The sequence below is a fragment of the Nicotiana tomentosiformis genome, chromosome 5, assembly GCF_000390325.3.
Source record: "Nicotiana tomentosiformis chromosome 5, ASM39032v3, whole genome shotgun sequence".
NCBI classification, from domain to species: Eukaryota; Viridiplantae; Streptophyta; class Magnoliopsida; order Solanales; family Solanaceae; genus Nicotiana; species Nicotiana tomentosiformis.
The window spans coordinates 27,779,574-27,851,662 of NC_090816.1; the positions used below are offsets into that span (position 1 = coordinate 27,779,574).

The 72,089-nt window shown below is 36.8% G+C and overlaps 4 protein-coding genes, 3 long non-coding RNA genes and 1 pseudogene across 14 annotated transcripts in view; 1 reads left to right on the plus strand and 7 right to left on the minus strand.

Annotated features, from left to right (window-relative positions):
• Window positions 1-37, minus strand: part of LOC104088705 (uncharacterized) — a 3,148-nt gene extending 3,111 nt beyond the window's left edge. The window contains exon 1 of the long non-coding RNA XR_011407730.1: window positions 1-37. This exon is cut by the window's left edge and continues 101 nt beyond it. This is a non-coding gene — a long non-coding RNA (uncharacterized lncRNA).
• LOC104088703 (uncharacterized) lies at window positions 15-4,429 on the plus strand. Of its 4 annotated transcripts, none has more exons than XM_009593428.4 (4): window positions 15-149; window positions 1,367-1,510; window positions 1,620-1,710; window positions 4,019-4,429. In XM_009593428.4, exons 2-4 carry the CDS (start codon window positions 1,397-1,399, stop codon window positions 4,147-4,149), a joined length of 336 nt encoding a protein of 111 aa, XP_009591723.1. In that variant the 5' UTR covers window positions 15-149; window positions 1,367-1,396; the 3' UTR covers window positions 4,150-4,429. The 4 variants fall into 4 exon arrangements, with proteins under 4 accessions (XP_009591723.1, XP_009591721.1, XP_009591722.1 ...); XM_009593426.4 differs by having other exon boundaries at window positions 114-250; XM_009593427.4 differs by lacking the exon at window positions 15-149 and adding an exon at window positions 262-396.
• LOC117274759 (U6 spliceosomal RNA) lies at window positions 4,180-4,288 on the minus strand (annotated as a pseudogene).
• A 19,363-nt stretch (window positions 4,430-23,792) lies between the features above and the next one.
• LOC104088706 (bifunctional TH2 protein, mitochondrial-like) lies at window positions 23,793-28,713 on the minus strand. The gene is made up of 6 exons (XM_009593431.4): window positions 28,393-28,713; window positions 27,460-27,568; window positions 25,643-25,927; window positions 25,146-25,560; window positions 24,789-25,055; window positions 23,793-24,553 (listed from the first exon to the last, which is right to left on the minus strand). The coding sequence occupies exons 1-6, from the start codon at window positions 28,578-28,580 to the stop codon at window positions 24,141-24,143; spliced, it is 1,677 nt and encodes a 558-aa protein (XP_009591726.1). The 5' UTR covers window positions 28,581-28,713; the 3' UTR covers window positions 23,793-24,140.
• A 4,902-nt stretch (window positions 28,714-33,615) lies between these two features.
• On the minus strand, window positions 33,616-37,135 carry LOC104088707 (hypothetical protein At1g04090-like). Of its 2 annotated transcripts, XR_011407731.1 has the most exons (3): window positions 36,724-37,074; window positions 34,066-35,814; window positions 33,616-33,931 (listed from the first exon to the last, which is right to left on the minus strand). XR_011407731.1 is itself a non-coding variant. In XM_009593433.4 (2 exons), exons 1-2 carry the CDS (start codon window positions 36,824-36,826, stop codon window positions 34,211-34,213), a joined length of 1,707 nt encoding a protein of 568 aa, XP_009591728.1. In that variant the 5' UTR covers window positions 36,827-37,135; the 3' UTR covers window positions 33,616-34,210. The 2 variants fall into 2 exon arrangements, 1 of the variants encoding a protein (XP_009591728.1); XM_009593433.4 differs by having other exon boundaries at window positions 33,616-35,814; window positions 36,724-37,135.
• An 8,133-nt stretch (window positions 37,136-45,268) lies between these two features.
• LOC104088708 (uncharacterized) lies at window positions 45,269-47,509 on the minus strand. Of its 4 annotated transcripts, XR_011407733.1 has the most exons (3): window positions 47,348-47,509; window positions 46,186-46,346; window positions 45,269-46,054 (listed from the first exon to the last, which is right to left on the minus strand). It is a non-coding gene; the product is annotated as an uncharacterized lncRNA (long non-coding RNA). The 4 variants fall into 4 exon arrangements; XR_011407735.1 differs by lacking the exon at window positions 46,186-46,346; XR_011407732.1 differs by having other exon boundaries at window positions 45,269-46,346.
• A 14,922-nt stretch (window positions 47,510-62,431) lies between these two features.
• On the minus strand, window positions 62,432-65,075 carry LOC104088709 (uncharacterized). Its single transcript, XR_011408091.1, has 3 exons — window positions 64,728-65,075; window positions 63,200-63,311; window positions 62,432-62,500 (listed from the first exon to the last, which is right to left on the minus strand). It is a non-coding gene; the product is annotated as an uncharacterized lncRNA (long non-coding RNA).
• Window positions 65,076-65,609: 534 nt separating this feature from the next.
• On the minus strand, window positions 65,610-67,971 carry LOC104088710 (uncharacterized). The gene is made up of 3 exons (XM_009593434.4): window positions 67,588-67,971; window positions 66,454-66,995; window positions 65,610-66,125 (listed from the first exon to the last, which is right to left on the minus strand). Exons 1-3 carry the CDS (start codon window positions 67,861-67,863, stop codon window positions 65,744-65,746), a joined length of 1,200 nt encoding a protein of 399 aa, XP_009591729.1. The 5' UTR covers window positions 67,864-67,971; the 3' UTR covers window positions 65,610-65,743.
• Window positions 67,972-72,089: the final 4,118 nt, after the last annotated feature.

The window sequence follows — 72,089 nt, forward strand, 5'->3', positions numbered from 1 at the left end:
AGTTTGTGTTTTTTGGGGAACGAAAATAGCCTTGTGGGCTCTAATGTCGAAAATTATTTAGAAAAGGTAGAAGGGACCGTTAGGCTGAGGAAGAAGAAGAGGGTATTTATAGAGGTATATGGCATAGCGCATGCGCTATAATAATTGAGGTATATGGCATAACGCATTAATTTAATTCGCTATATCTATCTTTTCCCCCTTTACCTGCAACCACTGTTCATTCTGACGCCATTGCATACCTACTTTTGAGGTAAGCTATCCCCTTTCTTTGCTTCTCTCTTCACGGTGCATAGTTTCAACTTTCAATCAGTTCACCAAATTGAGGAAACTTTTTGTTAGTTCTCTAAATCAAGAATTGATTTTTCTCCATATTTGTGGTCGTACTGCTAATATCACGTATATGATTAACTAACCCTGAATCTTTTTCTGTTTTCTCTTATTGTTTAACGCAAATTCCGAACCCCATATGCTGATTTTTTTGAAACTAAGGGATTTTTAGTTGTTAGGTACCAAATTGTTGGTAAAGAATTGATTTTTGTTCATATTAATGGCCACAGTGCTAAAATCACGTATGTGATGAGAAAAGCTGAGTCGTTTCTGTTTTCTTTTCTTGTTTAACCCGAATTTCAAAAGCCCATATGCTGAAATACAATGAACTTTGTGTACCATGTCTCTAAAAATTTAAACTTTTATATATTTCACTACTTCCTTTTTTGACAGATTTTAAAATTTAGAAGATTTTGTTGGCCTTGTGAATCAAGAACTGATTTTTTCCTTTTAGATAAGGTAGTCATAGGGCTGTATTCAGGGCGGGTGATGAACGAAGCTCAAAACTTATCTCTTTTCTTTAATCCTTACCTTTTCATCTCACTTTCCAAACTCCATGTGCTGATTTTTGAAAAAGAAACCAATGGATATAGAAGTAAACATGATCCGTGTAGAAATGTGTGACTGTCTCATGTTAAAAGCTTAAACAGTTAGAGATGTGACGCTTGTATTTGCTCAATCTTGTCATTTTATGTGATGGGATTTTACTGGAGGCAAAGTTTGGGATGTTAAGTTGACTTATGTATTATGTTAGTGATTGTAAAACTAACTGGTAATGATTGAAAATTTAGTTTGATGAAGAGAAGACACATCAAAGTTTAAAATGTTGAAAACACTGACTTCTTGAAAGTTGTGAAAGTTATATATAAAATGATTGGTTCAAATATTGTGGAACATCTCAATAAAAAGAGTATCACATAAATTAGAAAGAACGGAGTATTTATTTTAGTCTATCTTTGAACCCCTGCCTACTTTGATACCATGTCAATATGTGTACCGTCATCTAAACGGCAAGACACCTTTTGTTTATTTAAATTAGGTCTTTGCAACAAAAGAAAGCTAGCTGCAAATGGAATTTTGCCCAGACTGTTCAATGTTACTGCAATATGAGTTGCCTCATATGGAACGTCCAGCCAGATTCTTTTGCCCTTCGTGCCCTTTCGTTTGTAACATAGAGAGCCGGGTAAGATAACCAGAAAAATTTGTCATAATTGATACTACTTGATAGCTTTTAGTTCCTTTGATTATCCGTTCAGTTAGTTTACTTTTTTTTAATTACACCTTTTTTATAGCTTAAGCTGAAGAAAAAGCAACCTTTAGTAAAGAAACAAATGGATCCAGTGATTTCGACAGATGACATGGAGAATGCATCAACAGCCGAAGGTCTTAGTACTTTCTATACCTATAGCTTCTTGATATTTTCATGATTTGCTGCCACTGCTTTCGCTTTTATGTTTCTAAGACTTAGTTGTTCGATGAGTTAGTATTGTCCTCTGACTAATAGAATATGTCTTGACCAGCTTTTCCTCATCTAAAATTAATAACCAAATTATTGTTGATTATTTCTGAAAAACCTTCGGAGTACTAATAGTTAGAGAAGAAAGATGTGCATATATAATATGCATGTTTGATGATGTAAGTGACTTTTGATTTCTTATAGCTATTTTCTAAAACATGCCAAAAAGTGAATTTATGTTCTTATAAATTGTTGTCCAATGAGTTTAATGGGCTTTAGAACTATAACTGGCTCTTGACTGCTTATATTACAAGGATAAAGCAAAGCTTAAAGTATCAGTAAATATTGGCCCCCCTTCTAAGCACTTGTAATGGCTTGAATGTTCTGATAAGATTATATATTACTGGAGTAATAACTAATAACTATATTATCATTTGACAGCTGATATTTGTTGGTTGTGTGGTTAAATATCTGTGAAGCACACTTTTGATTCTTGCAATCCCATTCTTTTTCTATCAATTTGTGGTTTAGCTGATTGGTCAAAAAAATTTCTTCATCTTCTATTAACTCTGTCATGTTGTCAATTTGCTGTCCATAATTCTAGAAGACTTTGAATATAAATGATGTTGTTTTGGATTTTTGGTTCCAGGTTGTTGAGTCAAATAAATTGATTAGATTCAATTGCTTGCCTCATTGGCCATATATTTGATGCTTTCTTTTACAGAGATTTATTCTCTCAATTAGTTTGTAGTTGATTCTTACGTATGTGTGTACATATACATCGATTGAGGTAAGTTTGATAAAATCACTTTGACAGTTTAAAATTAAAGAATGTCAGTATGAAATTGTGATAGTAATACTTGGTTCTATGTAATATCATAAGGTTTTCTGGTTAAAGGAATCCACCTTAATGCTTGGGTTGACTCCTTTGTGTCCCTTTTTTGCCTTCCTCTATATACAGATGCAACTTTGGCAACACTATGGCGTTGCCTTTATTCTTTCAATATTTGTCATGCTGCATATTGTATAAGAATACAGATGGTGCGCCAAAGTTTATTTTCCAACATAAAGTTCACCCTTGAATGGAATAGCTGTCTACTTAGTGGTTATTTTATGTCATATTGGCAGACTACACACAACTTTTACAAGTTGCTAGGGGGCAGGGCTTATATCAGTCTTCTCATTTTAGCTCGATTTGCTAAGTCTTTAAGATAAAGTCATTGTGCTTGCAATACTAATTTTTGGACAATCTAATTCACACTTTTCTTGATAGGTTATAGCTTCAATTTCTTTTCTCCTTGGTTCATTTTTGTTGTTCTTCCCTATTTTGTCCCTTTCTGTATTTGTCGATGAAGATGTTGTATGAACAAGAGGGTTCACCTAATTAATGCTTTGATGAGTTGGTCTGAAGAAAAATGAAATATGTAATTTTATGAAAGGCCAGGTACTTGCGAGCCAATAGTATCAGATTTTTTATCTTGTCTTTAGTTCACATGAGGGGTACTAATTAACAGCTATGAGTTAGAAAATTTAAGATCCGAAAGTAGTGCTCTTTCTTTCCCATGTTGTTTGACTTAATTTCTGTTGAGTATTCTCCAGAGATCTCTTTGCTAAAATGGCAAATATTACCATCTTGACAAAGTCAAACTAATATGTAATAACACCCTCTATCCAAATTAACTATGATCCTTTGTCTAGGTTGTCTCAAAGTTGTGTTCACTTCCTGACTCTAATTGTTTCTTTATGGTTTTTGACACTTCTGTTATTCTACTATCAAAAGAGCAACATGCACCTATAAGAAAGTATAGAGTCTTCAAATTACAGAACATTCAAATTTTTTTCTTTTAATCTTTGAAGATCAACGCAAACCAAATAAAATGAGATATAAAGAGAACATTCTGAATTGGTAGTTTTGTATTTGTAATGTTCACGATCTTGTGCATGTAAAAGAAGATTCTTAGTGTTTTTTGTTTCTCAGAAAGAGAAGCTTCTTTTTTGTATATATGCGCGTGCGTGTGTGTGTGTGTTCAGTCTTTGTGTGATTCACTTTCTAATTGAACAAGTCCAAGAGATCTTTTGAATGGTAGTAGCAAGTGTTGTGATGCTTGAACTTTAGCACTACAGTTGTCTGAAAAACATGTGCTTTGCTATTTTTGTTTTAGACACCGCACAACAATGTAGGGCTGATATGAATTGTTTTCTCTTGTCTTTTGCTGTATTATTCGTTCTTGGCAGTGCCGTGTCCAGCGTGTGGTTACAGGGAAGCAGCATATTATCAAGTGCAAATAAGGTCAGCAGATGAGCCCATGACTACTTTCTACAAATGCAAGAATAAGATGTGTGGCAACAATTGGCGAGAAGACTAAAATAGTTTGGGAAAACTGTATCCTTCTATAGTTTGCTGGGATAATTTCTCGATTTGTGCGTATCATCCTTCGTGCAAGGGCCATGCTAATCTTCTCTGCACCATTCCAATTTTGTCGGATGTACTAAATTAGCTTGTATTGTAGATTACAGGAATTTTTGTTCTAACTTTAGTAATCTGGCTCTGATTCTCATTGTACTAAATTCAGTTTGAGACAGTCCAATGTGCTTGAGAAGAGGCTTTTAAAGTATCTACTATTCAATGCAGTTTAAATTGCAGTATGCACCAAGTTTCCACTCTGTAATGGATAGTAAAGTTGGCAGTGTCTTCAAAAATGCAAAAAACTACAAGGTCTATAGGGCTTCAAGCATAAGAGGACAGTGCATGCTTCTTCAAAGTGAAGTGCACAGTTCACTGGAATTACATAAATTGCCCCGACTTGGAATTGTTCTACTTCTGCCTTGTGGTCATATTAATTGGTTCTTAAAGCATCTCAACTGAACGGGGGAGAGTTAGTTTGGGGATAAACTGCCTATTATTTGGGAAATTCTTGATACAAGAATTAATCAAAATAGCCGTAGCAATAGCTGATAGATGTATAATATATGCATACTACATACAAATCTGTATCTTTCTGTGACAGCATTTTTATATAATAGTCATTCATTATAAAAGTCAAGTTTTTCTCGGATTGATTTTGTAAGTTATATTTTACTTCTCTATAACAGTTTTTTTTTATCTATAACACCAACAATCATATTTATAGCAAAATATTTTTTGTAAAATTACACCTCTATAACAGCCATGTAGAAGTTTCAAGATTTTACTAACAATAATTTTAAAAATCTGCACACAATTTTTTCCATCAAACAAAGTTTACATCTTGCAAAATACATAAGATTTTGAAGATATGCACATGATATTCTTTAAGTGAAAACTTTCAGATACCCTTTTGCTAAAAGTTTGGATACAGATCTTCGTCAATTCACACGTTATATTGCTTGTAAGAGAATGAAATCTATGAAACAAGCGACAATTACAATGTTCTTCCATCAATCTTAAAAGAATTTATTAAACTGTGTGTCTTTGAATTTAAAGCTTTGTACGTTTAGTTATGAATTTATTAATAATATATTAGATTTCTTTAATATTTACTTAGAGAAATTTGAGATTTTTGAATAATTTTCTTATCTTTTACCTGTAACACTAAACAAGAAAAAAATTGATTTTTGGATTGTCTATTTAACAGCTAAAAATATTTAAATGTCAAGCGTTGTTATATGTGTATAATGTATAATCATTCACTATAAAAGCTAAAAAATATCGGAACAAATGATGATATTATGAAAAAGTTTGACTGTATATGTATATATATGTATAAATAGTGTATAGTCTATTTTTACCGACTAGAAAAAGTAAACCATATATCCGAGTGACTATTCGTATAAAGATCCCATATTTAATAATGGGTATTGGAGAATTAAGACCATTATAGAGATATCAAGCAAATTAGGCAACTAATTATGTCAATTTAAGCGCTAATACTTGTGGGTAAATTAGCCGGCGTGACTCTGGGCATTTTCCCTATCTTGAAGTGACTTTATGTTAGCTAGGTTATTTGCATTCTTATCGCCATATAGAGTTTTAGTTGTTACATATAAAAATTAAATATAATTTGATCGGCATTGGAATTGATATTTGGATTCAATATTGAAGGTAGCAATCATGGTTGAACAACTTAAAAATCCTAACCAAACTCATGTTTCAAGGTGGTGACAATGACAATGAACAAGTCAGTCAATGGGGGCAGCCACTGTTTATGTGAAAATGTTGTTATATCACCTATGTCACGACCCAAAGTTAGGGAGTTTGATCGGCATTTGACAGTATTATTAGAGCTGAACGAATTCTTATTCAAGTCTACATACCATATAAGAGACCAATATTTCGACACGCATACTATCATAATACTAGGAGATCCAAATTCAAACTACTTATGAGAAGTTATAATTAATCAAATCTTCCATTATTAGGGGAAAAGTGAACATTAACAAATTTTTTATTTTTTTTTATAGAAAACTCAATGTCATGTATAATGGAAATACTAGTCACAACCGTACATGGACAATGGAACAACTAAGAAGACATTTAATAAACTCGTGAATTCTCATTTCAGCTAATTAGGCACTCTGATGATTAATCTAAGCTTATTCTAATGTTGATGAGTCATTAACCAATAGAAAACTATCATTTGATTTCCTATAGATTACTTCTTTCCTTGTTTTCTTGTTTCTTTCTTTAAATTAATCCATCTTAGTTACTAGTCGTTTTCCGCTAATTGTGACACGTACATCAACAAAAGCACGATTAATTATTTGATTTCCCACTAAACTTCTTGGTAATGAGACAACAAATAAAAACGGAGAGGTAAAAAAATAATCATCATTCTTATCCTAAAGTTTGGCCATAACAATTATGGTTTTACCTTAGATACTTGATAAAAAACAACAAAAATTAGTACTCTTTTTTTTCATGACCTCAACTACATTGAAAAATAATCACCTGACCCATAAAGCTGTCATCTCAATCTATCTATCCATGTATTCCGATTTACAAAAATAACCTTATAATATTAAACATAATAATTCATAATAAAATGATATAACCGGATTCTAAATATTAGTCTTATTATCATATTAGTTTTAGGACATAATACTACACGTTAGGAATCCTACATGATTACATTTAGGAATCCTTTTAGTATAATTACTTTCGGGTTGTCTAATTCATATAAAATTGAACAAGTAAATATTTTTAGTCATGTAATTCTATTACTTTCAGGATATACTTCTTAAAAATTCCTACTACTAATTTATTTCGAAAACGTATTATAATATCCTATTACTAATTTAATTTGAGAATGTATTATATTGTTCAAATTCATTTAGAAAAAGGAGAGCATGTATTATTATAAAAGCATAAATACAATATTAATATACCAAAATAGCCCTAAATTATTAAATAGAAGAACTCATGGGAAGATGACATAACTACAATAACCTATTTTTTGAACTACAATACCTTATATGCTAAATTTTAATATTTAAGATTTTAAAATAAATAAAATTTTATCTATTAAATTCTTATCAAAAATATGTAGGAAGGTTTAATAAAATCAATTTCATAAGAATCCTCCATATTGGCAATACATTATCACTTCATAATGTTCAATACCAAGAAAATAAAAGTAATATTAAATGCACTGCATAAAGAGTTAAAATTAAGAAGAAAAAAATATCCCCACGATAATATATTTTTATGTTTTATTTCAACTATTTTTCTACTAAAATAATATTTTTTTAATTAATTTTTTTGTAATATTGAAAAATACTCAATTATTAAACAATAACTAAGAAAATATTTAAGAATATAAATGTGTGAGAAAGAGAAAACAATGGTTGGTAAGAGCCAATACCACTAATGATTCTACAAACATAAAGATCTAAAAGTGAAATGTCATATCAATCTTTTACTTTTTGAAAATAAAATTTATGGTGGATAAAATTATAATTAAGATTAAATATTCAAAACAAGAGATGAACTAATATTAAGATCTGAATCAATATAGAATAAATTATTTTTTTTGTTAAAACCAAATAATTAAATCTTTTAATTAATTATTTAGCAAGAGAATCCAATTCAATTATCTTTTAAATTAATCATATGAGTAAAATTCTTATTCAAGTTAAAAAAAATCTTAGGTTACATAAATGTATTCCATAAAAAGAGCGTTAGAACACAAAGTAAAAGGGTTAGTATATTATTAAGAATCAAAATGTCATACAAATGTCTGAGGAAGCACAATCAAAGCCAAATCCTAAACAAGAATAAGCTTTCAAAACTATATTATAACGAGTCGACTCTGCTATAACGGGATTAATCTTTGTAGATGCCTTCGGCGAATCAAAATAATATTTTTATGTCATGCATTACTTGTAAATATCATATCAAGAGGCATGACACTGTTAGCAATAATAGCAAGTGGTATACCAACAACGATTTTATTGTGAGGCCACCTACTTTAGATTTGATATACCTCTTCAAACAACTTAAATAATCATCAGTCCATCACAAATATATCAAAACAGAGTAATAGTGCTAAATTTATAAGGAAAACAAAATTGATAATATGGGATGAAGCACTTATGTAACGACCCGGCCAGTCATTTTAAAAGATGTAGTCTCGTTTCCTATTTACTGCTCATTCCGTGCTTTAAAACTGTTATGTAACTTGTCGGGGTAGTCGGTTCGGGTCCGAAAAGATTTTAGAATGAATTGGAACGCTTAGTTCCAAAGTTTAAAACTTAAGTTGAAAAGGTTGGCTAGATGTCGACATATGTGCAAACGACGCCGGAATAGAATTTTGATAATTCCAACAGCTCCGTATGGTGATTTTGGACTTTGGAGCATCATCGAAATTTTATTTGGAAGTCCGTAGTTAAATTAGGCTTGAAATGGCTAAAATAGGAATTTAAATTTGGAAGTTTGAGCGGAAAGTTGACTTTTTGATATCGGGGTCAGAATCAAGTTCCGAAAATTTTCATAGCTCTGTTATATCATTTATGACTTATGTTCAAAATTTGAGGTCAATCGGACTTGATTTGATAGGTTTCGGCATCGAATGTAGAAGTTGGAAATTCTTAAGTTTCATTAAGCTTGAATTGAGGTATGATTTGTGATTTTAGCGTTATTTGATGTGATTTGAGGATTCGACTAAGTCCGTATGATATTTTAGGACTTGTTGGTGTATTTGGTTGAGGACCCGAGGGCCTCGGGTGAGTTTCGGAAGGTTAACGGATTATTTTTCGGACTTGGGAACAACTGAAGGATTTCTGGTCCAGCTCTGGTTTCCTTCTTCGCGTTCGCGAGAGAGGTCTCGCGTTCGCGAAGGGGAACTGGGGCAGGCGAGAAATTTCTCTTCGCGTTCGCGAAGAAGGGACCGCATTCGCGAAGGGGTGATGGCAGTGTTCATCGCGAACGCGTGACGGAGTTCGCGTTCGCGTAGAAGGGCGAGGCCAGGCCGGGGTATTAGGCATTAAAGCTTCGCGTTCACGAAGGAGGAATCGCGTTTGCGAAAGCCAAGTTTGGTAAGTCATCGCGTCTGCGAGAGTACCCTCGCGTTCGCGAAGAGGAAAGTTGGGCAGCACATTTTTGTTAATTTCAGATTTTTATTGAAAAATGTAGTATTTTCTTATGGAATTGATTCTATAATTTTTGTTGACTGTATCGAATTAACTATGACTAGATTCGAGTCGATCGGAGTCGTAAAATCGAGGAAAAAGCATACTACTTAATTAAATTAGAGCAAGCCGAGGTAAGTGACTTGTCTAACCTTGTGTGGGGGAAATTTCCCCTAGGATTGGTATTGATGTGATAATTATAATGTGATGAAGTCGTGTACACGAGGTGACAACTGTGTACACGGGCTAAATGTGAAAGATTAATTTTTTTAAAATTGTGTAGATCACTGTTGCATATTAATTAAATTATTTTATCTTGTTATATTTTTCATCATTGATTTGATTTATATACCTTAAATTTGCTTAACCTTCTCCTGCTAATTGTTTTTACCCGTTTAGCTGAAACTTATTTATTCTGTGCATTATTTGAAGGTGAAATTTTTTTAATTTAAATATTATTAATATGAAGTATTTGATATTTTAAAATTGGAACTGAGGCAAAGTTTTAAAAAAAAATTTAATATTATTTTTGCTGAGTTATTTATTCCCGAATATTTAGTGAGATTTTGTACTCATTGTGATTGAGCCGTGAGCTCCCTGTTATGGAAAATATTGTTGATGTTGTTTATTTTGGCAAATTAAATTATTTGGGCACTTGAGGTGCAAATTGTGATATTGATACGCAAGCGGTGGTATAAGGTCTGGGTGTTGAAACGCATGTGGTGAGATAAGGGTGGCTTGATACGCGTGGCTAGTAGGAGAACTATTAGAAGTCATGCAGTGTGATAAGGGTGACTAAAACGCGGGATGCTATTTCGAAAAAAAAAATATTTTTCTTTAAAAGTTAAATGTGAAGGCTCCTGCGGTGATATAAGGAAATGAGATATTGTGAATTTATTTATGATTTGGGACTACGAGGCGGTATCTCGGGAGTGCCCTTGTTGATATTTATTTATGGCTGCAGTTGCTTTTGATTATTGTCGTGATTTTCCTAAAATTGTAAATTGTTGTTTTCTTTTCACGAGGTATTATTTGCCCTTATTCTGTGAAATTTAATGGTGACATATTACTTACTTAATTCATTTTCATTGTCATTTTATCGTTATTATATTGGTAAACATTTTACCTTGTCTTTTATTATTCCAGTAGGGCCTAACCTGACCTCGTCACTACTCTACCGAGGTTAGGCTTGGCACTTACTGGGTACCATTGTGGTATACTCATATTACGCTTCTGCACATCTTTTTTTACAGATCCAGGTATATCTTACTAGCCCAGACATCAGTGAGCTACCTGTGTATGGATACTTCGAGGTATATCTGCCAGTCCCCTTCTATCATTATTATGTTGCTTCCTTATTTTTCTTTGGACCCTGATATATAGATACATTGATGATAAATTATTAGAAGCCTGTGACTTATTTCTACTGGATTTTGGGAGTTATAATTATGTGAGTTTGCAAATTTATTTATTTCATATTTTTATTGTTATTCCGCATTCATAGGCTTACCTAGTTTTAGAGACTAGGTGCCATCACGACATCCACTGAGGGAAATTTGGGGTCGTGACAAGTTGGTATCAGAGCTCTAGGTTCATAGGTGTTATGAGTCACAAGCAGGTTTAGTAGAGACTTGTGGATCGGTACGGAGACGTCTGTATTTATCTTCGGGAGGCTATGGAACTATTAGGCAAATATTCACTTCTTTGATTCCTTATCGCGCGCAATTATTGACTTCAAAGTTCTAAACCATTATCTTTATACTCTCTCATAGATGGTGAGGACACGCACAACTGGATCCGATGATCACACACCCGTGCCCCCTGTTGGAGCCGCAAGAGGCCGGGGTCGGGGCAGAGGCCGTGCCAGAGGCCGAGGAAGACCAGTGGTGCATCCAGAGCACCAGCACGAGCTGCTGCAGCATAGCCATCAGTAGCTCCAGTTGGAGAGCAGGCACTTCAGGAGACTCTTGCCCAGTTTTTTAGCATGTTTGACACTCTAGATCAGGAATGATTAATTTCACTTGCTCCTGCCACATCTTAGGCCGGAGGAGGAGCACAGACTCCCGTCGCCCGTACTACAGAGCCACGAGCCCAAGTTGACCATGCCCCAGAGGTTATACCAGTGCAGCCAGTTGTCCCAGTCGGCCTGAGGTTAGGACAACAATTTTAGAGGGGGAGCAGCTCAGGCTCGAGAGGTACAAGAAGTACCACCCTCCCACTTTCAACGGTTTAGCTTCAGAGGATGCTCAGGGTTTTCTGGAGGAATGTCACCGTATCCTTCGTACTATGGGTATTATGGATTCCAGTGGGGTTTCTTTCACGGCATTCCTGTTTAGAGGAGCAGCCTACCAGTGGTGGCGGGCATATGAGTTGGACAGTCCGACTGAGGCAGCTTCACTCACTTGGACTCAATTTTCAGTTATGTTCTTAAAGGAGTATGCTCCTCAGAGTCTTAGAGATGCAAGGCGCGTAGAGTTTGAGAAGTTGCGCCAGGGTTCTATGACCGTGTCAGAATATGCGATCTGATTCAGTGATTTGGCTAGGCATGCACCAGCCTTAGTTGCTACTGTTCGAGAGCGGGTTCGCAGATTTATTGAGGGTCTCCACCCTAGTATCAGATTCAGTATGGCCCGAGAGCTAGATATGGACATCACATACCAACAAGTGGTGTCAATTGCTAGGAGATTAGAAGGTATACGGACTCGAGAGAGGGAAGAGAGGGAAGCTAAGAGACCCCAAGATTCTGGCACATATAATAATTCTCGTGCCCCAGCTGCAGCCCGTCATGGTAGAGGTTATGTGAGCCGTCCTATTCACTCAGCACTTCCAACTTCCAGTGGTATTTCGGCTACTCCCAGACCTCAGGTTCCATATTATGCACCGCCAGTGTCTGTTGTACCTCCTGTATGGGGTGCCTTCAGCGGGCAGTCTAGTCAATCAGGTCCGAACCAGTCCCGGCAGCCACGTCCTCCGAGGGCTTGTTTTGAGTGTGGTGACACTTGTCATATAATGAGGGATTACCCCAGATTTAGGAGGGGTGCACCTCCACAGATTTCTCAGGCCCCACCCATTCCACAGGGCCCTCAGACTTCCCAAGCTATGATTACTGCACCAGTTGCCACTCCACCTGCACAGCCAGCCAGAGGTAGAGGTCGGACAGGTAGAGGTCGCCCTAGAGGGGGAGGCCTGGCCAGATATTATGCCCTTCCTGCTAGGACAGAGGCCGTTGCATTCGATTATGTTATCACAGGTATTATTCCAGTCTGTCATAGAGATGCATCAGTCTTATTTGATCTAGGTTCCACTTATTCTTATGTGTCATCTTATTTTGCCCCGTATTTGGGCATATCCTGTGATTCCTTGAGTTCTTTTGTTTATGTATCTACACCCGTGGGTGAAACTATTATTGTGGACCGTGTGTATCGGTCGTGTTTAATTGTTATCAGTGATTTTGAGACCAGAGCTGATTTATTATTGCTCAGTATGGTGGATTTCGATATTATTTTGGGCATGGACTGGTTGTCACCCTATCACGTTATTCTTGATTGTTACGCCAAGATGGTGACGTTGGCTATGCCAGGTTTACTATGGCTAGAGTGGAGAGGTACCTCGGATCATGTTCCTAGCAGGGTTGTTTCATTTCTTAAAGCTCAACGAATGGTTGAGAAGGGGTGTGATGCGTATCTGGCCTATATGAGAGATGTTAGTATTGATACTCCTACCGTGGAGTCAGTTCCTATAGTAAGGGATTTTCCTGATGTATTTCCAGTGGATCTTCTGTGTATGCCACCCGACATGGATATTGACTTTGGCATTGATTTGTTATCGGGCACTCAGCCCATTTCTATTCTACCATATCGTATGTCCCCAACAAAGTTGAAAGAATTAAAAGAACAGTTACAGGAGTTACTTGATAAGGGCTTCATTCGGCCCAGTGTATCGCCTTGGGGTGCTCCTGTCTTATTTGTGAAGAAGAAGGATGGTTTAATGCGGATGTGTATTGATTACCGCCATCTGAACAAGGTTACAGTGAAGAACAGGTATCCATTGCCATGTATTGATGACATATTTGATTAGCTTCAGGGTGCCAGAGTGTTCTCCAAGATCGACTTACGTTCAGGCTATCATCAGTTGAAGATTCGGGAGCCAGATATCCCGAAGACTGCTTTCAGGACTCGATACGATCATTACGAGTTCCTTGTAATGTCATTTGGGCTAACCAACGCCCCATCAGCATTTATGCACTTAATGAATAGTGTATTTCATCCCTATCTTGACTCCTTCATCATTGTATTTATTAACGACATTCTGGTGCATTCCCGGAGTCAGGAGGATCATGAGCAGCACTTGAAAACTGTGCTTCACACTTTGAGAGAAAAGAAGTTATATGCAAAAATTTTAAAGTGTGAATTCTGGCTTGATTTAGTGGGATTTTTGGGTCATATAGTTTCGTGCGAGGGGATCACGGTAGATTCGAAGAAGATTGAGGCAGTGCAGAGTTGGTCCATACCGTCCTCAGCTACAGAGATCCGGAGTTTCCTTGGTTTGGCATGGTATTATTACCGATTTGTAGAGGGTTTCTCTTCTATTGCTGCACCTATGACCAAATTGACCCAGAAGGGTGCTCCGTTAAGGTGGACCGAGGAATGTGAGGAGAGCTTCCAAAAGCTCAAGACAGCTTTGACTACAGCCCCAGTGTTGGTATTACCTACAGGTTCAAGGTCTTATACTGTATATTGTGATGCGTTTAGTCTCGGCGCAGTGTTGATGCAAGACGGTAGGGTGATTGCCTATACGTCCAGACTGTTAAAGGTACATGAGAAGAATTATCCGGTCCATGACCTTGAGTTAGCAGTTATTATTCATGCCTTGAAGATTTGGCGGCATTATTTGTATGGTTTCTATTGTGAGGTCTACACCGATCACCGGAATCTACAACATCTGTTTAAATAGAAGAATCTTAATTTACGACAGCAGAGATGTTTGGATTTGCTTAAGGATTATGATATCACCATTCTCTATCATCCCGGAAAGGTCAATGTAATGGTCGATGCCTTGAGTCATAAGGCGAAAAGTTTTGGCAGCTTAGCATATTTACCGGTAGCAGAGAGGCCTTTAGCCTTGGATGTTCAGGCTTTGGCCAACCAATTTATTAGATTGGATATTTCTGAGCCAAGCCGAGTTTTGGCTTGTGTGGTTTCTCAGTCTTCTCTTTATGATCGTATCAGGGAGTGTCAGTATGATGACCCCTATCTACTTGTCCTTAAGGATACAGTTTAGCACGGTGATGCCAAGGAAGTCATTATTGGAGATGACGGTGTATTACAGATGCAGGGCAGGCTATGTGTACCCAATGTAGATGGCTTGCGCGAGTTGATTCTCCAAGAGGCTCATAGTTCGCGGTACTCCATTCATCCGGGTGCTGCAAAGATGTATCAGGACTTGAGACAGCACTACTGGTGGAGGAGGATGAAGAAAGACATAGTGGAATATGTAGCTCGGTGTCTAAATTGCCAGCAGGTGAAGTATGATTATCAACGATCGGGTGGATTGCTTCAGAAGTTGGAGATTCCAGAATGGAAATGGGAGCGGATCACTATGGACTTCGTTGTTGGGCTCCCACGGACTCAGAGAAAGTTCGATGCAGTTTGGGTGATTGTGGATAGATTGACCAAGTCAGCTCATTTCATTCCTGTGGTTACTACTTACTCTTTGGAGCAGCTGGCTGTCTATATTCGCGAGATTGTCAGATTTCATGGCGTATTGGTATCCATCATCTCTGACTGGGGTACGCAATTTACATCACGGTTTTGGAGGGCTGTACAGCAGGAGTTAGGTACTCGGGTTGAGTTGAGCACAACATTTCACCCTCAGACGGACGGACAGTCCGAGCGCACTATTCAGATACTGGAGGATATGCTTCGTGCATGTGTGATAGATTTTGGGGGTGCTTGGGATCAGTTCTTGCCACTTGCAGAGTTTTCTTACAACAACAGCTACTAGTCGAGTATTCAGATGGCTCCGTATGAGGCCTTGTATGGTAGGCAATGCCGGTCTCCAGTGGGTTGGTTCGAACCGGGCGAGGCTAGGCTATTGGGTACAGACTTGGTTCAGGATACCTTGGAAAAAGTTAAATTGATTCAGGATCAACTTCGTACATCCCAATCTAGACAGAAGAGTTATGCGGATCGGAAGGTTCGTGATATTGCATTCATGATTGGTGAGCGGATCTTGCTCCGAGTTTCGCCTATAAAGGGTGTTATATGAGGTTTGGGAAGAAAGGCATGTTGAGCCCTAGGTATATTGAGCCTTTTGAGATTCTTGAAAAAGTTGGAGAGGTGGCTTATAGACTTGCACTACCACCTAATCTCTCTGCAGTTCATCCGGTATTCCATGTTTCTATGCTTCGAAAATATCACGGCGATCCGTCTCATGTGTTAGACTTCAGTTCAGTTCAGTTTGACAAGGATCTATCTTATGCTGAGGAACCAGTGGCTATTTTGGACATGCAGGTTCGAAAGCTGAGGAAAAAGAACATTTCTTCCATGAAGGTTCAGTGGAGGGGTCATCCGATCGAGGAGGCGACTTGGGAGACCGAGCATGATATGCGCAGCTGTTATCCTTATCTTTTCACCACTCCAGGTATAATTCTAAACTCGTTCGAGGACGAACGTTTATTTAAGAGGGGGAGAATGTAACGACCCGGCCAGTCGTTTTAAAAGCTGTAGCCCCATTTCCCTATTTACTGCTCATTCTGTGCTTTAAAACTATTTTGTAACTTGCCGGGGTAGTCGGTTCGGGTCCGAAAAGATTTTAGAATGAATTGGAACACTTAGTTCCAAAGTTTAAAACTTAAGTTAAAAAGGTTGGTTGTATGTTGACTTATGTGCAAACGACCTCGGAATAGAATTTTGATGATTCCAACAGTTCCGTATGGTGATTTTGGACTTAGGAGCGTGATCGGAATTTTATTTGGAAGTTCGTAGTTAAATTAGGCTTGAAATGGCTAAAATAGGAATTTAAATTTGGAAGTTTGACCGGAAAGTTAATTTTTTGATATCGGGGTCGGAATCCAGTTCCAAAATTTTTTATAGCTTTGTTATATCATTTATGACTTGTATGCAAAATTTGAGGTCAATCGGACTTGATTTGATAGGTTTCGACATCGAATGTAGAAGTTAAAAATTCTTAAGTTTCATTAAGCTTGAATTGAGGTGTGATTTGTGATTTTAGTGTTATTTGATGTAATTTGAGTATTCGACTAAGTCCGTATGATATTTTAGGACTTGTTGGTATATTTAGTTGAGATCCCGAGGGTCTCGGGTGAGTTTCGGAAGGTTAACAGATCATTTTTCGGACTTGGGAACAGTTGAAGGATTTCTGGTGTCCAGCTCTGGTTTCCTTCTTCGTGTTCACAAGAGAGGTCTCGCGTTTGCGAAGGGGAACTGAGGCAGGAGAGAAATTTCTCTTCCCGTTCGCGAAGAAGGGACCGCGTTCGCGAAGGGGTGATGGCAGTATTTATCGCGAACGCGTGACGGAGTTCGCGTTCGCGTAGAAGGGCGAGGCCAGGCTGGGGTATTGGGCATTAAAGCTTCGTGTTCGCGAAGGAGGAATCGCGTTCGTGAAATCCAAGTTTGGTAAGTCATCGCGTCCGCGAGAGGACCCTCGCGTTTGCGAAGAGGAAAGTTGGGCAGCACATTTTTGTGCTTCGCGAACGCGAGGCAAGGGCCGCGTTCGCGAAGAAGAAACCACTGGACAAAATGTTTAAGTTCTGAAAATGGGACTCCATTTTTTACGGATTGGAGCTCGGAAAGAGGCGATTTTTGGGAGACTTTTAGAGAAAACATCGGGGTACATGTTCTTAACTCAATTTTGGTTAGATTACCCGAATCCATCACTATTTTTAATATTTAATTGGTGATTTAAGTTGAAAAAATTTAAAAACCCTCTTGGATAGAATTGAGGATTTGAGAGTCGAATTGTTATCGGAATTTAGTCATTTTGGTATGGTTAGACTCGTGGCTGAATGTGCGTTCATATTTCATAACTTTTACCGGATTTCGATATGTGGTCCCCACGGGCAATTTTTGAGTTAATTTCAGATTTTATTGAAAAATATAGTATTTTCTTATGGAATTGATTCTATAATTTTTGTTGACTGTATCGAATTATTTATGACTAGATTCGAGTCGATCGGAGTCAGAAAATCGAGGAAAAGGCATTCTACTTGATTAAATTGGAGCAAGCCGAGGTAAGTGACTTGTCTAACCTTGTGTGGGGGAAATTTCCCCTAGGATTGATATTGATGTGATAATTGTAATTGATGAAAGTCGTGTACACGAGGTGACGAGTGTGTACACAGGCTAAAGGTGAAAGATTATTTATTTTTTTAAATTGTGTAGATCAATGTTGCATATTAATTAAATTATTTTATCTTGTTATATTCTTCATCATTGATTTGATTTATATACCTTAAATTTGCTTGACCTTCTCCTGCTAATTATTTTTACTTGTTTAGCTGAAACTTGGTTTCTTTTATTCTGTGCATTATTTGAAGGTGGAATTTTTTTAATTTAAATATTATTAATATGAAGTATTTGATATTTTAAAATTGGACCTGAGTCAAAGTATTAAAAAAAATTAATATTATTTTTGCTGAGTTATTTATTCCCGAATATTTTGTGAGATTTTGTACTCATTGTGATTGAGACGTGAGCTTCTTGATGTGGAAAATATTATTGATGTTGTTTATTTTGGCAAATTAAATTATTTGGGCACTTGAGGTGCAAATTGTGATGTATTGTGATATTGATACGCATGCAGTAGTATAAGGTATGGGTGTTGAAACGCATGCGGTGAGATAAGGGTGGCTAGATACGCGTGGCTAGTATGGGAACTACTAGAAGTCATGCGGTGTGATAAGGGTGGCTAAAACGCGGGATGCTATTTCGAAAAAAAAATATTTTTCTTTAAAAATTAAATGTGAAGGCTCCCGCAGTGATATAAGGAAATGAGATATTGTGAATTTATTTATGATTTGGGACTACGAGGCGATACCTCGGGAGTGCCCTTGTTGATATTTATTTATGGCTGCAGTTGCCTTTGATTATTGTCGTGATTTTCTTAAAGTTGTAAATTGTTGTTTTCTTTCCATGAGGTATTATTTGCCCTTATTCTGTGAAATTTAATGGTGACATACTACTTACTTAATTTATTTCCATTGTCATTTTATTGTTATTATATTGGTAAATATTTCACCTTGTCTTTTATTATTCTAGTAGGGTCTGACCTAACCTCGTCACTACTCTACCGAGGTTAGGCTTGGCACTTACTGGGTACCGCTGTGGTATACTCATACTACGCTTCTGCACATCTTTTTGTGCAGATCCAGGTTAGCTTATGTAATAGGACACAAATAGAATATAGAAGTTTTGACAATAACGTCATACATGCAAAAATTATGATACTAGTTAATGTGATTCTAAGTATATTCTTATCCCTAAATTTAACTTTCGTCTTCCGAAACTAAGGAATATCCTTTTAAATTTGTGTGAAAATAATTTTTAGTATGTTTATGTTTTGCAAATATAATAAATAAAGCACAAGGACAAACATCCTAAATATTGGGCTATATTTACCATAATATATTTTCTTACACGAACAGTTGTATGTTACACTTTCAAGAGAGATATCAAGATTAATAACAAGAGTTTTGGTTAAGGCAGAGTTACCAAAGCATTAGAAGGAAACATACACAAAAAATATTGTCCACAAAGAAGTGTTCGTTAAGATACCATCACATTAAATACTTTTAAACTATAATACATAGTTATCCAACTAACATGACAAAATTGATCATTTGTGTAAGTTTTGATAATGTCCTTTTATTTTAAATTTATGTATTATGCTAATGTAATAATAATTTTCGGTATTTAGATGATTGTTGTATTAATATACATAAAATTTCTCTCATTAATTAAATTTTATTGTTTCTTCATATAAATAAATGTTTAAATCATCACGTATCATTATTAACATGCAACGCACGTTCATAGATACTAGTAGATTCAAACATAGATCGATGAAAAATTCACATGGTCAAATAAAAAATCAAGTGGCCAAATTAATCTCAGCATATAGTAATCGTTTTAAACTTACTAATAATATCAAGGCACTAATTAGAAAAATGAGAGTTTTTTTTTCGCATGATGTCCGGTGCCCACATTAAAGTCCAATTATATTTGGATGCGCAGGAACAATTAGGAAATTAGTTCTTTTTATATATGGTACATACTAACATATTTTATCCTCAAATCTGTATTTCAGTAGGTACAATGTTGATGTTCTTAACCTACTCGTTTGTACCTTTTGTTTATTAATATACACCTTGAGGGTCTATTTCAAACCCTATTTTTGGTTTTTTCGCCTGATGTTCGATTTCCGCATTAGGCCCCGAATAAATCTAAATTTGCGCCAAATTTTTTTAATTTTTCACCCGGTGTTTGATTTTCGCATTAGGGCCCGAATAAATTTGAATTTGCATCAAAAAGCCCCACATTGGAGGGAGGGTGTAAAGCGCTCCCTAACAAAGGCGATTTCATACCTAAGGCTCGAACTCGAGATATCTGTGCTCAACGAGGTCTATGTCAAACCTTTCACCACTATGTTGATTTTAATTTATTGCATCTTCACTAAGTTAGTGATACTTTCTAGTTTTTTTTATTTTTTATTTTTAGGCCTTAAGGAGACGCAAACACATTTGCATTGATACTTTTTATTTGATCCGCACGACATGAAGTATTTTGTTGAAACATATAGCATTGCTTAAGGAATATGAAATAATAAGTCATATATAGACTTTCTTAGCCAGTTCCTACATAATTGTCAAGAGTATACTCCTATATTTTATAGGGAAAAAATTACTAGAAATCTTAAGAACATTAGGTTGCAGTTATTCATATTCCTTATTAGTAAGATGCATCATCAACCTTAAAAAGTAATTAAGCCAGAATAATCAAGAGCTACTTTATTATTGTTGTGGAGCCACATAATTTACTTTACTTAGATATTAAGGGACACAACTCTGAATTAATTAGGCCAGTAAAATTACAATTAAATTGCCCTAGGAAAGAGTTGAAAAAAAAGGGAATAGAGTCATGGGGATTAACCCACATAAATTATCTTCAAAATTACTACTAAAAATTGAAGATAGAACACAAAAATTAATAAGGGTTGTGGTGGAAGGGTAAGTACTCATTTCTTGTCCTTAAGAAGAAGTTTCGATTTTGAATCCTAAATATAAAGAGCGCTTTAATCCCAATATTAAATTTTTCGATGCAAATTCAGATTTTAGTCGGATCCCAACGCGGGTACCGGAGTTCGGATGGAAAACCAAAAAGGAAGATAGAACACGAAACTTCTCTCTTTTTTTTTTAATCAGCCAGAACACATTGTTCAATATGTAAACTTTTGAACAGCTCTGCGAGTTTTACAAGGTTTTTCTATCACTTACAAAATACAAAACAAAAGAAAAAAAACAAAGAAGAAGAATAAGAAGAGAAAGAAATTAACTTGAACTCCCAAAGATTTCTTAATCTCTGGATTCTATTTCCTTTGTCTTGCTTTTCTTTTTCCTCGAAAATAAAAATAAAGCTTAGAAATTGAAGAGAGAAAAAAACAAGAAGTAATTCAAACGAAGTTTTGAATATAAAAAATGAAGCCAAGCATCAGACTTGCCTAAGATTTGCATTTGTTCAATTCATCATCTTTCTCTTGTTCTTGTTTTTGTTTTTGCTTCTTTCATTTCCACTCCTATGAAAACAAGTATAATTATCACCTCGTAACATTGCCTTATTTCTTGAAATCTTCAAAATAAAGAAGGGAGGAAAAAGAAAGAATATATAAAAATAAAAAAAAATAAAAAGAAGAAGAAGAAGAAGAAGAAGAAGAAGAAGAAGAAGAAGAAAAGGAAGATAATAATAAGAAGAAGAAGAGGAGGAGGAGGAGGAGGAGGAGAAGGTAAGAGTTAGGGGGGAAGTGGTGGAATATTTATAAGGGAAATGGATAAAAACTTAGTTCAAAGGTGAGAAACTTCGAGGTAACAAGGTGTTTACTTTTGCTTTATTTAACTTTTTTTTTTTTTTGATATAATGAAAGTGCATCAATCAATACATGTTAGCCAACTGGATACCTAACAAATTAAGTGATAGGATTAAAATATTTAATTTATAAGGGCATGTGTCACATGTTTATATTATTGTTTTCCTATGTCATGGAATATTGTATTACTAAAGAACATACTTAAGGTAAAGTGGGATCCAAGGGAAGCAAATGTAAAAGAAAAGATAAAGAAAAAGAGAAGGGGTAGTGCAAAAGAGGAAAAAAAGAAGTTAAGAAATTAGGCGTACTCAGAACTTTTAAATTAGTTTTTCTTTTATTTTTTTATTTTTGGTTTTGGATCTTCATGAATTGTTATTTGTTAATAAAAGCTGCACTGATTCTATAATTTTATACTGTTAATGTTTTTCAGTTTGTTATATGAGTTGTCATACTTTTCAGATTACTAATCATAAAAAATTTTATAATTCAAGTAATACCGATACTTATATTAGGGTAGATTATTATCAATGTTATGTCTTTTTCTAAAAGAAAAAAATTGGTGGGTCCTACGGTAATGGATAATCCCACCCACCCTACACTCTATGTAGGGACAATAAAAATGAATCTTTATCCACTAGACAAGAAAAAAAGATTGGACAATTCAGTATATATAATATTCTAGGCTAGGCCAACTTAAATTTCATCAACCTTTTTGTTTACCTTGTGACAACTGACTAAGTAAATTTCTTTCATACTTATTTCCCACATAACAAAAAAGCTTTGAACTATAACATAAATTAGGGATTACCTAATTGTGAAAAAGTTCTAAGACTCATTATTTCTGAAAAGTTGTTTATTTAAATTAAAACCATATATATGAAATACTTATTATGTTCTCGATCACAATCTGATAACAATTTAAAATTCCTTCTATATAACTATTTTATAATATCTTTCTTCATCTTGTCTTAGAAACAATTAATTAATATTTCAAGTTTAATCCCCAAGGTTTCTACCTACAAGGATTATCTGTGTAATTGAAAATTTGGGTAGGTGGGAGAGGGAATAGTAGAAAGAAATTTCTTGATTTAGGCCTTTATAGAATTAGACATACAGTCCCCACCATATTAGAGTTCAAATTCATATGAAAATAAGTATGTTTGACCCTACATCTTTTTTCTAGGAGAGAGATGAGTATAGCTTTTCAATTGGTTCACTAAGTGGGCATGGCGGCTGAAGATTTTTCTCGTTTAAAATAATTTTATGCAATGATAGTAAAAATAATACACATAATTATGTTAATTATAATGTATTTATAAATAAATTTTTCTGATAAATATTACTCCTTTCATGTCATTTTATATAACAATGTTTTGATTTAACACTGAGTTTAAAAACGAATTTTTTTTACCAAATGTACCGTTCGAATTTGTGGTCTTAACATGCTATAATATTTCTATGACTATAAGACTATATTAATTATTAAGGGTAAAATGAGTAGTTTAACGTTAGAATTCTCAAATATAAGAATGTATCATTCTTTTTGTAACAAAGTAAAAAGGAAAGACTGTCATATAAAATGAAACATAGGAAGTATGTATTGTTAAGATTATGAGTTCAAATCTAATATTTGTTAAAATTTTAGTAGGTTTTTACATACAAACCTATATTTCGCGTCAAAAATTATGAATTCAGTTGAACCCGTAGCCGAAAGTCTACATAGGGTGACCTAGAAAAGGTTAAACTACATTGACATGTAAAATATCTTTACACTGTTAATTATCTAACTTAAGTCCTTTGACGATGCCGTTTATCATTCCGTGACTAGTTGACACATCATTACCCTATTTTGTTATATTCTCTATGATATTATAGTAATAATACTAGAAATGAATTTCATGCAGTTTTCCAAAATGCATCATAATATTCATATGGTTTGCTGGTTTCTCTTAACTATACCACTCGATTGACAGCAAAATATATATGTAACTGATTTAATGTATTGAAATTTACATGATCAGTGTACTTTAACCTGTCACAACAAATAACATGTCTTACTTTTCAGGTTTCTAATCTCACTTTTTATGGACAATCAAATATAGTTATTTTTTAGGTGACCTAATAGTATAAAAAATCTTTTATACTGTTAGTTTATATAAGTTAAGCTGATATGTAAACAATACAAAATGGGAAGACAATAACCATATGACTGAATATAGAATGTCTTATGCATTATACTATAGTACTTGTTTTCAATAGCTAAAAGTTGCTGCATTATTGCAAGGTAAAAGTTAAACAGCAAGAATCTGTAACAATTATGTATAATATTGTTGAACACACAACAATTTCATTCATGTTACTCGTTTCTGAAAAGAACCATTCACCAAGAAATATAAAATTCTTGGGAAAAAAGGAAAATTTCCATTTAACATCCTACAGTTGACCATATTGACCAGTGCAGTAGTTGCATAGAATCTCCAGCCAAAAGAATCAGATTTACATTTCTGAAGAGATGACCCTGTAAACAAAAAAAACAGACCTTTATCTGTGGACTGCAATAAAACTTGCCACCAAGCTGTATGTATGATTTTACTATATATGAATTTCTCTACGTCCTAATTAACACGGTGAATCTGCATGTTGAAAGAAGGTTCTACGACCCCAATATAAATGCATGAATCTCGGCCCAGCTAGAAACGGTATAGAGAACGCTAGAGGCCTCCGTCCAACAAGATGAGTTTCCTGCAGCACAAATCTTCTGTTTCTCAACGACGCCAGGAAATAGCGGAATAAAAGAAACACCAAAATGATTCCCCACTTTCATCAGATTTGAGCTTGGACTAAGCACAATCCCAATATCTGCTTGCAGCAAGCAAAGCAAGTCGCCCACTGAATCCCCTACGTAAACTGTCAGATTCTTTTTGTCATTGCTGCAGCTATTTAAGATTTTACTGAAGGCTTGAACTTTGTCGATGGGGGACTCAACTTTCTTAACTATTTCACCAGTGGATAGATTTTCTTCAAATATAAGCTCATTTGCATGCACATTCAGAACATCCAAACCCCCTGTTCAACACACGGCAAGAAAAGTATTACTACCATTAATTTGAAAACTAAAAGAGGGACCCACCGCATTAGCAGCTATGAAAAGAACAAGTTTTCACAAAGACAAAAGAGGAGTACACATCATACAAATGGTGATAGCTCAACAGAAGACTCAGTTTGTAAAACCAAAACATAACCAACGGCCATATTTTCCGACTAAATCCATTTTTCAAAGTTCTTAACAGCAAGGAAATACCTGATGAGAAGGCAGACCTCATAAGGTCACCACACCAACAATAGGAGAGGACATGAATGTCTGCGTTCAACTGTTCATTTTGTATTATGCTCTGGAAAAAGTTGTTACAACCATCTTGGAGAATCAACCGCTCCCCGGCTCGCTTTATGTCTTCAAGGTTCAGACCTTTCAGTACTCCAGATTCTATCACCCTCAAATTGGCTCTTTTCTCAAAATCTGAAAGTTGCTCAAGCGCTTTATGCAGCCTTTCATAATCAAAATTTTCAACTGTGAAGTAGAAATAAATTTCTCAGAAGTTTAAATTCATTTCAGTTACACTGACAAACAACAACAAAAGATTATGAATAAAGAGTATACCTTTCTCAGTAAGCAACATCGTCTCTATGCATTGCTCATATTCTTCGGTATACTGCTTAGAGAGATGTTCCCATGTACTTCTCAGATCTGCTGACAACATTCGAACAAGTTGATTCTCTGGTTGATTTTCACCAGATTTTGGTGCCGACATAATTGCAATTTCTGCCAAGATCGCTGACGAGTCAACAACCGCGCAGGTCAAATCAAAATTGAAAAATATCACAAGCCGGTGTTCAGCAGGACTGTGCTCTCTTGACAGAGGGATGACGGATTTCTGATCAATTGGCTGCGCTAAGAAGAAGCCTAATTCAAGTTTCATTGCTTGTTGATAAAGCTTCTCAATTATGTCAAGCTCCTCGCCTGTCAAAGAGACACTTAGTTTTTCCAACAATTCCTCATTTTGCAGAGTCAGTCCCTAAACAAAGTACGTGAGTTATCACATTGTGTTTATCTTACAAAAGCTGAATTCATGAGCAAGGAACAAACAAGCCACGAACCTGGAAACCTTCAGAAGCATAACTGTCGATCCACTTCTTGTAAGGATGAGTTGTTTCGCTCTCAAGAAACACGTGCAGCTCTTTACCAAGGTAGGCACAAAGCCTCATGCAAGGAATCATAGCGCCAAGGATATAAGCTGCCAACTTAGTTCTCTCAAATGGAGTAGCAAGTTTAGCAGCTTTTACTCCTTCAATCTTTCCCGAGGCTGTAGCCAATAAGAAATCTGTGTACTTGACTGTTGCAGGGTTGGGCGTAGACTGCTTGGCCGGATCAAAGCCCCACTCCTAATAGTGATTTACAACATGATTTATTTGCTCATGAGAGATTACGGGAAATATAAAGATAACTTGGAAATACTTTGATATATACATATAGCACTTGAGTTGTAATATCATAAGATAACAATCATCACAGTAGTTGCAGATGACAACAATCTCCTTAAATGGGAAATCAAAGTATAACTAGATGAGTAGCCCTTCAGATGTGCTATAGACGCAATGAGTAAACAGCACGTATATAAACAAAATTGCAGCACAAGATGTTAGCTATTGAGAGTCCACTGAGATAAATCAACTGAAGATTCAGCACGGACTTGATCCTATTGTCTAAATCGTAGTAGGAAATGTGTTGGAGTAGAATAATGAATTATCCAGAGGCTTTACAGAATAGAACACAGTGAAGATATTTGCATAACGATAGCATGTTCTTTGAGAAGTTGGTCCATTCATTTAACATCTTCCTCACTTGCCTTCACTAGCTTGCCGTCCCAAAAAGGAGGGGGCAGATCTTCTACCAATTCAATCTATGAAATATCCACACAGGAAAACCACACTGGTTTGTCTACTCATTATTATTCCGTCCTCTACCCATTCTTAACCTCGTTTAACCTTGTCTTTTGGAGCTCATAGACTTAAGAGTGAACATAGCGATACAAGACAAGAAGCATCCCCCACAACCAATGTGAAACTCTAAGAACTCCTCGCATGCCTAGACCTAGACATTTGAGCTGGACTACATAAAATGGGGCCTCATATTGGGTGACTCAACATCATGACTTTGAGTTAGGTCCAAAGTTTATTTTTCTTAACATGGTATCAAAGCTAGAGCCAGAAGAGACGGGAAGCATCGACAGAAATTTGTAACAGACAATATCAAAACTACTGATAATAACTTATGTTAGGAACATTAAAGACTGAAATCTAAAAATATTTTACATCAAACTTCTCACTGGCATTAGATTCCTGATAGTCTCTTGATATATAGCCCATTTGACAGTTAAGAATGCACTCATTCTTTTCTGTATTTAAAAAAAAGGGCAAGGTCCGCTTTGTCTACAGCTAACTATTTCAGCAAAAGCCCATGTTTTAAATAACTTCTTTCCTTTTTGTTCCATCATCAAATTGGATAGACTTGATTAAACTCTAAAAAGGCTTCCACATTCCTTTGTGAGTGTAATTCAGACAGAGGTTTTAGTTAAACGACTCAGTACGAAGTCTTATAAAGATCACAAGTTTGCTACGCCAGTATACTCCCACAATGAAAACAGTATTACAATTATTTCGATCAAAGATGAGAACCATCGGAAAACCACCTGTTATATAGAGTCAACTATTTTATCAAAAAACCACCAGAGAGTTATATAAATTCAATAATTATAACTCTAACGAAAATACCTATAGAAACTAAAAGTCGCTTAATATGTTAAAATAAGCAGCAGGCAACCAATGCACAGTAGTCCCAATTACAAACAAGTGTGATGAGAAACTAGAATGAAAGGTGAACAAGAGAAAGAAGAAAAGTTTTAATTGTATCTCACTTGAATAACCGTATCATGCATTTTGAGTTCTTCGATGACATTCTTCCGCAATTCATTAATGCCGACCTTTGCATCATCATCGTCAGTACACTCTTCTGCAGCTTCATACCTGCAAGAAACTTTCATTTTGGAGTAAATGTATAAAACAACTAATACACATGTAACTATCAAAACCCATGGTAAAAACAAACTTATTCCCTACCAAATATCTCAATCATTTGTCCTCACTCCTACATTTATCAGTACCAATACAAAGTATCAAAACCAACTAGACCCCAAAAATCCTGCATCATCTTGTGACAAGAAATATAAAGACATCTTTTCCAATCATAGATTTTCAAGATTTTCTAAGAGAGACCCCACAAACCAATAAAAAAAAATTTATAAAGTAATATAGCTTTATAATAAATGGCAAAAAAAAATCCATATACAAGTAGTATAAATAGTAGAAAACCTTCCAGTAACCAATAATCTTTCCCCATAAGTAACCATACCACACTCCGCAAAAAAAAAAAAAAAAAAAAAAAAAAGGCATAACATAAATTAATTATTTTCTTGCATATTCATTAAACCACATAAATTAATTATATCTCAATCCCAAATTAAATCCTCTAAATTAATCCCCCGCTTATTAAATCCATTTCATTCTGATACTAAATCATTTCATTCCACTCTATTACTATGTCTTAAATTAGCATCAAACAAAATAAACTACAAAAATTACATAATCAAATATACCATTTCTTGAAACATTATCCCCTACACAAAGATTAAGGGTAAAAAGAAGAACAAGAAAACTACCACTCCGAGAAATGTATATATCTTTTCACCCTTTTGATTCAAGAAGAATTGCAACTTAAGCACTAAAAATGATAAAACAAATTAAGAGTAAATTTTTTTTTCTAAAAATGAAAGTAAAGTAAAGAAACTAACGCTTGAGCAAAGGCTTTGAGGAAGTAAGAATCTTGAGCTATGTAATGCTGGAAAGTTTCAAGCCTTAGAGTCCCAGAAGCTAAACAAACAATAAATGGAGTGTAAAGTGCAAGAATTGACTCTTTCTTGAATTTGATCCAACACTTTCTTGCTATATCCACACTTTCCTCTATGGGAACTGCAGCCATTGTTGTAATGGTAAAGGATGTTGGTGGTTTTAGGGGGGGGAGGGGGAAGAAGAAGTAGAAGGGGTTTGTGGGTGATGGGAGAAATTTGTTGGACTTGGAGAAAAGAATGGTGTTTTCTTGAATTTGATTTTTACTGGTTTTGGAATTGATGTTCTATAAATAGTAAGGGGATGATGATAATGACTCTGTCCAAATAAAGTGACAAGGTAGGCGGACAAGAGTCAACAATGACAACAAATTTATTTTTTTTATGAGAATTTTTGGACATAAATATTATAAATTGTATAATTTTAGCATTAAATTATTTGAAAATAATCTAATGTTCTAATGGTTAATAAAACAAAATAAAGACCAATGGAGACTAAGGTTCGAATTTTAGCAGAGATAAAAAATTATGTAACTTCGTCTATTATATAGTTACTTAGTATGTAAGTATGCAGTGAAATAATTAAAATATGTGTAAGCTGACCTGTATATTATAATTACAAAATAATTTAAATTGGAACCGTTGCAAAGGAGAAAAATGTGATTGCATAAATCTCTAATGTATCTGTCCATTATTGAGAATCATATCAATTCGGATTAATATTTAGACATCAATATTACTTCTTTTTTTTTTATTAAGGACGAACTTCTTTTTTAGGTAAGAACGACACTCTTCTAATTTCTATTGTTAATGCTAATGGAAGTTATGATCCAAAAGTATGGTTTAGTGGTGATAAAACTAATCGTAGACTATGATTTAGTGGTGATAAAACTAATTGTAGACTATTAGAGCTCAAGATTCGAAATTCAGTAGAAATAACAATTACGTAATTATTATTTTTTTGGTAAATAAAGTTATTAAGTATATAAGTATTCAATAGCATAATCGAAATTTGTTTCTGCTGACTTGTATACTACTGTTATAAAATATTTGAATGTTAATTGTTGTAAATAAAAAATATAAGATTGCGCAAATCTTTTGTCTATATATTTTTTATTGAGATTCATGTTACTTTTTATTGAGGACGGACTTCTTTTTTAGGTAAGAATGACACTATTTGGCTTACTATTATTAACGTTATTATCAAAAAGCACGATACCACTCTTCTTCCTCGGTATGTATTTATGTATATGTTGATAAGACGATTGATTCCGTAAAGTACGATGAGATGAATAAACGATAATTCATTGAGTTTTGTGAGAATTTTGTATCGAGACATCTTTTAACTATGCCGAACTAATATAACTATCCTTCTTCCAACACATCGAACACAATTTGAATTAATGTCGGTAGTAGGTATCAAATAATTTCCTTATTTCCCTTTACTTACAACAACAATAACCCAGTTAAATCTCACTAGTAGGGTCTGGGAAAGATAGCGTATACGTAGACCTTACTCCTACCCCAAAGGGGTAGAGAGGTTGTTTTCGAAAGACCCTCGGCTCAAGAAGACGAAAAGAGGCAATATATCAGTACCATCAAAAGAAAAAATGAAACAAATAACAGCATCACCAGAACCAGAAAATAGATGAACAGCAAAACAATAACCAGTAGATACAACTCGGCACTAAAAGGAACGAAAAAGTAGTGTGACTCAACATTAACTACTAACAGTCTAAGACTAAATCCTAACAGACTAGCCTCACTCTGGTGCGCCGTAGAAATATGTACAACTACCTACTACCCTACAACCTTAATGCTCGACCTCCACAACTTCTTGTCTAGAGCCATGTCCTCGGTAATCTGAAGTCACACCATGTCCTACCTGATCACCTCTCTCCAATACTTCTTAGGCTACCCTTTACCTCTCCTCGTACCCACCAAAGTCAGCCGCTCACACCTCCTCACCGGCTCGGGCTTCTCCTCTGAACGTGCCCGAACCATCTGAGCCTTGCTTCCCGCAACTTGTCATCCATGGGAGCCACGCCCACCTTCTTCCGGATATCTTCATTCCTAATCTTATCTATCTTAGTATGCCCGCACATCCACCTCAACATCTTCATTTCAGCTACTTTCATCCTCTCGATATGTGAGTTCTTAGCTGGCCAACACTCAGCCCCATACAACATGGCCGGTCTGACCACCGCTCTATAAAATTTACCTTTGAGAATCGGTGACACTTTCTTGTCACATAGAACTCCAGACTCTAACCTCCACTTCATCCACCCCACTCCTATACGGTGTGTGACATCCTTGCCAATCTCCTCATCCCCCTGAATAACTAACCCAGGGTACTTGAAATTGTCCCTCTTGGGGATGACCTGTGATTCAAGTCTCACGTCCAATCTCGCTTCCATCGGCTCGACGCTGAACTTGCACTCTAGGTACTCCGTCTTAGTCGTACTCAACTTGAAACCCTTAGACTCAAGGGCCTGTCTCCAAACCCCTAGCCACTCGTTGACGCCGCTTCGCGTCTCATCAATCAGCACTATGTCATCAGCAAATAACATACACCATAGCACCTCCCCTTGAATATGATGTGTCAGTGCATCCATCGCTAGGGCAAATAGGAATGGGCTGAGCGCAGACCCTTGGTGTAACTCCATAACAACCAGAAAATGCTTTGAGTCGCCTCCCATTGTCCTAACTCGAGTCTTAGCTCCATCATACATATCCTTAATCACTCTAATGTAAGCAACCGACACACATTTTGCCTCCAAGCATCTCCATAGGACCTCTCTAGGAACCTTGTCATACGTTTTCTCCAGATCAATAAACACCATGTGCAAATCCTTCTTCATATCCTTGTACTGTTCCACCAATCTCCTAATAAGGTGGATAGCTTCCGTGGTAGAACGCCCCGACATGAACCCGAACGGGTTGTCTAAAATAGACACCGTCCTCCTCACCCTCACTTCTACAACCCTCTCCCAAACTTTCAGGGTATGACTCAGTAATTTGATATCCCTATAATTGTTACTACTCTGAATATCACCTATGTTCTTGTATAACGGAACCACCGTACTTCACCTCCACTCCTCCGGCATCTTCTTTACTTGTTGATATTAAATCATCCTCCATCAAGAGTATGTCGAAAACAAAAACAAATTTATTCAACACGAGACAATTATTTATCATAATGAAGCCAATAAGAAAGTATTAGCAGACTATATAGGTTTGCTTTATACAAGTATTATGTCATTCTTTTTGGGGATATATATTGTAAAGTAATGATGAGAAGAGGGGACAAAGGTTTTTAATCATTGAGCTAATTCCCATAAATTTGTAGTCATTTTACTTAACACTATACATTAAAATTAAAATAATAGATCAAGAACTTTATGTACTTTGTACCATTCGACAATCTAACATGTATAATACTCTACGACTAGATTGTAAGGGTTTGCCCCACATGAAGAAAGTTATGAAATGCACAATCAAAGTGGGCTTTTCTCATTATGTTATTGGGACCAGTAATTAGATCGAATTGAGGCGTCATAGTTAAAACCGTGTTTTTAAAGGCGTGGGGCGTAAGTCGAGGCGTTTTACATATGTCTCAACGAGGCATAAGCCCCGAGGCACGGGGCGTAAGCCCCATAGGTATTTAATTTTTAATATTTTATAAAATAATATAATGATAGTAAATATTTATAAACAGGTAAAATTGCATAAAACTTGAAGAAAACTATAAATATGTGAAATGTATATACGTGTGTGTGCGCGCGCGCGCGCACGCACGCTCCATCCTCACAAAAAACTAGTCAAACAATCTATTATATGCTACTTACAAGCAATGTTTTAAAAGGCGGAGGCTTGAGGCGGGGCGTTTTACTTGATATGGGGCGAAGCGTAAGCGTGGAGGGGGGGCGTAAGTCTCATGGATCTTTAAAAATTTTAATTTATAAATTAATAAAATAACATAATAACACAAAATAATATAAAATATTAATTAAAAGTTAAAAATTTAAAAAAAAAATTAAAGGAACTCATAGAAAAAAAATATCTAGCATAATTCTTAAGTATAACTAATGCATACAAATCACATATAACGTCTTTAACTTTCAAATAATTAAAAACTTACAATTTCTTTTAAAAAAAATGATGAAACTCCACATTTTACCTTCCTAAAAGTAAATAATTAATAAAATCTTATTAGTGCGATAATTAAAATATTACTCATTTATGAATAAATACAAATTAGTTTAAGATATCATATTAATAAAAGTGTATAACAAGGAGGGACAAATGAACTAAGACACGACTAATAACAAGTGAAGATATAAATTCGCAATACTGTGTCTCATTATTAGAGTTATGCTCAATCTTCATATTTCTATCGATGAATAGAACTTTTATCATTAATTTGTTAAAGAATTTTGAAGGTCAGCGATATTAATTAGGAAATTTAACACGTGATTTGCGTTAAAACTGTTAGGCGAGCCCCGAATGTTGGGCATTAGGCGTGTTTAGGGCGCACGGTCGGGCGCTTGGGACGTAAGCCTCACAGAACTAAGCCCCATACATGAGCCCCAGGGCGTTTTGCAAGTGCCCCGCCCAGGGTCGAGCCCCGAGCGAGTCCCAGAAATATCTTTTAAAACACTGGTTAAAACCACTAATAGAAAACCGAAATAGTAACTAATAACAGTAAATCTGGAATGGCTATTGTGATTAGTTCTTTGGCCAATGACAGTTGGAAGCATTAGTTATGTCCTATGGATATACACTTGCTGGTTATGAAGACAAATTGCTTGCTACTTTTGGATAGCAGCCTCAAATCAACAATTTCAAGAATAATGAAACATGTATTGTTTGTCGTCGTTTCATGCATCGGCAATATGAAGAATAAACTTACAATATTACAAAGAAAAAATAAGGTACGGGGTAGAATTATTATATAAAAATAGGGTAAAGAATAAAATAGGATTATTTAATAATAAGAAAGGGGAAGACGATGTCAAATCGGTCGTTACATAAAGTGGTACTTTTTATCGTTACGTAACGACGAATTTAACAATATGATACAATAAAATTTAAGTATTAACCAAAATAAATATTATGTTTAAAATAACAATACGGTAGAATACAATAGGCAACAACCATTCAAACCAGTTGTAAAAGCTTGAAAATATCTATTGGACATAAAGGGTTTCAAGAGTTTTAATTTCACACAGAGCAATAACAGTCTAATTTTACATTTACTCTCACAGTTTCAAGCCTTCCTGCTTTTCCCCCACTTTGCCTTCTAAATCTCTTGGTTTTTGCACATAATACAACCTACAAACTAATGCAGGAACCATATACATTTATAACTGCTGTTACAGTTGCAAAGCAGTTGGACTTGATCATCAACCAATGTCAATCATACTGGCTTGGACTTAAATATAACTGACAAAGAATGGTTCTTCACTTGAACCTTAACTTTGTACTGCTTATAATAGCTTCCTCCTCTCCATATACAAGAAATACTGGGGATTGAACATAATACAAATAGCTGCTCAACTCATGCACAACATTGAGCAATTCTAAGAATTCCAAAACCACCACTGAAAGACCTTCCACTAGAGGTGGATCCGAGAGTTCAAATGAACCTATTGTTTTTTGCTCGAAGCATGTATACATATGCAACAAAAATTAAAATGTGTTCATATGATAAGACCATACTTGTTTTGAACTTATTGATTTTAGATCCTGGATTCGCCTTTACCTACCACCTTTCATCTCCAAACCAGTTATTCTTTTCCTTTGGTCCTGTTGGCCCTGCTTCACCATAAAGTTCAGTTGGAAATAGCTCAACAAGACTCTCCATTGAAATTCTAAAAAAAGAAGGAAGGTGGTTGATTATCTTGTCAACTTCATATCCTGATTTGTATTCAATGGTTGGACCCCATTCCCTCATGTACTCTAGCCAAGGCGGTTCTGCAACAATTCCTTCTCCAAGATACTCAGCGGCGGTAATTTGATATTTACTGCTCGAGTCAATATAGTATTTGCTTCTTGCACAATCGTTCCTCACTCCGATACCAATCTTTGTAATGCCTTGAAGGTAACAGCCAGGATGTGGGAAACTCGCGTGTCCATTTCTTGATGCATATACAATTGGCTTGTTCCCATCGATGAACTCCAAGTCACGAGCATCAACCCATTCACCACCACTATGCTCACTGAAATAGACACACCAGAGCTCCCCTGAAAAGTTGCTAATACGAAGAGTGTAATGCTCCCAATCACCAACGTGCTCGCCTACTCTATTCATGGCTAGATTCAACAAACTTATTTTAAGGGTGGCCGGTCCATTAAAGGGGCAAAAAATCCACATTGCAATATCAGTAAACGTTCCTCCTTCAGCCGGTTTAACATGCACATAGAGCTCCGCGGTCTCAATATTACCACATTTGACAGTGTGCCTATTTTCAACATCTTTATTCGGCAAATCAAGCCAATATTTACCATCATTTTGTCCTCCAGCTGGCAAGTTTGAGCCTTTAGAGTCGATCGCTATACCATTGTCCTTCCCATCTTTAAATAGAAGGGCTCCATTTTTGAAGAACCATTGAACTGATGAGGGCAAATAAATTTCATCTGGATGGAAGTAAACAGTTGGTCCATAGTGCTTAATAAGTGCATGAACCTGCTCAAGATTGGGCATTGCCTTTAGAGATGAATCAAGATTTTTCAAACATGCAATGTTGAGTTCATCTCCTTTAGTGAAGCTTGTACTGCAAAAGAATGTCCCAACCGAAACCCCTTTACACAACATGCCCCTCGCGCAGGGTCTTGTTTTCCAAACTTGAAATTGGTTCTTTGGAAAAAGAGAATTTGAACTAAAAACAACTTCACAAGCCTCACAACTTTCTGTAAGATCAGCGCGGACACATTTAACTTCTTCAAGATTTGGTTCATTAGGTTCAGCAGTAGCCACAAAGCCCATTGGTTTATAACCAACTGGTGCATTAGGAAGCCAAATGTAACCAGTTTCATTATAAAGGGAGTTCGCGCTATACACTAAAGTGTAGTTCAATGGCTTTTTAAGAGCAGGAAGCTTGGAAGTCGAATCTCGAAATGAAATTTTTTGCTTCTGATCAGCAGATAAATCTTTGACTGCAAGAATACAGCCTGTTATGTTCTCACCATCTGGCTGACAGTAGTGGCCAAGAATTGAAAATCCTTGTGGAATTTCATCTGGTTTATAGAATGAGACTGATTTTGATTTTCCAAACAATGGGCTACAACCCCAAATTTTCTTAAACTTTGTGATTTGAACAGCTTCAATTTCACCTAGGCATATTTTTCCTGTAGCAAATCCTTTACCTACAAGGACAATATTCCCATTAGCAAACTGAGAAACTATAGCAGAATTTTTACTGTCAAGTGTTTGTTTTTAGCTATGTTGCTCGGATCCTTCAAAAATATTGTCACGCGCATGTCGATCCAACACACACTCGGCAGCATTTTTGAAGTATCGGAGCAACGTAGTTTTTAGGCCCCTTGTGTCAGCATATATTTCCCTCCCCTCTCTCCTTCCTAAGCCGAGGGAAACAGCCTCTCTGTCTTTTTAAAGCAGGGGTAACGTCTGCGCACACTCTACCCTCCCTAGATCCATTTGTGGGACGACACCGGGTATGTTGTTGTTGTTGTGTCAGCATATATTAAAATGGGACATCATTTTAATAATAGGATCCTCATCCTCAACCCAAAAATCAAAACACAAATAGAAACAAAAGGACTTTCAACACCACCACCAGAAAAAAAATTATTATCCAGATTAAAAATGGGACCTTTACCCAAATTCCATTCACTGTTTACTTTTTCTAGCCGGTATTAATAAACTATACACTAATTATACACATAATATACATGGACTAATATTATACATTGACCGGCTATTTCTAGTATAAGCGGTTGGGTGAGCAGCTATTTAGGTAAATTCTTCGCTAAATAAAAATTCAAAGTTTTCCTTTCCACATAAATGCTGAAATATTCACTTTTCATAGATTCTTGCACATAAAAATGTGAACTTTATATATACAGAAGAAGATCAATTTCTCATTCTTAGCCCCAGTCAAAGTCAATCATAGAACTGCTAAGGGTGTGGAGAGAGAGAGAGAGTCAAAATAACTGAGAACTGACTGAAACAGAGCTTCTGTTAAAGATAATAGGACAACTGGAGAAGAAAAAAAAAATATTTTTTACCAAAAAACCAGAAACTTCAAAACATACCTTGAGGCCATTGTGGAAGGGGTGAAGGCAAATCAAAACGCTGTGGTTCAACATTGTAGTAATCACATACACTATCCCAGCTGCAACACTCCCTCCCAAACATTTTTCTTAATTTAAATCACAAAAATTAGAAAACAGAAAAAATTAAAACACTTAAACCACACTCCAAGAAAGGACTTGAACAGTTCAAAAACAGCAGTGTATGTTTTGTTCTGTGGGAGATCAAAACATAGAAGTATTTTAAGAAAAATGTTTATCTTTGGGAAAGCTTTTGCTTTTCTTAGAAAAGGTTGACTAAGAAGAGAGCAATAACTGAGAAGACAGAGAAACGAGAATGGGACAGCTTCTTTTTTTTTTTTTAACAATAAAGAGAAATGGCAGTTGAATGTTACACCTGTCTCTTGTTGTTTGGAACTTGGAGTATTTTTTTCTTGATTTCAGAAATTTATTATTTTTATCAACTGATGTTGTTTCTTTTCATTCGCATCCATTAGTTATTTTGCACCAAAAAAAGTTCATTTCAAAGGATAAACATCATCGACAACAACAACAACTCTCACTAGTGGGATCTGAAAAGGGTACTGTGTACGCAAACCTTACTCCTACCCTAGGATAGAGAAACTGTTTCTAATAGACTCTCGCCTCCCTCCCTCCAAGAACTCCCCACCTTACTTTTAAGGTGACTCAAACTCACAACCTCTTTGATTGAAAGTGGAGGATGTTTGCCACTAGAGCAACCCATTTTGACTCGAACTCAAAGGATAAAGTGTTTCGTAATTAAAAATAAACTCCATTTTCAAGCTTCAACTCAAAACTTCTTGTTAGGAAGGTAGAGTTTGGTTTCAGATAAATATTTATTGTGGACTAAGTAAACATGATTGAAACATGATCTTTTGCTAACATGATAAGTAAAAAAGTATCATAAAGATTGTGGTGAGATGGATTAATTAGAGTTATTTGGTTCAAGTCCAATATATGAATTTTTTTAATCGGGAATGCTTCTCTTTTTAATAGATCAACTCGAATCTAAATAAGTGGAAGCTCTAATTGATGCGGGTATCTAACACCAAAAAAAAAAAAAAATTAAAAGAAGGATGACTTATTTCACTAGGAAATAAGAAAGCATATTCTCCTATAGTTTCAATTATTGAAAGTTGATATTTGAAAAAATTGTTTGTTTATTTGAATCACTTTGCTAAGTTTTTTATTTGACCTAATACTTTTCTACAACTACTCTATCTTCCACGTGTTTCGTGCTTTCTATTGGTCCTATCAGCTTTACTATTTTACTCCCTTTGTTTCAAAAAAAAATTAACCTACTATTATTTGAGAGTATTTTTTATGTAGTTTCTAATATGTATTTGAGAGTATTTCAATTTATGTCCAAATTTACATCGAAAATAATCAATTTAACATTCGTACTCCGAAAAGATTCAAAAAATTAAAATAGATGGAATATTTATTATAGGAAAAAGATACTTAAATCAATATTATGCATCATATCTTTTTTAAGTTTACCTAATGCATTTAGGATCAATAACTAGAAAAAAATTCTTAAAAATATATTGATAAATTACAGTATTCCATTTAACAAAATTTATTCTTTATCTAAATTATATACAAGCAGGGGTGTCAATGGTTCGGTTCGCCCTGTTATTTATAAAATTTGTACCATAATATTTTTCGGTTATTCCATTATGTATAACCAAAATTAGACTTTTCAAAACAGTCTCAATCGTCTCGGTTTCTCTTCGGTATCGGTACGGTTATGTAACGACCTGGCCGGTCGTTTCGAGAGTTATAACCCCGTTTTTTCCATTTCTGCTTCTTTTGTGCTTTGCAACTGTATTATGTCTTACCGGGTTGGTTGGTTGGTTGGTTCGGGTTCGGAGTGGTTTTGGAGTGAATTGAGATACTTAATCTCTTAGTTGGAAGCTTAAGTTGGAAAAGTCGACCGGTTGTCGACTTGTGGGAAAACGACCTCGAATTTAAATTTTTACAGTTCTGTTAGCTCCGTTAGGTGATTTTGGACTTAGGAGCGCGTACGGAATGTGATTTGGAACTGCGTAGCAGAATTAGGCTTGAATTGGCGAAAGTTGGAATTTTGACGATTTTGGCCGGCAGCAAAAATTTTGATGTCGGGGTCGGATTGGATTTCCGGAAGTTGGAATAGGTTCGTGGTGTCATTTTTTACTTGTGTGTAAAATTTGAGGTCAATCGGACGTGGTTTAGTAGGTTTCGACGTCGTTTGTGGAATTTGAAAGTTTAGAAGTTCTTTAGGCTTGAATCCTGGTGTAATTGGTGTTTTGATGTTGTCTTGAGTGATTCGAAGGTTCGACTAAGTTCGTATCGGGTTATAGGAGAGGATGGCGCAGATGCGGGCAAGGCTGGGTTGGACTGGAAGCGCAAGTGCGAGGTTAGAAGCGCATCTGCGAAACCGCAGATGGGGAAGGGGAGGCGCAGATGCGGAGTAAGGCCTCAGTGGGAAGGATCGCAGAAGCGGGCAGGGCCCGCAGGTGCGAATATGTGACCGCAGATACAGAATCTGGGCGCTTTAGTGGGATCCGCACCTGTGATGGAATTTTCGCAGGTGCGGCGTCGCAGATGCGACAGAAAGTCCGCAGGTGCGGTTTTGCTAGGCAGAACCTATAAATAGAAGATTTCAAAATTTTTTACCATTTTCATCATTTTTGAGCTCGAAGTTTGGGGATTTTGAGAAAGATTTCGGAGTAATCACTGAGGTAAGTTCCTTGTGCCTATTTATCTTCAATAATGGTATTTCCCCACTGATTTTACACCTAGTTGGTGAGTATTTAAGGTGAGATTTGGAAAGTTAGGGCTTGGGAATTGGAGAGTGAATTTTGGGGTTTTGGAGGGGCAATTGAGGTCGAATTTTGATAAATTTGGTATGGTTAGACTCGTGAGTGAATGGGCTTTCGGGTTTCGAGACGTGGGCACGGGGGAAAAGGGCTGAGCCAATTTCGGATTTTGGACTATATCTTAGTAGTTTTCTTGTGGAATTGATCCTTTTAGCCAATATTGATTATCTCGTCTGTTTGTGGCTAGATTCAGGGCATTTGGAGGCCGATTCGAGAGGCAAAGGCATTTCGGAGTAGGATTTTTGCACGGTTGAGGTAAGTAACAGTCTTAAATCTGGTTTTGAGGGTATGAAACCCCGAGAATTGGTATGATGTGAATATTTGGAGATGACGCACATGCTAGGTGACGGGCGTGTGAGCGGGCACCGTGAGAGATTATGACTTGATCCGTCCCGTGAGACTGTAAAGTCGAATAGCCATTGTTATTACTTGTTTATCCTTGTCTTTGAATAATTGACTGCCTTTCATGTTAGAAACCATGCTTAGGCCATATGATATCACTGTTGGGACCAACAACGGTCGAATACTTATTGAATTGACTGCTAATTAATGTCTTGTACTCAGTCACAGTCTTACTTGTGTATTATATCTCTATTCCCTCTCATTTCTTGTTGATACTTGTTGTATTCTCTGTTTGGGCTAATTATTATGATATTCTGTGAGCCCGAAGGGCTGGAGAGGTTAGTGACTGAGATAGGGCCTGAGTGCCGGCTGCGAGCTGTGAGGTATATGGATCAGGTTGCACACCGCAACAAGCCTTCGGGCTATACATATATTATTGGATCGGGTTACACACCGCAAAAATATTCGATCGGGATGCGTACCGCAGCAATATAGCGATTGGGCTGAAGGAGCCCTTCCGGAGTCTGCACACCCCCAGTGAGCGCATGTACCTATTGAGAGTATGTATTGAGGGCTGAGAGCCAAGAGTATGAGCTGTTGAGATGAGTTGAGTGGCTGCTGCCTTGAGAAGTTGTACTTACTTTTATTTATTGTTGCACTTAGTTGTTATCTATTGTTGTTGTTGTGAAATTTTTGGAAGATTCATATCTGTTTTACTTGAGTTCGAACTGATTTGACTTATACCACCGGATTTGAAAGCATGTTCACTCTTTACTGAAAACCTTTGAAATGATCTGTATTTTTTTTATAGCTTGTCACTGCTTCTCAGTTCCTTATTTAATTATGTTACTTGCTGAGTTGGTTGTACTCATGCTACACCCTGCATTTCATGTGCAGATCGAGGTGTGTATGGTTCTGGCGGTCGCTGAGTTCGTGTGCGAGCTGATTATCGGAGACTTACGAGGTAGCTGCCTGCGTCTGCAGTCCTTATTTCTCCTTTCTTATTATCTTATATCTCTTATATTGGAATTTGGCACAGACTATAGTACACTCTGTTTCTATATTGGTTGTTAGATGCTCATGACTTAGTGACACCCCGATATCGGGCTATCATTTTGCACTTGTGTTTTGGATTTTTACCCCGTTATTATGTAAACTTTCAGTTAGTTTAATTGCTTTAGCTCACTTCTGTTAAATATTGAAAGTATATTGAGAATGTCGGCTTGCCTAGTTTCACGATAGGCGCCATCACGACTGGTTAGGTATTTGGGTCGTGACAGGTTAATTTTTTCGTATTTTTGTTTAAAACGTAATACAAGAATCGCTATCCGAAGTTAGAATGCGATAAATATGTACTTACATAGGATTTGACAAAACTCTCTAGACATTTTTACTATTTTCAAAGTGATGATAAGGAGCATGAAAGATGTCTAACATAGAGATTCATCGCACTATTCTATGGTAGCGTAAAATAAAATAAGCAAAGATAAGAGAAATATAAACCATACAAGTGGAAAGATACTAATCAAGTTGGACTCAAGAATAGAGCTTATTAAAAGAGTAGTATCCAACAAAAGAAATCAAAATCATACGAGGAAAGATATCCAATACCTTGTGTCTTGCTACCGAAGATGGTTCGAATACCTAGTGGCTTGCTACTCAAGATGTTAGAACTAATTTAGTTTCGATATTAGTAGTAGAATATGTTCGGAGCACTGTGGATATTAATTATTTGGTCACTTGTAGCCATTTTCATAATCCCAAGACCCAAAAAAAACTTAATGTTTTGTTAGTTTTAAACTTAGTATATAAAATATATTTTTCATATATAAATTTATTCGGTACGGTTCGATAATTTTTCGGTTTAATTTTATAAAATTAAAAATCTACCCTATTATTCGTTACGGTCATAAGTTTATATAAAAACCTATGATTTTATTAAATAAACCTAATAATAAGTTTGATACGGTTCGATTCGATCGGTCTAATCGGTTTTTGAAGATCACCCCTATACAAGAACCGTGTGTAATTCTTTCTTTTACAGGAATGCATACGGAAGCGGAAGTAAGAGAGAATTATTATTTATTTATAATCCTGTTATTTTAGTAATTAAAATTTTTAACTTTTTAGTTATTCTTGTGAATAATTTTGTTATTAAGGAACACTTGACTAGAAAATTAACAGTTCATTTTAATCTAAAGAAGACCAACCGAGAACAAAATTTTATTGGTAAAACTAAATACTGGTAATTATATTCTCTAGTCTTTTTAAATTTTCATAAAACATTTACAACTCATTCAACAAATTTACATATAAGCTTCTTAAGACATATTGTAACAAATAGAAAGGGTTGAAGAAATTCACAAATTATGATAGTTGTAGTAGGATGAGGAAAAGACTATATTCATTATTGGTGTCCAATTTTTCCAGATATTTGATATATACATGGAAATGACTCCAAATTTATGACCATCTTTGTATTATTGTACCTTCATCTCCAAATATTCCAATTTCGATCCTTTTGCCATCACAATCCTAAACAGACAATCTAGTAGTGGAAAATCGTTTTCCACAAGACGTGGAAAAATAATCCACATATGATACATGCATTTGCAAATTAAAATGGATAAAGATAAACAATTCACATTCAAAGAATTATTTGCGTGGGTCCACTTTTTTAAGGTGGATGTCCACTACAGTCTCTTTGTACTCAACTTTTTTTTAATAACTTTTTATACGCCAATTGAGAATTTAAAATATGGGGTTTACCGGATGAGCTGGACATATAAAAAAATAGCCGGTCATGTTAGTGGAGCGGGCTTATTAGTGGGCTAGGATTCCGGACTGGAATATTCCGGGTTTTGATGGGCCCGTCCGGGTTTAGGCTTATTGGGTCCAGACCGGGCCGGGTTAATTTTTTTTTTAGTATATTATGTTCACTTATTCAATGTAATTATTACTTAAGTGTTTGCAAACTTTTAAATAATAAAATAAGTATTTAAGGCATACAATTAAACTTTTAAACTTTAAACTTTAAAGTTTTAAATTTGAAAATTGAAATTAAGTGACTACATAAAATTATTTAATAAGACCAATATGTAAGGATCAAGCTTCAAAAGCTTTCATTTCATATTTCATTGCATAATAATACTTCAAATTAACTTGTCTTATAAACTAACACATTAAACTTAAATAAGTCTAACAAATTTAAAATAACCCAAATTGTCTCAAATCAAGTTAAATACGAATTCCTGGAGGACGCACAAAACAACCCTTGATATGCCTCCTTAAACCAGTTGTGCCCTCCCACTTTCGATGAATATTATAGACTCGGCCACAGTTCTTGCACTCTACTTTGCGAACTTCTTCATTTTTTTCTACCACCTTAAAATGTTCCCAAATATGTGAACGCACTCTAGAAGCACGGGGCATGATTTAACTTGAACCTAACAAAAATGGTAACCACACTTCACTTGATAATTATAATTTTGTAGCGGCTACCGTAAATAATTGATAAAACTTGAAATATTAATTAATTGAGAACTTGAGAGTAATAAACAATTCAATAATCAAAAGGGAATTGAGAGAGAATTAGAGTAGAAGAAGACACCAAGTTATGAAAAAAAATAAAGAAGAGGGGGGTTATTTATAGTTATTAAAAAGCTAAGAATGTGATTTATCAATTATTAGGGGTGGATGGGCTATTTTAGTAAGGGATAGGCCGAAATGGCTAAAAGTGCAAAAAATGCCGTTGCCCAACGATCATTTTTATTTTGACCGCTCAGAATTTTTAAAAAAAATTACAACATAAATCGGGTTTTACCGGGCTGGAAGGGTTAGCAAGCTAGCCGGGTTCCGGTGCACCGGTAGCGAAAAAAGACCCGACCCCATCTGGCACAACCCCCTACCCTAGCCAACCCGTCCCACTCCCTACCGAATCGGGCTGACCCGGATCAAACCGGGTTGTTAGTGGGCCGACCCCACTCGATTAACACCCTTAATTTAAAATCGGTAGATTTGGAGGAGAGATTAATATTATGTATTTAAAACACCTCAAATAAAAGAACAAATTCTTTTTTAAAAATACCTACAAAGAAAATTAGCTCTAACGGTGTGGTAAATACACACGAACAAATATCGTTTAAATCCAAAAATAAATATCTTTATAAAATTCTAAATCATTCATGAACATCACTACAAAAATAATTAAAACATTTATAGATCGTACATAAATAACTAATAAATAGTTGCCTTTAAGTAGTGACAGATCAAGACTTTTATACAAACAGGTTCAGACATATATTAAAGTCCTGCAAAATAATCAACAATAAAAACGACACTAAGTTAATAAACAAACGCGATTTACCTAGTGATATTTATTTTGATTCTTAACAAAACCTTAAAAAAAAAAAGATTTGCCCGTGGCCAAGGCCCTATAACTAAGAAGTTTGCCACGTTTTTGAAGTTAGAAGAGTGGTCCCATTATTAATTTATTTTGAATTGTAAGCTTCAGATAAAGTGACAGCTTTCGAACTTCAAACTGATGGTCTACTTTTGAAAAATGATCTTCTAACTATAAGGCCACAAAAGTGGTTATTTATGCAAAGAGCATCTTGTATACACAAACAGTATAATTTTTTTTTTATATATTATCATGTCATCTTTATGTTATAGAGGTAACATGTTTTATTTCAAAAGTTATTAGTCCCACTTTTTATGAATTCTTTTTTGGTGATGTGATAATATAAAATATGATACATGAGTTAAACTTGTGCAATTAAATTAATTTATCTCACAACACTACAAAAAGAAAACAACGTTTAGCGACTGACGTATTCCGTCGCTAAACATGTTCAATTCGTCGCTAAACTGCTTTAGCGACGGATTTAAGTTGGTCTCTAAAATACTCATAGCTAAGCTCATAGTGACGAAAAATACAAAATCGTCGCAGATCTAGCGACAGATTACCGATGCAATATATCCATAGCAAAGTTTAGCAACCAAAACAACTGTCGCTATTTTGGTTGGTTTCGTCGCTATTTTGACTAATTTTGTCGCTACAATTCATAACAAAATTCGTCGTTTGTTCTTATTAGCAACGAAATAATTTGTCGCTAGTTTTTCCTGCTTTTAGCGATAAAATCTTTTGTCGCCAATCCGTCACAAGATTTAATTTAATGCATTAATTTTAGCTACGAAAATATCTGTCGCTAATTGTTTTTTAATTTTTTTATTTTTTTATTATTTTAAATGTACCATGTTCAAGCATATTACATAAATGCGATTAAATACATTTAATTAAAAGCGGCTGATATTAATATAAATTACATTCAACAAGGTCCAAAATATATAGCATAATGCATATAACTGTATCGTTAAGTACAAAATATCCACAAGCACCAACAATAAAGTCTAAACAAAATAGGTTAACTATGCGAGGCTGGAGAGTCACAGTCATCATCAGAACCCAATGCATGAACCTCATCAATGTTAGCAGCAGTAGAAGAGGTAGGAACTGTAGGTGCCACATCTGATGGGTGGTTGGTAAGATCAATATTTGGCTGATGTGAGGATAAAGAAACTAATTCGCGTACCCATTCAACCATTACAGGAACTATATGATCTGTCAGTACAGGAATCAATCGTGTCACTAACTCATCTAGATTCCCTATCGGTGTTGATTGAACATTTGAAGGTGTTGCTGAGGATGTTGCATCAGATCCAAAAGAGTCACGAAGATTCGGCCAGTAATAGCATTTTTCTTGAGATCCAAGACCATATACTCTTCTTTTCTTTTCTCCTCCCGCAACTTCGTAATATGCTTTACACTGATCAATATCAGATTGCCTATGTGTTTCTTGCTATAATATTTCCTGATATTTTTCCTGTAGAAGAGTTAATAATTAGTGAAATTGAAACATTAAAGAATATTGAGTATTCAATTTACAAAATGAAAAAAGATATGAAAGTAAAGTCAATAAAATTATTTAAAAAGTTGACTTACATGTACGATTCGGGATTTCTCACCAACAAGATTTTTCATCATTATCATGTATATGGACGTGCAAATGTATCTCACTTGGTGTTGGATCTCGACCCTTTTTAACAGCCTTTACAAAATATATTCAATTCAAAAGATTGGCAAAAAGATGTTTGTATAAAAATGAGATTGAAAAATAACATAGAGAAAAGGAAGCAACTTAAGTAGAATAGAGAAACTAAAAACTAAACAAGTTCCCACCTTCAAAATCTTGTTAGTTTAAGGAGATAACCAAAGAAATCTTGATTATTGAATTCACTGAAACTTTTCTCCACTCCACTTAATCTATAAATCTTGGATTGATAGGGCAAAATTTATCAAGTGCGCTTAGGGATGTTTCTTTCCGGCACACAACAGAGCATCTGGAAAGAATATTTTAATTTGTTTCTTGAACTTCCATATAAATTAAAGACTCTCCAAACCTCATTAGTCATATAGCTGGCTTTTGATTGCAGAGAAGTCTCCAAACCGGTTTTGAAGCTCCCAATCCTAACTCCCACCTCCGAAATCAACTCCAATATGGGCAAAGTATTTAGAGCAAGACAACTTGAAAGACATAAGAACTTTTTTCTTTCTACTAGCTTATGATAATAACAACAAATTGATAAAGATAGTAGGGAGAGAAGCTTAAGGTTCTTATTAGCTCAGTTGGATCCAAGAGCAATAAGGTACCTTATATTAAAGCGCTTCTCAACTTTCTAAATCAGCATTCTAACTTGTCAAACACGGTACTATGGACTCCAGCAACCACTCGTGTCACTGTACTTTATGTTGATGCTGATGCTTATGTCATGAAGTCTCAGGTGAGCCTTCACTACTCTATCTAACTTAATTACAGCTCAGTTTCAGGAAATATAGAATGACTAAGCTTTTGTTAGATATTAATATTAAACAGTTTATGTAACAGTGAAAAGGTGACAAAGTAAAAAATATAGTTTCTTCTTTTGGAAAGAAGTGCAAGTGAACTGGATAGATGAAAAAGAAAAAGAGAATATAGGTCAAGTAAGTAGACATGGATGGCGTAAAAAAGAAGAACAGAAGATATTATCATCCAAGAAAATAGATCAGCTTATAGCTAGGTCACCAAAAAAGGTGCACTCTTGTAAACAGAAAGCTCAACAGCTAGCAAGAAAGAAATCAACACCTAAAATCCCTTCATCCAACTGCTAACTTCAATTTTGGCACACATTGACAACCCAGATTTTTCGAAAAAAAATTCTCAAATAATAATTTCAAGCACAGAATATTAAAAACAGAACAAGAGACAATCCGCAACTCACAACTTACCGAACTTAAATAAGAATTACAGATTCAAATTAGTGCAAACTTAAATGAGATTTTTAGATATTTTATATACACTTACAAGTCTCTTGCAATGCTCCCCAACACTGATAGAGCCACCCGTGTGAGTCCCAGTGGAAACTCCACTCCAACCACCACAATAATATTTTGCATTTATTTTTTACTTTTCCACACTCTTAGGATCTTTCCAAAGTCTCATCTAACTTTTCCACACATCATTTGGAATAGATTTCTGTTGCACCTTATTTGTTTTTTGTTTGCTAATGAAATCATTGTATCTTTTTGCTTCCCTATTGTCACGACCCAAAATCCCATCACAGGTGTCGTGATGACACTTAGTCTCTAAGACTAGGTAAGCCGACTATAACAATAATTCAAGTCATTTTTTTAAATAGAAACTAACAGCGGAAATAATTACAAACAACCTCCCAAGACTGGTAATACTGAGTCATGAACTCTAACTGAATACATGAAATGATCTCAAGGATCGAATATTCAATACTGTTTGAATAATAATTAACAGTACAATAAAATGGAAAGACTCCAAGGGACTGCGACGACCAAACAGCTCTACCTTGAATCTTTACGATCCCACTCTAACTCTGTCCGAGTCCGATATCTCCAATATCTAGCTCTGCACAAAAATATGCAGAAGTGTAGTATGAGTACACCACAGTCGGTACCCAGTAAGTATCAAGACTATCCTCAGTGGAGTAGTGACGAGGTACAATCAAGACACTCACTAGTCTAATAACCTGTGAAATATAGTATACAAAAATAACAGGAAACAAATAACAACGATGGCAACAATAATCAAACAGTGATATACATAGCAGGGCAACACGAACACCATAAATATTGCTCAACAAATAAGGCATTCAAGTACAACCAATTAATCAAGTCCTTGAAATATAAATCTTTCGCCTATATGTTTTTTTTCCAATAATAATTTTCAGGATATAATACTTTTCAATAAATATATTTCGAATATAGGTGCCAAAGAAGAATGAGAAGAAGCCCGAAAAAGAGCAAAAAAGAACATAACCTCCGATACGATAAACAGAATAAAACCATATTGAGGAGGCGCAGGTAGCTTGACCGCCTTACCCGTCATTGAAACACAAGCTGGAGACGTATCGGCCTATATTCCCACCAACCTCCAAATACCATTTGCCTTTTCCTCAGCCGACCAACAAAACAACGAATTCAATCCCTTCAAATAAATAACTTTCAAATATAATTCTTTCAAGTAAATCTCTTTCAAATATAATTCCTTCAAATAAATATCTTTCAAATAAATCTCTTTCAAATATAATTCCTTCAAACAAATATCTTTCAAATATAATTCTTTCAAATAAATATCTTTCAAATAAAAGTCACCCAGTGACACAACATTTAAAAATCATAAAAATACGGGTCTCGGCCCACTTTCATATTTTCACGGCACCTCGTGCTAATTTCTCTATCACACCCGCACAGACAACTCACTTGCCAATATCATCATCATTTACTCACGGCATCTCGTGCCCACATTTCATATCACAATTGCACTGACAGTTCGCGTGCTAATATCATCATTATTTACTCACGGCACCTCGTGCCCACATTTCATTTCATAATCCGCCTGGCAATAGCCACAGGCTCCCAATTTCAACATAGATCGGACTATTATCAATTCACCAACAACAAGGCAAATTGCACAAGATATAAAAATAAACTCAAGGAAAATCACAGCATCACATGAAAATTACCAATACAATAACTCCACATCATCACGTATCATCCCTGACAATAGCCACCATTATCTCTCTTATAGCCATCCTTATCACTTCTATAATAGCCTCCCTTATCCCTCCGCCCTGACAATATCAATAGCTACCCTTATCGCTCTGCCCAGACAATATCCCAACACACATAACAACAGTGAAATGCCACCCTTATACCCACATAATATCAACAGTGAAATGCCACCCTTATATCCTCAAATAATAACTCAAATAACACAACAATTTACACGGAATATTATCACGGCAACATAACAAAATCAATTCATATCATAATTTGCCCAAAGGCCACAACCAATTCCAAAGATATAACAAAATTAATTAATTTCACAACAAATAGCCCAAGGCTCCACACAATGTGTATAAAACCTCAAAACAACAACAGAGATGGAAAATACTCAGTATAGGGCAATGCCTTCATTAATCCAAATTCTTGATAATTATATTAACGCCTCGGTTTAAACTTATTTCATTAATTATTTGCAGATGGAAAATTCATAATATAATTATTTTCAGGAAATATCAAATCACCAAACTCACGAAATTCATATAAATATACAAGTAATAATCACATCAAATTGTCATATAAAAATAAATTCAACAAATGTGAATTGAGGCATGACAAATAGATGATTTAATAAATACCTACAATTATCCAATTTACTACACAATATGCCTAAGACTTTAACCCAATAAATTTTGCACATATAAGCCCAAGTGCGTACTCGTCACCTCGCGTACACGGCTTTTCACATTTCACAAATGGCACATAAGACTCGATGCCTAAGGGGTAATTCCCCCACTCAAGGTTAGGCAAGATACTTACCTTTTTGAAGTTTTGCCGATATTTCAAAATCGCCTTCTTGCTTGAATTGACCTCCGGACAACTCAAATCTTTATGTCAAAGATCTTTCCATTAACACCTTCGAAACTCAATGATCTAAAAGAAGCCCGGAATCAAAAACCCGAAAAAATACCTCGGCGAACCATGATTGGAATGCGACTCCGCACCTCGAACGGTAAAATGGCGGCGATTGTAGCAGTGTTTTTAGTGAAGCAAAAATTAGGAAAAGGGGAGAAAAAAGTCGTCTTGATTCACATGGTGGTGGGAATTTTGGAAATAATTAATAGGAGTTATGTGGGTGTTAGTTGATGAAGAAGGATAGCGGAATCAATGGGTTTATATGTATTGTTTTTTCTAAAAGTTTCTTTTCCAAAAGATGCTCACCCCTTTTTTTGCTCTTTTTCCGTCCCTTTCTACTCTAAAGTGTTTCTCTCACTGTCCATTCATCCCCTCTTGTGTGTACCATTTTTTTTCTATTTTTTATATCGTTCCCCACTTCTTTCCAAAAATTCTCTCCTATCCTCAAAGTCTTGTCCATAGTCCCTCTCTCTCCAACTTCTATATTTTGTGCCGAAATATATTAAATCAATCCGGAATGATTTTAAATTTTGCACACAAGTCATAAATGACGTAATGGAGCTATTCCAATTGCCGGAATCAAAATCCGACCTCGTTATCAAATATTCAACCTTCGGTCGAACTTTTCAAAAATCTTCTATTTCTTCAACTTTTGCCAAAATACGTCGAATTGTCCTACGGACTTCGAAATCCAAATCCAAACATACGCCTAATTTCGAAATCATCATACGAAGCTATTGACACCATCGAAATTCCATTCCGAGGTCGTTTTCTCAAAAGTTAACTCTCCGGTCAACTCTTTCCATTTACGCTTCAAAAATGAGAATTGTTCTTTTAATTAAATTCTGAATCTTCCGAAAACCAAACTCGACCACACTCGCATCATAATACATATTACGAAGTTGCTCGAGATCTATAGTCGCTGAACATGGCGTACATTCTTAAACGACAAGTCGGGTCGTTACACCTATGCCCTCATTGGTTCCACACAGCAATATCAATTGAAGAATCCAGTAGAATACCTTCTGAAACAATTTTGTAAAGTAATAACATTAATAAGTTATATAAAATTTAATATACTTTCTAAATTCAATTGTGATGGATTATACCTTGAATTCTCCAAAATAAAATCTTTTTGTTTCAACCGAGACGTTTTTCCAGTTGATTCTATTAGGAACAAGTTCATGCTTGAAAGAATGAGTTATACACTCAGAGCATTCTCTTGAAGGTTCTAACCTGAACAAATTAGAAGATAGTATTTATATGTATACCATATATCAATATAACAATATATAAAAAATAATAGTACAAGCATGGACTAATCCTGTGGGAGAAATAGTAAGAAGCGTCCGCGGCCCACGGGTACTGCTACATTCAACTTCGCCTATTAGGTTGCTTTGAAAAGATGTACCCTCACCTATTGTGTTGCTCTGATTAGGTATAATTGGAGATGGTTCCAAATTAATGGGTGGGGTACTACCATGGCTTGATGTTTGAAGTTGGTTGATGTGATCTGGTCCACCGGAGGAACTGGTGCCACCTTGTTGAGGACTAGTTGTGGGAATTGGAACAATAGGCATGTTTTTACGAGTAGCATAATGTCACGACCCCAAAACCTAGCGTGTCGTAATGGCGCCTATCAGTGGTACTAGGAAAGCCGACCTTCCCAAATCACACTTCCAAATTAAATATAAAAGTAAAGTAAGGCTTTCCTTATTAGGAATTTTTTTATAAAATCAAAGTTAAACTCAAATTTGGTACAAAGTGCGAAAAACGAGCCCCAAACATCGGGGTGTCACCAAGTCATGAGCGTCTAAGTACTTAAAACCATTACATCCAATGTCTAAATAACAATACAAAATGGAAAGAAATGTGGAAGGACTAACAAGCTCATGCGGACTCTAGTAGCTACCTTGTAGTCTCCGAAACTCAAACATGCTTGGACTCAACAATCTCCGTGCTCAGAGACACGTGGATCTGCACATGTAGTATGAGTACAACCAGTTTAGCAAGTAACAGAAACAAATAAGGAATTGAGAAGTAGTGACGAGCTATACAGAACAATCCAGTTGATAATTTTCTCAGTTAAGAGTAAACATGAGTAAAAGATCAGTTGCATAATTACCAATTCCCTAAATGCAGCAACAAAGTGAAATAGATGAAACCTCACAGACACTGTCTGTCAAACCCTCAATAACTCGACATTCAACTCTTAGCCTTCAATGCACACGCTCAATAGGTACCTGCGCTCACTGGGGGTGTTCAGACTCATGAGGGGTTCCTACAGCCCAAGCGCTATAATCCGTACGGACAACTCACGTGCTGCACAGACAACTGGCGTGCTATAATATCATATCAGGATCCGCACGGACAACTCACGTGTTGCACGAAAAACTCACGTGCCATAGTATAAATATAAGGATCTGCACGGACAACTCACGTGCCATAGAACAATACCTCGCAACCAGGACATCGGCCTCACTCGGTCATCAACCTCTCTAGTCTCATAGCTCTCAATAAAGAAAGAAAAAACAACCCAAATCAAAGTGTTACAGTATATCATCAGCGAAAATAACAGAGACTGAGGTAAACATGTACAAGAATCACTATGACTGAATATAACTACCAGGAGCAGGAATATAGTCTAAACATGATTTCTAACATGAAAGGCAGTCAAGTTCTAGTAGATAGGAATGCATATAAACACAAATAAAGGCTATTAGAATTCACAGTCTCTCGGGACGGACCAAGTCTCAATCCCTCATGGCGTACACCCACACGCCCGTCACCTAGCATGGGTGCCACCTCCAAACAGTCACATTATACCAAACTCCGGGTTTCATACCCTCAAGACCAGGTTTAAAACTGTTACTTAAATCAACAGTGTAGAACTCCTACTCCGGAATGCTCTTTCCTCTCAAATCGGCCTCCAAATGACCCAAATCTAGCCACGAGCAATCAAATATGATCAATATGAGCTAAATGAATGAATCCCACAAGGAAAATACCAATTTATAGGAACAATCCCGAAATTCACTCAAACCCGGCCCCTGGGCCTACGCCTTGAAATTCGACAAAAGTCACAAAACCCGAAAGCCCATTCACTCACGAGTCTACCTATACTAAATTCATCAAAATCTGACCTCATTTGGTTCCTCAAATCCCCAAATTACTCTCTCTAAAATCCCAAGCCCTAGCCCCTTATTTCACTCCAAATATCCTACTGATAAGGTGAGCAATTAACGGAAAAACACCATAGCTAATGATAATAGAGCTCAAGCAACTTACCTCAGTGAATACCTATGAATCCCCTTCAAAAATCGCTCTAAAAGCTCCAAGGTTCGACTTGAAAATGGCGAAAATGAACAAAAATTCGCGAAGTCTTCTATCTAAAAGCCCAGTTTTTTCGCACTTGCGGCTCAAAAATGCACATCTACGGAACCGCTTTTGCGCACACGCATCTGAAGAAAATCACTTAAGTGCCCATCTCCGTACCTGCGCTCCCTATCCGCTTCTGCAACCTCGCAGGTGCGGAAAAGACCTCGCACCTGCGGCCACTGCCAGTCCTCCTCACTTCCGCATCTGCGACTCAGCCTCGCATCAGCGGGCTCACAGATGCGGCCAGTCTTACGCACCTGCGGTTCCAGCCCAGGTCCTCTATGTCCGCATCTGTGTCTCACCAAGCGCACCTGCGGCTCCCCCTCGGTAGGTGCGGAAAAACACCAGCAGCAGTTCAGCTGCATTTCCAAATTCCAAACCTCCCGTTAGCCATCCGAAATCACCCCGAGCCCCTCGGGAACTCAACCAAATATACCAACAAGTCATATATCAACATACGAACTTAGTCGAGCCTTCGAATCACTCAAAACAACATAAAAATACCAAATTACCCTCGGATTCAAGCCTAAGAACTTCTAAACTTTCAAATTCCGCAAATGACGCCGAAACCTACCAAACCTCGTCTGAATGACCACAAATTTTTTAAAAAATCACAAATGACATCACGAACCTACACCAACTTCCAAAAATCCATTCTGACCCCGATATCAAATTTTTCCACTACCGACCGAAATCGCCAAGTTTCCAACTTTCGCCAATTCAAGCCTAATTCCATACGGACCTCCAAATCATATTCCGGACTCACTCCTAAGTCCAAAATTGCCTAACGAAGCTAATGGAACCATCAGAATTCAAACCTGAGACCGTTTACACATATGTCAATATCCGATTTACTTTTCCAACTTAAGGTTCTAAATAAGAGACTAAGTGTCTCAATTCACTCCGAGACCACTCCGGACCTGAACCAACTAACCCGATATATCATAATATAGATGAAAAGCATAAAAGGAAGCAGAAATAGGGAAAACGGGGCTATAACTCTCAAAACGACCGGCCGGGTCGTTACATCCTCCCTCTCTTAAACAAACATTCGTCCTCGAACGGGTCTAGAAACATATCTGGAGTCTCAAATAGGTGTGGATATATGCTCCGCATCTCTCGCTCGGTCTCCCAGGTGGCCTCCTCCACAGGCTGGCCTCTCCACTGCACCTTCACCGAAGCTATGTCCTTTGATCTCAACTTCCGAATCTGCCGACCCAAAATGGCCACCAGCTCCACATTATAAGTCATATCATCATCCAACTAAACCGTGCTGAAGTCCAAAACATAGGACGAATCGCCAACATACTTCCGGAGCATGGAAACATGAAACACTGGATGCACACTCGACAAACTGGGTGGCAAGGCAAGCTTATAAGACACCTCCCCTATCCTGTGAAGCACCTCAAAAGGCCCAATGAATCGAGGGCTCAACTTGCCCCTCGTACCAAACCTCATAACACCCTTCATGGGTGATACCTCAGCAAAACCTTCTCCCCAACCATAAAAGACACATCACAGACCTTCCTGTCCGCGTAGCTCTTCTGCCTAGGCTGTGCTGTGCGAAGCTGCTCCTGAATCACTTCCACCTTATCAAATGTATCCTGGACCAAGTCTGTACCTAAGAGCCTAGCCTCACCTGGCTCATACTATCCCACCGGAGATCTACACCTCCTGCTATATAAAGCCTCGTACGGAGCCATCTAAATACTCGACTGGTAACTGTTATTATATGCAAACTCCGCGAGCGGCATAAACTGATCCCATCAACCCCCAAAGTCAATGACATAAGCGCGCAACATGTCCTCCGGTATCTGAATAGTGCGCTCGGACTTCCCGTCCGTCTGAGGGTGAAAAGCTATGCTCAACTCAACCTGAGTACCCAACTCTCACTGCACAGCCCTCCAGAACTGCGATGTAAAGTGAGTACCTCTATCTGAAATGATGGAAACTGGAATACCATGCAGACGAACAACCTCTCGGATATAAATCTCAGCCAACCGCTCTGAAGTATAAGTAGTTCTAACTGGAATGAAGTGCGCATACTTGGTCAGCCGATCCACAATCACCCAAATGGCATCGAATATCCTCGAAGTTCGTGGAAGCCCAACTACGAAGTTCATGATGATCCGCTCCCACTTCCACTCTGGGATCTCTAGCCTCTGAAGCAAGCCACCCGGTCTCCGATGCTCATACTTGACTTGCTGATAGTTGAGACACCGAGCCACAAACCCAACTATATCCTTCTTCATCCGCCTCCATCAATAGTGTTGGCTCAAATCCTGGTACATCTTTGCGGCACCCGGATGGATGGAATACCGCGAGATGTTGGCCTCCTCAAGAATCAACTCCCTGAGCCTATATACATTAGGCATACATATGCGGCCATACATGCTCAACACGCCGTCATCACCAATGGTCACATCCCTAGCATCACCTCGCTGAACCCTATCCTGAAGAACGAGCAAGTGGGGGTCATCATACTGACGCTCCCTAATACGGTCATAAAGAGAAGACCTCGATACCATACAAGCCAATACTCAACTCTGCTCTGAAATATCCAATCTGACAAGCTGGCCCGCTAAGGCCTGAACATCCAATGCCAAGGGTCTCTACTACTGCTGGGAGATATGCTAAACTCCCCAAAATCTATGCCCGGTGACTCAAAGCATCGGCCACCACATTGGCCTTCTCCGGATGGTACAAAATAGTGATATCGTAGTCCTTAAGAAGCTCTAACCATCTCCGCTGACACAAGTTAAGATCCTTCTGCTTCAACAGATACTGCAAACTTCGGTGATCAGTATAGATCTCACAATGAACCCCATACAAATAATGACGCCAAATCTTTAAGGCGTGAACAATGGTTGCTAACTCAAGATCATGGACATGATAGTTCTTCTCATGGGTCTTCAACTGGCACGAGGCATAGGCAATCATCCTACCCTCCTGCATCAGAACACATCCAATACCTACCCTCATACATCAGAACACATCCAATACTTACCCTCGAGGCATCATAATACACGGTGTAAGAACTTGAAGCTGACGGCAGAACTAACACTGGAGCTGTGGTCAAAGCAGTCTTGAGCTTCTGAAAGCTCTCCTCACACTCATCCGACCATCTGAATGGAGCACCCTTTTGGGTCAATTTGGTCAAGGGCGATGCAATAGATGAAAATCTTTTCACAAATCGACGGTAATAGCCCGCCAAACCAAGAAAGCTCCTAATCTCCGTGGCTGAGGACGATCTAGGCCAACTCTGCACCACCTTTATCTTCTTCGGATCCACCTGAATACCCTCACTGGACACCACGTGCCCCAAGAATGCTACGGAACCGAGCCAGAGCTCATATTTGGAGAATTTTATATAAAGCTTCTCCTCCCTCAATCTCTGTAATACAATCCTTAAGTGTTAAGCATGCTCTTCCTAGCTACGAGAGTACACCAGGATGTCATCAATGAATACAATAATGAATGAGTCCAAATAGGGTTGGAATACATTGTTCATCAAATGCATGAATGCTGCTGGGGCATTGGTCAGCCCAAAAGACATCATCAAGAACTCATAATGGCCATAATGAGTCCTGAAAGCTGTCTTAAGAATATCCGAATCCCGAATCTTCAGCTGGTGATAACCGGACCACAAATCAATCTTAGAGAACACCCTCGCTCCCTGAAGTTGGTCAAATAATCATCAATGTGAGGCAAAGGATACTTGTTCTTGACTGTGACCTTATTCAACTGTCTGTAATCAATGCACATCCTCATGGAACCATCTTTCTTCTTTACAAATATAAGCGGTGCACCCCAAAGTGACACACTAGGCCGAATAAACCCCTTATCAAGGAATTCCTGAAGCTGTTCCTTCAACTCTTTCAACTCCGCCGGTGCCATACGATACGGTGGAATAGAAATGGGTTGAGTGCCCGACACCAAATCAATACCGAAATCAATATCCCTATCAAGCGGCATGCCCGGTAGGTCTGCAGGAAACACATCCGAAAAATCCCATACCACCAGAACAGAATCAATGGTAGGAGTTTCTGCACTAACATCCCTCACAAAAGCCAAATAAGATAGGCAACCCTTCTCAACCATACGCTGAGCCTTCAAATATGAAATCACCCTACTAGATACATAATCTATAGAACCGCTCCACTCAACCCTTGAAAATCCTGGCATCGCCAACATCACGGTCTTAGCGTGACAATCTAGAACACGATATGAAGATAACCAATCTATACCCAATATCACATAAAAGTCAACCATACTAAGCAGCAAAAGGTCCACTCGGGTCTCCAGACCCCTAATAGTCACAACACATGACCGATATACACGGTCCACAATAATAGTATCGCCCACAGGAGTAGGTACATGAACAAATAAAACTAAAGACTCACGGGGCATATCCAGAAAATGGGCGAAATACGAGGAAACATATGAATACATGGAACCAGGGTCAAATAATACAGAGGCATCTCTGTGACAAACTGAGACAATACCTGTAATCACAACATCTGAAGCAATAGCATCTGGTCTGGCAAGGAGGGCATAGAAATGGGCCTGACCACCCCCTGTTCTGCCTCCCCCTCTTAGGCGACCCCTAGCTAACTAGGCTGCACTCCTAGCTGGCTGAGCTCCACCCCTAGCTGGGTGGGTGGGTGGTGGAGGAACTGGTGTTGGTGCCATCAGCCGAGTACTCCGTTGTGGAGTCCCACCCAATAGCCTAGGGTAATCTCTCATAATGTGACCAAAATCCCCGCACTCGAAAAAACCCCTCCTCTGACGAAACTGCTACTCCTGATGCCCAAAAGAACTACCCGGGGATATCTGAGCATATGGGGCATGATAAGAACTTTGTGCTGGTAGTGCACTGAATGATGACTAGCCCTGCTGATGATTGTGAGAACCATGGCCAGATAACACACCATAGTGAAATGGCCGAGCTGACTGAGCCTGTCTGAAATGATGACCTCTACCGTGCTAGAACTGACCCCCCAGAAGGAGCACTGCTGAATCCACCCTGACCACGAGACCTCTTGGCTTCCCTCTCATCCCTCTCCTGACCACGAACCATCTCAATCTGCCGAGCAATGACGGCAACCTCATCAAAGGTGGCACCAGACACCCTCTCTCTGGTCATAAGCAACCGTAGCTGAAAAGTGAGACCATCTATAAACCTCATGATCCTCTCCTTGTCTGTGGGAACCAACCAGATAGCATGACAGGCCAACTCTGAGAATCGCATCTCATACTGCGTCACAGACATATCACCCTGGTGAAGCTGCTTAAACTATCTGCGCAGCTCCTCTCTGCGGGACTGAGGCACGAACTTCTCCAAAAAGACCACGGAGAACTGCTTCCAAGTAAGGGGTGCTGCGCCAATAGGCCTACACCTCTCGTAAGTCTCCCACCATCTGAGTGCAGCCCCAAAAAACTGAAAAGTAGTGAATGAGACCCCACAAGTCTCCAGAATACCAGCTGTACGGAGTATCCTCTGACACATGTCCAAGAAGTCTTGGGCATCCTCTCTCTCTGTGCCACTGAAAGGTGGAGGCTGGAGTCTCCCAAACCTCTCCAACCTATGTTGATCATCCTCAGGCATAGAAGGAACCACATAATCCTGAGCAGCTGCAACCAGCTGGGTTAGTGGTGCCCCCGGTGTCTGGAGTCCCTGAACAACCTGCTCGGGTGTGTGAGCGGCGGGAGTCTGAGTGCCTCCCCTGGCCTGAGAAGTGGTTGCGACCGTCGAGATAGAGACCGCCTGAAGAAGGCCGGTACACGTTGTCAGAATCTGAGCTAGGGCCTCCTGGATGCCTGGAATCACAATAGGCACAGGTGGTGCCTGAGCTGGTGCATCAACAACTAGAATCGGATCCTGATCTGGGATAATTGGTGGGTCTGCAGGTACTGCCCCAGCTGCTGTGCGAGCTGCACCTCTATCCCTACCGCGACCTCGGCCTCTTGCGGCCCTGGCTGGTGGTACTGGTGGCTGGCCGTCCTGACCGGTAGCATGAGTCCTCACTATCTGTGAGATAATGAAACAACAGGTGTTTAGTTAACAGAATAAACAGATTCTCACGACAAGAATCCAAGAATGTGAAATTTTCCTAAGGGTTCTGCAGCCTCTCGAAGATAAGTACAGACGTCTCAATACCAATCCGCAAGACTCTACTAACCCGCTCATGACTTGTGAGGCCTATGTAACCTAGGCTCTGATACCAACTTGTCACGATCCCAAAACCTAACGTGGGTGGTACTAGGCAAGCCAACCTTCCCAAATCACACTTCCAAATTTAATATAAAAGTAAAGTAAGGCTTTCCATATCAGGAATTTTTCACAAAATTAAAGTTAAACTCAAATTTGGAACAAAGTGCAAAAAATGAGCCCCAAACATCAGGGTGTCACCAAGTCATGTGCGTCTAAGTACTTAAAACTATTACAGCCAATGTCTAAATAACAGCACAAAATGGAAAGAAATGCGGAAGGAGTAACAAGGTCCTGCGGACGCTCGTAGCTACTTTGCAGTCTCCGAAACTCAAACAGGCTTGGACTCAACAATCTCCGTGCTCAGACACACCTGGATTTGCATATGTAGTGCAGGGGGTAGTGTGAGCACAACCAACTCAGCAAGTAACAGAAATAAATAAGGAATTGAGAAGTAGTGACGAGCTATACAGAACAATCCAGTTGATCATTTTCACAGTTAAGAGTAAACATGAGTAAAAGATCAGTTGCATAATTACCAATTCCAACCAGACAATTATCAGCTAAATGCAACAACAAAGTGAAATAGATGAAACCTCACAGACATTGTCAGTCAAACCCTCAATAACTCGACATTCAACTCTCAGCCTTCAATGCACACGTTCAATAGGTACCTGCGCTCACTGGGGGTGTTCAAACTCATGCGGGGCTCCTACAGCCCAAGCGCTATAATCTGCACAGACAACTCACGTGTTGCACAGACAACTCACGTGTTATAATATCATATCTGGATCCGCACAGACAACTCACATGTTGCACGGATAAATCACGTGCCATAGTATAAATAAAAGAATCCGCACGGACAACTCACGTGCCATAGAACAATACCTCACAACCAAGCCCTCGGCCTTACTCAGTCATGAACCTCTCTAGTCTCATAACTCTCAATAAAGAAAGGAAAACAACCCAAATCAAAGTGTTACAGTATATCATCAGGGAAAATAACAGAGACTGAGGAAAACATGTGCAAGAATCACTATGACTGAATATAACTACCAGGAGCAGGAATATAGCCTAAGTATGATTTCTAACATGAAAGGCAGTCAAGTTCTAGTAGACAGGAATGCATATAAACACAAATAAAGGCTATTTGACTTCACAGTCTCCCGGGACGGACCAAGTCTCAATCCCTCATGGCATACATCCACACGACCATCACCTAGCATGGGTACCACCTCCAAACAGTCACATTATACCAAACTCCGGGTTTCATACCCTCAAGACCAGATTTAAAACTGCTACTTACCTCAACATTGTAGAACTCCTACTCCGGAATGCTCTTTCCTCTCGAACGGCCTCCAAATGACCCGAATCTAGCCACAAGAAATAAAATACGATCAATATGAGCTAAAGGATTGAATCTCACAAGGAAAATACCAATTTATAAGCAAAATCCCGAAATTCACTCAAACCCGGTCCCCAGGCCCACGTCTTGAAATCCGACAAAAGTCACAAAACCTAAAAGCCCATTTACTCATGATTCTACCCATACTAAATTCATCAAAATCTGACCTCATTTGGTTCTTCAAATCTCCAAAAACTCTCTCCAAAATCCCAAGCCCTAACCTCTTATTTTACTCCAAAAATCCTACTAATTAGGTGAGAAATTAACGGAAAAATACCATAGCTAATGATAATAGAGCTAAGCAACTTAACTTAGTGAATACCCTTGAATCCCCTTTAGAAATCGCTCTAAAATCTCCAAGGCCCGACTTGAAAATGGTGGAAATGAACAAAAATTCACGAAGTCTTCTATCATTATGTTCTGTCTAGGTTTTTCGCACCTGCGGCTCAAATATGCGCACCTGCGGAGCTGCTTTTGCGCACAATCTCCGCATCCGCAAAAAATCACCTAAGTGCCCATCTCCGCACGTGCGCTCCCTATCCGCTTCTGCGACCTCGCAGGTGCGGAAAAGACCTCGCACCTGCGGCCACTGCCAATCCTCCTCATTTTCGCATCTGCGACTCAGCCTCGTATCAGCGAGCTCGCAGATGCGACCAGTCTTACGCACCTGCGATTCCAGCCCATGTCCTCTATGTCTGCATCTGTGTCTCACCAAGTGCACCAGCGACCTCGCACCTACGGCTCCCCCTCCACAGGTGCGGAAAAACACTAGCAACAACAGTTCAACTGCATTTCCAAATTCCAAACCTCCCGTTAGCCATCCGGAATCACCCCGAGCCTCTCGGGACTTCATCCAAATATACCAACAAGCCATATATTAACATACGAACTTAGTCGAGCCTTTGAATCACTCAAAACAACATCAAAACACCAAATTACCCTCGGATTCAAGCCTAAGAACTTCTAAACTTTCAAATTCCGCAAACGACGCCGAAATCAACCAAACCTCGTCCGAATGACCTCAAATTTTACACACACGTCACAAATGACACCACGAACCTACTTCAACTTCCGGAAATCCATTTCGACCCCGATATCAAATTTTTCACTGCCGACCGAAATCGCTAAGTTTCCAACTTTTGCCAATTCAAGCCTAATTTCACTACAGACCTCCAAATCATATTTCGGATCCAAAATCACCTAAAGAAGTTAATGAAACCATCAGAATTCAAACCCGAGAGCGTTTACACATAAGTCAATATCCGGTTGACTTTTTTAACTAAAGGTTCTAAATAAGAGACTAAGTGTCTCAATTCACTTTGAAACCACTCCGGACCCGAACCAACTAACTCAATATATCATAATATAGCTGAAAAGCACAAAAAAAAAACAGAAATGGGGAAAACATGACTATAACTATCGAAACGACCGGCCGGGTCGTTACACACAATTACCCCTAACTGAAGATTTGCTTACACGATCTGCACTACCTCGACCTCTCCCTCGAGGTATATCTACAAAATATATAAAAAATAAAGAAGGATATGATACAATGCATATCTAATTATATTATTCATCTAAAATTTATTAGCAAACAACAAGTTTTAATCACTTTCTTTCTATGCAAAGTCAATCTGCTAGATATTATTACAAGTAGTTTATGGCTACAATCACGCTCTAGATTATCCATATTTCTATTTAATATTAAAATAAATAAATTATAGGTAAAGTGAATGCTTTCAGTACGGTATACAAAGGATAAAAGTACTGATCGACTAAGTGTACTCTTTACAAATTTGAACAATTTAAAAGATATCAACATATAACTACACTAAGATTACTCCTAATTTGAATTAATTCCCTTAACTTATACAATAAATACAGCGACAACAATTCACAGATCCATCTTTTCACAAGTCAATCATTCCCTTGCCAGTAATTGATCGAACATCTTGTACAAAAAAAAAATTCAACTATATTATTTCTAGTCTTTTGATTGTAATCTAGGCAGAATTATTACAATGATACTTCGATAGATTAAGGAATTTAGAGCTCTGAGAACTTTACGAGGAACCAGACAAACTATTGCAACTCATTTCTATGTAAGCTATCAACGTGCGGCATCTAGTGCAGAAACTGAGTAACATCAATTAGAAGAAATTGCCCAAAACAATGATCTCATAAAACTTCTATTAAACAAGATAAATGATCACCTTTGCAAATCTGAATCTATCTTTTCCAGAACTGATACTATAGCAAAAAAGTTAACCTATTCAACTATCACATGGCAAGACATCTCCATTTCTTTCAAAAGTCCTTTTTAAACTGAAACATAAGGAAGAAAAAGTGTTAGAATCCCAAAAGGATGGCAACTTGTTTTATTCTTTTCTTCAACTAATTTAAAAGCAAAAATTAAATAAGTAAAGGCAAGTCATGGCTACATTACTACTTATTAGTGTTAGGAATGTTAGCATCCATCTTGCGGTGACATAAAACATATCAGGAAGGGATAAAACAAAGCAATACTTTTACAATATCATAACTATAGTCGACAAAGATCCTTAATAATTTAACAACTCTAGTCCATAGAGTGTCTCAAGAAAAATAAGCTAATTTGTTAAGAGTTTATTTTTACAATATCACTATTGTAGTACTCAGAAAGGCCTCGTGAAAATGGATAAGCTAATTTGCTTTCTTCTAACAGATGAGGAGACAAGTAAAATCTGACATCATTAATTTTAAATGGTAAAAAGAATATTTGATCAAGAATTTTTCATACACTCTGAGGTTACAATAATTCTTTAACAATAGTTACTAGTATAATACACAAAGAATCTCATGAATGGATAAGCTAATTTGCTTTCTTCAACCAAGGAGGAGCTAATCAAGTATTAAATCATTAACTACAATGAGTAAAATCAGATGTGATAAAGAATTTTTATATATTCTGATGTTACCAAAATTCTTACGCAATATATATAACTCACAATATCTACACCAATTTTAACAGCATTATAGGGGCATCCAATTATAAAAAGGTGTACTAATTCTCTTAAATAACAACAAACTGAACCTTTCAAATTTTTATAAATTTGATGTCAAAAATTCAAGGCTAAATAGTATCTCAAAATATCATTCCAGGCCTATAGACAAGGTTGGTGAGAAAAATTGGTTTAATTGAAAAGAAAAATTGGTTTAACTGAAATGTAACAATAAATTTAACAAACCCAAACAATTAAACTCAACTGACCTTATGGAACTATTTAACGTCTGCAAATTCTTTAATAACACCAAAGTTAACTAAAGAGAAAAGAGAAAAATTTGATTAACTATTAGCTTACTTTCAGAAAGGAGTAAAAATTGAAATAGGCCTCACGAACAATAGATTGAACAATGCCAACCTGTAACGAAACAACCACAATAATATATATCAAAACACATGCATCTAAACCCTAGAACACACACCACGTAATTCCCAATGGCACAGCCTATCATTCTAAACATCAAATATTCAACAACAGAAGTAATTAGAAAGAAATAGAATGAAAAGAAAAACATATAAAAAATAAATCACTGAACGAATCATTTAGAAATATTCGGATAAGATTGATAGTTGGTGAAGAAAAATATATGGGAGTAACAAAAACAACAAAATTGGTGAAACCAGAATCACCATGATGGCAGAAAAAGATACAGATATAAAAATTAATATGGAGATAGAGAGAGATGAGTTAGGATTACCTCAAGACGGTGGCCGACGATGGTGGAAGAGAAGGGAAAGTGCGGCAATGGTACATGAGCCTTAGACTCATGCCCAATTTGTTGGATTGGAAGCAAGAATCTCACATTGTTGAAGATGAGAGAAAGTGGGCGAGTTTGATAGAGAGAGAGAGAGAATGTGAGTCTGTAAGCAGATTTGTGCCCTAGATAAACTTTAATTTTAAAAAGGAATAGCGACGGAAATAGCTACGGCAATAATTTTGTCGCTAATAATAACTTGGGCAAAATTATTTTTAAGAATCGAGCGACGGAATTTCCGTCGCAATTAACTTTTGGAATGTTTTGATAAGTAAAATAAACGCAGCGACAAAATTTTTGTCGTTAAATCCGTCGCTATATTTTAATATTTTTTGTCGCCCCACTTTTGTCGCTAATTTTGTAGGTAAATAAAGGCGCCAATTTTTAGCGACTAACGTAAATTATTGTCGCTAATCCATCGCTATATTTGGTACTAAATCTTTTGTAGCTTATTTGGCAAAATTCGTCGCTAATCTGTCGTTATTTAGCTACAGAATATGGCTTGTCGCTAAAATCCGTCGCTAAACGTTGTTTTTTTTTGTAGTGGTGCACTTCTTTCAAAGGAATTCTATGACTGCCATGATTCTGCTTGTTACTTGTCCCACAAACAATTCTGAACTCAAATCATATATACTTGACGTCAACCCTTTTTGCATATAGGCTTGACGTTAGTATGAATTTATAAGACGAAAGCAAATTTCAGATAAATACAGAAAAATGACTTCCAGTCCAATAAAATAACTTACATTTGCATAATGCAAATTGCACTTTGCAGAAAGAGTGATAAAGATGCAAAAATCGGCTATTTCCAAAACATAAGAGGAGTAATTAAAAATAGAACAAATTCATTACCAAAAAGATTATAAATAAAATTAGCCCGTAATGGCTGAGACTACTCGAATTTAAACAACTTTTATTATAGTATGTAACACTTTACATGTACTAAAATAAAGTTGTCCTCAAGCTGAATTTGTCTCACTAGACCACTTTTTTCTGCTTCTGTTGCTAGTATTAGGAATCCTACTACTATTCCCATGATTATTATTGTTGCTATTATTACTTGCTCCGCAAACAATTCTGAACTCAATACCATATGCATTTCCAAAGCAAGAAAACAACCCTCCGTCAGAGTTTCGCCGTGAATGTCCTCCGTTTACCACCGCTTGCACCGCCATCTCCTTCCTCCCTTTCTCTATACTTGATGTTAACCCTTTGGCATATGCTTCCTCTGCTGTTAAATCCTCTAATATTGAGCTTTCCCCATCTTCCATTTCCTTTGGTTGTTTGATATGCATTTCTTTTGGTGGCTCTGGTCGTGCTGGCTGCCGTGGTGGTTGGTACCTTGAGTATATAATAAAAGTAAGTAAAAATATTATTTATCTGATAATTTAAATAATCATATAATTAAACATGACATACCCGATTAGCTTAGTGGTTAAATATCATCTTTAAAAATAGTAAGATTATTTTTTCATTTTATAAAAGACAATTTTAGTCCACTGGACTAGTGTAGGACAAAATTTAAATAGTAGCCTCAGAAAAAGGTAATTTGTGCACATGACCCTCATCGCCACCGATTATCAAATTTATATGTGCTTGACCCAAACATAAAAAGTTAATAAAAATTTATGCTCTCAAGAAGTTTGTAGATGAGTTGGTTACACAGTACCTTTTAGCGGCTATCTCAGCTGCAACAATGGAAGCTGATGGACCAATATCGGAACACAATTCTGAGCCATTTACTATAGACCCATTTACCATTGAGCCATTACAAACTGAGCCAGCTTTGTTAGGAAAATCTTCATTGTTAACCTCTGAATACCCTAAACTCAAAGATCTCCATAGTTGGACTTTGTCATTTATTTGCCTTTGTTTCTCATCATCTACTTGATAATTTTCATTAATTTTCTTGTCTAAAATGTCTCGATAATTCAAAGAAGAAGGATTCATAATTTCACTACAAATTAGTGGCATACTTTTCATAGAACTATTAATAAGTGAGACGCCCATGTTGAGAATTCCTTGTGGATTTCCTGATGGCCTTCTAATTTGTAAAGCAACAAATCTTTTGCCATTTGAATTAACAAAAGGGTTGATGAGATTGTTCAAAAGAACATGAACTGTACCAACTAGCACATCCCTAAACCAAGAAACGGTGTAAATCTCAACATGAACTGCAGAAGTTTCTGAATATAGGAACTCATCATTGACCTATAAGATAATAGAATAAAACAAAGTGAGAAGAATGGAGAAAAAATTTTGAGACTTGAAAACATGAACTTTTCTTAAAGAGATATTGCATATATATAATATTTTGGAAAGAAATACAAACAAGTTTTTTCATGATAAAACAAAACCATTTTGGTTCATGAATATAATAGACATGTCCTTTTAATTTAAAACTTGCTAAAAAGAACTAATTAAAATTTATATCTTAATTTAAATTGATCAATTGTTTAAATAAAACAGAAAATACCAAGTCTTTTAACAAATAAAACCATCAAAACTCAAATTTTGCCTATATGAGACAATCCCACTTTATATATATTACAAATAGGGGCGGAGCTAGCTAGATGATAGGGGTTCAATTGAATCTAGAAAATTATGCTGTGCAAACAGGCAAAAAACATAAATTATTGAATCCCTTAAATTAAGAGAATATTATAGTATAATAGTAATAAAATAGGTTCAAATATTGCTTTATGTCACATGTTGACGTTTTTGTTTTTTTTCGAACCCCTTATTTAAATTTCCGACTCCACCACGAATTTAAAATTTAAATAATATCTAACATGCATGGAACCTTGAAGGAGAACTTGTCATTCCATGAGGGGTTGTTGTGTCCTTCATTGTCAATACGTGTGCTTCTTTTTTTGTTCGGGTTAATCCATGTGAGGGCATAAGTACGTAGAGATTTGGATACAGGAGCTAAGTCTTGGGCAGATATGAGGCTAATTTCAATAATGTGGTTATAATTGCTGCTGTTAGGGGCAATATTATTATTATTACTATTAAGTGAAGGTTGATAAGAGAGAGAGGAGGAGTCTGGTGTCGTCGAGATGTTGTTGTTAGGGTCCATTGATATGTTATTGCCGCCGTCCGTGGCGGCGACGACAACAACAACAAGGAGATGGTGGTGGAAATTGGCAGTGGCATCTAGAGAGAATGAGATGGTATAGGTGACAAATTAAGAAGGAATGTGTGTATGTTGTTTTGTTTGAGTTTTGAATGGATGCGAATTTTATGGCGATTTTGAGGGTGTTTGATGTGTTTGGACCATTATTTTTCTCTTCATCGTTTATGGTCAACGTTTGCCCATTAGCCATATCAAATTAAAAACTCTAAGAGAGCGTCTTCTCTTATATTTCTTTTGGGAGAAAATTAAAAATAGTCAAATTTACAAGTGGTAATTGAAAAATAGCTATAATTTCAAAAGTAATCGAAATTTAGCCACTTTGCGTGTAAAGATAAATCTGAACGAAAACAATGTTCAAAATCCGAAAAATATTCCAACATAATATACTGGAGTTCCAGTATAATATACCGGTGCAACATAATATGCTGGAAGTTCATACACAATTGCTCTAATCTCCAGTATATTATGCTGGAACTTTTCGCGTGTTGGAGTTCCAGCATAATATGCTGGAAGTTCATACACAGGTGCACCAATCTCCAGTATATTATGCTGGACCGGTCCGTGTTGCAGCAAAATAGTGGCTATATTTCAATGACTTTACAAACGCTAGCTATTTTTTAATTACCAATCCGAAAATTGGCTAGCCCGTGCTATTTTTACGTTTCTTTTGGGATTGAGGGTTTCAATTATGAATGGCAGGAAGCTTATCAAGTGTGCTAGCTCTCAACATCCAAACTAATGAACCTAAGTTATATTCATAATGTAAATATATTTACCTTATTAGTGAATTTTAATATATGATATACTAGGTTAGTTATCATTTTTACTATATTAACAATAATATTTATCAAGAATTAAACTTATCATTATCTAATAATTAACCTGATGGTGTATATATTTTTATGTTGTAGGTGTATAGAACTTAAACTCCAAACTAATATAGTTTGGTCTTACATCTTGTCACGATCCAAAATCCCTACTCAGGAGTTATGATGGCACCTAATCCCTAAGACTAGGTAAGCCTAACACATAAAGAGTTATTTAACAGATTTATACGAATCAACCATTTAACATGAACCAGAAATTTCTAGACAAAGCCAACAACCATCAATAGATATACAATATCCCAAAATCGGTTGTATAAGTCATAAGCTCTACTTAGTTCGCTAGAAAATCTCTAGGTACAACAGTTCCAGAATAGAAATAAACAGTACAAAGTAAAATTTTAGAAGGTGACTCTGAGGCTTGCGAACGCGATGACAGATATACCTTGAAGTCTCCGCCGCAACTCACAATCAGCTAATTAATGACCAGCGCGCTCCGAAGTACCTGGATCTCCACAAAAATGTGCAAAAAGCGTAGCATGAGTACACCACAATGGTACCTAATAAGTATTTGGACTAATTTCGGTGGAGTAGTGACGAGGAACAATCAAGACACCTACTAGACATAATAACCTGTACAAGTACGAATATGAAACTAACAAGGAATAATATCAATATAAAGTTAAGCATGGTAAGAATAACAAAATAATACTTGCAATAGAAAACTAGAAGCAATAATTAGCAACCAGGAACAATAGGTAATCACGCCGAAAAGTAAGCAGAATACAGTTAAAGTCCGATAAAATCAAGTAAGGGAAAACATGTAATAACCTAATAGAACAACCGCTTTCACACAAGGTTTGTATAAGAATTTTTCCAAGGTACCATACCTCATAATCATAATTACGGGTCCCAAATCACGAACCCTAATCACTTGACATCTTGTGCCTACATTACAAATCACATCCGCACGGATAACTCACGTGCCAATACTATTAATACCTCATATCTGCACGGACAACTCACATACTAAGAGGGTGACAATAACTCATATCCGCACGGACAACTCACGTGCCAATAGTAGCAATATCTCATATCCGCACGGACAACTCACGTGCCAATAGTATAACTCACGCACAGAAGGCAGACATACAAGAATACATGTAAATGATCAATAAACATCAGGGTTCATCTTCTTAGACTGATATGAGTGACTAATTACGGTGTATTCTTCTGCAAGTGTTCTACCACAGCTCGAGTCAACAAGCAAGACCAGAGAGAACGAATGGCACATAGGAAACAACACAACAAAACCGTAATATGCATGACTCACACAAGGTAGGCACACCACCACAGAAATATCATCAATAACAATGCCCCCAGGCCATCACATATCATTACAAATCATCCCCGACATAGCCCCTCTTGTCTTGCCGCGTGTGCAACAATAAAGTAAATGCCCGTCTTGTCTCTCCACACGCGCATAATAATATTCTCACCTTGTCTCGCCACATGCGCAATCCCACATATATAGCCCACCTTGTCACGCCACATGTCCAAATATCAATAATAAAAATAGCACGAACAACCCACGTGCAAATACCCCTACAATCCTCTCAACATTACCGCATGTGCCAAAAACATAAAACAATATAACAACTTGCCCCACATGTGCCCATATGCCACCATATTTCCTTAAAAATAATTTCAATACCACAGTCATACATAGCCTTCGTCTTAACTACACTGAGTACAACAACAACAAAAATAACCCAGGAGTACGACAAGTAAATCAATAAAAGAATTACAAAAGCACAATGAAATGGAAGAACGAGCTCACAATGAAAGACATAACAAGTAATAATGGCTTCAAATAAGAATAACTCAACAATAAGAGAGATAATGTGTATCAACGATATCAAATAAGAACGATTCAATAGTAGGATAGATAACATGTAACAATGATTTCAAATAAGAATAACTCAACAATAAGAGAGGCAACATGTAACAATGATTTCAAATAAGGATAAATCACAATGGAAGAGATTACATGTAATAAAAGAGGCAACAACTCCAATTAAAACATATAAGAGTATATTTGGCAACAAAGGGTAGAACATGAACCAATCAACTTCAAATAAGGCATGTAATGGTAAATTTAGCAATGGAGGATATAACATGATAACGCAACTTCATTTTAATGTGCTTAAGAAACCTAAGAGTCTAAAACGGTCAAATTTTTATATATAAGCCGTGTACACACCCGTCACCTCATGTATACATCTTTCACGTAGTTCAAATAGTGCAAACAACCCAATTCCTATGGGGTAATTCCCCCACACAACGTTAAGCAAGATACTTACCTCAAAAGCCCTCAATCAATACTCTAAAATAGCTTTTTCTTTTATAATTCACCTCCGCTCAACTCAAATCTAACCAAAATTGACTTAATAACATCAAATAATGCAAGAGAAATCAATTCCAATAAATAAAGCTATGATCTTTACACAATTTCTTAAAAGTCAACTCCGGGCCCGTCTGGTCAAAACTCGGGTCCAAGGGTAGATTTCGACTACCCATAACTTCATGAGTCTACATATATGTTTTATTTCTAAATCCGAGTCCAATTCGACCCTCAAACCGCAAATTTTTATTTTTCAAAATATAGACAAAGTTTCTCAAAATTTCCCTTTAATTTTCATAATTTTGATGTTAAATCTCATATATAATCATGTAAAATAGTTGAAAATTGATCAAAATCACTTACCCAATGATTGTAGATGAATATTCCTTTTTCAAATCGCCTCCTATCGAGTATAGGGTTCAAAATATGAAAAAATGAGCTAAAATACTAAAATTCCAACTTTTAACCCAGCTGAAGATATCGCATTTGCGACCAAAAGTTCGCAATTACGGATGTTCGCAATTGCGACCACATGTTCGCAATTGCGACCAGGGTTCGAAATTGCAACAAAAAGTTCTCAATTGCGAAGTACTAGTACCAACAATCCCAAACTTCACCGAAATAATCCGAAACCACCTCGAAACTCATCCGGAACCTCCCGGACATAAACCATATATGAATTTAAATCATAAAACATGCTACGTACCTACTCGCTCAATCAAAACACTGAAAAGAGGCCGTCTTGATCTGATATTAATGATGGTCAAACTCCAAATTTCTGAACTTAACTAGCCTCTCAACCAATGATCCAAAACACACCCAAGCCCCTAGGGACCCCGTCAAATTATACCAACAAGTCCCAAAATATAACGAACTTACTCGAGGCCTCAAATCCCGAAACATAATATCAAAATCACGAATCACACCTCAATTCAAGCTTA

What these genes read in the sequence shown, in the direction of transcription:
- LOC104088703 (XM_009593428.4), top strand. Translation starts at nt 1,397, where the DNA reads ATGGAATTTTGCCCAGACTGTTCAATGTTACTGCAATATGAGTTGCCT. An exon ending in TTTGTAACATAGAGAGCCGG is followed by an intron (nt 1,511 to 1,619) that starts GTAAGATAACCA and finishes CCTTTTTTATAG; the next exon opens with CTTAAGCTGAAGAAAAAGCA. An exon ending in GAATGCATCAACAGCCGAAG is followed by an intron (nt 1,711 to 4,018) that starts GTCTTAGTACTT and finishes CGTTCTTGGCAG; the next exon opens with TGCCGTGTCCAGCGTGTGGT.
- LOC104088706 (XM_009593431.4), bottom strand. Translation starts at nt 28,580, where the DNA reads ATGGCTGCAGTTCCCATAGAGGAAAGTGTGGATATAGCAAGAAAGTGT. An exon ending in CTCAAAGCCTTTGCTCAAGC is followed by an intron (nt 27,569 to 28,392) that starts GTTAGTTTCTTT and finishes AGTTTCTTGCAG; the next exon opens with GTATGAAGCTGCAGAAGAGT. An exon ending in TGCATGATACGGTTATTCAA is followed by an intron (nt 25,928 to 27,459) that starts GTGAGATACAAT and finishes AATCACTATTAG; the next exon opens with GAGTGGGGCTTTGATCCGGC.
- LOC104088707 (XM_009593433.4), bottom strand. Translation starts at nt 36,826, where the DNA reads ATGTTTGGGAGGGAGTGTTGCAGCTGGGATAGTGTATGTGATTACTAC. An exon ending in CCTTCCACAATGGCCTCAAG is followed by an intron (nt 35,815 to 36,723) that starts GTATGTTTTGAA and finishes TTGTCCTTGTAG; the next exon opens with GTAAAGGATTTGCTACAGGA.
- LOC104088710 (XM_009593434.4), bottom strand. Translation starts at nt 67,863, where the DNA reads ATGGACCCTAACAACAACATCTCGACGACACCAGACTCCTCCTCTCTC. An exon ending in ATGACAAGTTCTCCTTCAAG is followed by an intron (nt 66,996 to 67,587) that starts GTTCCATGCATG and finishes ATTATCTTATAG; the next exon opens with GTCAATGATGAGTTCCTATA. An exon ending in GCTGAGATAGCCGCTAAAAG is followed by an intron (nt 66,126 to 66,453) that starts GTACTGTGTAAC and finishes TATATACTCAAG; the next exon opens with GTACCAACCACCACGGCAGC.